This window comes from Bos grunniens, chromosome 6 (genome assembly GCF_055505025.1).
Source record: "Bos grunniens cultivar Pamir isolate PY7600 chromosome 6, Bosgru_T2T1.0, whole genome shotgun sequence".
NCBI lineage: Eukaryota > Metazoa > Chordata > Mammalia > Artiodactyla > Bovidae > Bos > Bos grunniens.
Genome location: NC_141170.1, coordinates 12333700 through 12404890, shown reverse-complemented (window position 1 = coordinate 12404890; position 71191 = coordinate 12333700). Strand labels below are relative to the sequence as shown.

General features: G+C 52.9%; 2 protein-coding genes across 3 annotated transcripts; both read right to left on the bottom strand.

Annotated features, from left to right (window-relative positions):
• Positions 1-20907: 20907 nt before the first annotated feature.
• LOC147370280 (histone H4-like) lies at positions 20908-21516 on the bottom strand. Its single transcript, XM_086407499.1, has one exon. It carries the CDS (start codon positions 21256-21258, stop codon positions 20947-20949), a length of 312 nt encoding a protein of 103 aa, XP_086263625.1. The 5' UTR covers positions 21259-21516; the 3' UTR covers positions 20908-20946.
• Positions 21517-21652: 136 nt separating this feature from the next.
• On the bottom strand, positions 21653-64573 carry WDR1 (WD repeat domain 1). Of its 2 annotated transcripts, XM_086407497.1 has the most exons (16): positions 64338-64573; positions 63721-63842; positions 52188-52278; positions 45660-45807; positions 44252-44432; positions 36809-36886; positions 36344-36424; positions 35775-36008; positions 32615-32707; positions 30991-31142; positions 29804-29891; positions 27911-27955; positions 26780-26890; positions 25581-25754; positions 23754-23898; positions 21653-22617 (listed from the first exon to the last, which is right to left on the bottom strand). In XM_086407497.1, exons 1-16 carry the CDS (start codon positions 64351-64353, stop codon positions 22511-22513), a joined length of 1866 nt encoding a protein of 621 aa, XP_086263623.1. In that variant the 5' UTR covers positions 64354-64573; the 3' UTR covers positions 21653-22510. The 2 variants fall into 2 exon arrangements, with proteins under 2 accessions (XP_086263623.1, XP_086263624.1); XM_086407498.1 differs by lacking the exon at positions 27911-27955.
• Between the last annotated feature and the right edge of the window lie 6618 nt (positions 64574-71191).

Genomic DNA, 71191 nt, shown 5'->3' with positions numbered 1-71191 from the left:
TTGTTTCCTGGAACGCACGGCTGCAGCACTTTCTCTACTATACCTCTTTCTTTACTACACCACTCTTCACAGCCCCAGACACATATCAATCCCAACAATTAACTTGGACCGTTTTGCCACAAGGGTTTAGAGATAGCCCTCATTTTTTTGGTCAAGCCCTTCAAAGAGCCCTACAAACTTTAGACCTGGGCTCTACTATCTTACTTCAACATGTAGACAATTTATTGGTACGTAATTCCTCTCGCCATAACTGCCTAGTCCACACTGCGACATGACTAAATGTCCTAGGCTACAGAATCTCGCTCTCCAAGGCACAAATTGCTTTCACTGCTGTCAATTACATGGGATTGCTTCTCACTTCTATATCCAAAATAATTCCAGCTCCAAGACTTCAAGCCTTGACACAGACCCCCAGGCCCCAAACCAAGAGGGAACTTCACTGTCTATTAGGTCTGTTAAATTTCTTCCTAAATGGGTCCCAAATTTTGCTCTCCACCCAAAATCCCTCTACCAAGCTACTTGAGGAAACTTAGATGAACTCTTATTGACCCCCCACCTCTCTCCACACCCCCATACAGATTCTTATCAAACATTTACTTCAGGCCCCTTCTCTTTACTTACCTGATTACACCAAGCTTTTTTTCCTTTTTGTACATTCTTGACAAGGACATGCCTTAGGGATTCTGTGCCAGAAACGGGAGGACATATGGGGACCTCTAGCTTACTTATCCAAACAACTCGATCTCATCACGCTTGGATGGCCACCTTATTTCCAGGCCTTAGCTGCAACTACTCTCTTAATACCTGAAGCCCCAAAACTAACCCAAAATGCTCCTTTAAATGTACGTTCAGCTCATTCCTTTAAGGATTTGCTGTCTTATGGGGCTTTTCCTTTCTGTGTCTCCTGCTCGACTACAAATCCTCCACGCACAGTGCCTCGACCCATCCCTTTCTTTTATACCCTGTAAACCTCTTAATCCTGCTAGTTTACTCCCTACACCAGATCCAGAAACCGAGCACCTATCTCATGACTGGGTTCAGACCCTGGATTGTGTTCACTTAATCCTTTTGAACGTATAACCGATCGGCTCATCATTGACCCCAGAGTCCCATCCTAGTTCATAGATGGCAGTGCCCAGAAGCAAGCCCCATTTGGGGCTGGATATGCTATAGTCCAGGGACAGCCCTACAAAGTTATTCCCTGCCTCGCCTCATGAAATCAGCCACACTCCGAGCTCACACATCCTCACAGCAGGCTGAACTGATAGCTCTTACACGAGCCTTGACCCTAGCCAAAGACCAGAAGGTAAACATTTACACTGACTCTAAATATGTCTATAACATATTACATTCTAATATTATAATCTGGAGGGAGAGGGGATCCCTGACTCAGAAGGGCACACCTATTCTCAATGCTTCTTTTATTTCTGAACTCCTCCATGTAGCTCAGCTCCCAAAACAAGCTGCTGTAATATATTGCTGGGGACACCAGCGACATGGCCCTATCTCATTTTGTTACAATACAGCAGATCACAAAGCAAAGCGGCAGTCCGCCTCTGTTAGTCCTGTCTTTCAGGTCAGTTCAGTTCAGTTCAGTTCAGTCGCTCAGTCGTGTCCGACTCTTTGCGACCCCATGAATCGCAGCACACCAGGCCTCCCTGTCCATCACCAACTCCCGGAGTTCACTCAGACTCAGGTCCATCGAGTCGGCGATGCCATCCAGCCATCTCATCCTCTGTCGTCCCCTTCTCCTCCTGCCCCCAATCCCTCCCAGCATCAGAGTCTTTTCCAATGAGTCAACTCTTCGCATGAGGTGGCCAAAGTACTGGAGTTTCAGCTTTAGCATCATTCCTTCCAAAGAAATCCCAGGGCTGATCTCCTTCAGAATGGACTGGTTGGATCTCCTTGCAGTCCAAGGGGCTCTCAAGAGTCTTCTCCAACACCACAGTTCAAAAGCATCAATTCTTACTATACCCCAAATTGACGAGCCTAACATTTGCACATTACTTTCATATTTACATTCCCTTTTCCACCCCTCTGCAAGAGTACTTAAAGCTTTCCTTCAGAACTTTATTGACTTAACTAAAGACGATGTGACTCATTTAAGTAGTCTGACCCAAGCTTGTACCACTTGTCAGAGGACAAACCCTAATTCTAACATTCAACCCCTCCTTTCCCCACCCACCAAATTTGCGGGCATCTTCCTGCACAAGACTGGCAAGTAGATTTCACCCACATGCCACTCGTAAAGAGGTTAAATTCCTCCTAGTCTTCTTAGATACATTTTCTGGATGGATCGAAGCTTTCCCGACTACTAACAAACAAGACCCTACTGTGGCTTGCCTTATTCTCACTGAAATCCTCCCCAGTTTTGGAATGCCTTCCTCCCTCCAGTCTGGCAACAGGCCCAAGATCATATCCCAAGTCACCCAGAATATTGCATGAACCCTTCAAATTCCTTGGAAGTTTCACATTCCTTGTCACCCCCGGTCCTCTGGTAAGGTTGAGAAAACCAACTGAGTTCTAAAAGAAACTCTGACCAAATTAATAATCGAACTTCATCAAGATTGGACTAAACTCCCCCCTTTAGCCCTCTTAAAGGTCTGGGCCATACCAAAAAAATCTCTAAATATCCGTCCATTTGAGGCCATGTATGGGAGGCCCATAGTACTTTTAGGACTCCCTCCACTTCCCATGACGGTCCTAAACTGCCATCCCACCCTCCTTTTCCCTTACTTGCCCATATATGAGATGCCCTTTGGCAACATATGGATAACTTACTCCCTCGACCACATCCCAATATCCCCTACCCATCCTTCCAAATAGGAGACAAAGTCTATATGACGGTTCAGTCCCACTCAGATCTAACCCCAAAATGGCAAGGACCCTACATAGTAATTCTGCTGACCCCTACCGCTGCAAAATTAAAAGAAATCACCCCTTGGGTGCACATTCAGTTCAGTTCAGTTCAGTTCAGTCGCTCAGTCGTGTCCGACTCTTTGCGACCCCATGAATCGCAGCACGCCAGGCCTCCCTGTCCATCACCAACTCCCGGAGTTCACTCAGACTCAGGTCCATCGAGTCAGTGATGCCATCCAGCCATCTCATCCTCTGTCGTCCCCTTCTCCTCTTGCCCCCAATCCCTCCCAGCATCAGAGTCTTTTCCAATGAGTCAACCCTTCACATGAGGTGGCCAAAGCACATTACTTGACTAAAAAAGGTTATGCAGCCCAATGATGAGAATGTTTACCAGATTAATACTTAATACACACAGGCCCTACAGCTCTAAAGTTCTCACGGCTTCCACCAGCCCCAACTGACAACGGATGAGCCTATGGGTTTCATGGCTACAATTATTTCTGGAACAACTCCTGGCAGATATCTGGATCTCGAGTCCTCAAGGATTGATGTTCAAACACGTTGAAGATTACATCTTCACCCTGTGGCTGTAGGGACCCTTTTATAACTTTTACCCTTTCGAAATCCAATTCTTCTCCATAATAGTCTATCTTATACTCACTTCCCCAAATGTTACTTAACATCTTCTTATCTTCTCTCTTTCCTCTGACCCAAGAACTCTTTCAAAATCCTAACCTCAACTATTTATTCTGGACCCTTAATTCAACCCATACCTACAATTGGCTAAAGACTGCTGGATATGTCTATCTATAACTCCTTGGGGAGATTCACCCCTTCCCACATCCATCCTTGACTGGACCACTGGTAACATATCCCTACACCACTCATACAGTGGGGAGCCTTTATTCGTCTCATATCTTAAATATCTTCACACTAGTGATCAAATCCAGAATTCAGACAAACTCTTAGAATCTTTGCTCACTGACCTTCCCTCCTACAATGGAAAACCTCCAATAGAAGGCCCTATCACCCAGAAAGTAACACTATTACAACGAGCTCCTTTTTGCATATCTACTGCTGCTGCTAAGTTGCTTCAGTCGTGTCCAACTCTGTGCGACCCCATAGATAGCAGCCCACCAGGCTCCCCCATCCCTGGGATTCTCCAGGCAAGAACACTGGAGTGGGTTGCCATTTCCTTCTGCAATGCACAAAAGTGAAAAGTGAAAGTGAAGTTGCTCAGTTGTGTCCGACTCTTAGCAACCCCATGGACTACAGCCTACCAGGCTCCTCCATCCATGGGATTTTCCAGGCAAGAGTACTGGAGTGAGTTGCCATTGCCTTCTCCGTTTTTCATATCTAGAAATTCCCGAAATAGTTCATATGACCAACCCATGGACATAATCCCTAAACCCATGTATAACCATACCTCCACTTTATTCTTTGCCAATGGAAAGGCTTTATACAATATTTCTGGTCCTACAGGACACTCTTCAACCTTTACAGGACGATTTCCTTCAGCATACTCCTCCACTTCTCCCATCGTTGGGGCCATGTTAGCAGGGTCCCTGACTGTTCTTGAACGAACGATCAAGCTCTGCCTCCCCACCCCACCACCTGCTGACTCCTCTTTGCCATCAACTTCATCTGTTGTATTGTGACACCTGGCCTGTTTTTCTTGTGTGGGGCATCTACATATGTCTGTTTACCTACTAATTGGACCGGAACCCACACCCTGCTATACTCCAGTCCAAACATTTTTATACCCCCAGTGATCAACCCCTATCTATTCCTCTCATTCACAAGCGAATGAAACAAGCCATTCATTTCATTCCCCTCTTAGTGGGACTAGGGGTAGTGGCTAGAATTGGAATAGGAACTAACCACCTCCATCCAAAACTACCAGGCACTATCTAAAGGCCTCTCAGTCAGCCTCCAGGAAATAGCCCAAGCTCTAGAACTATCCAAAATCAACTCGATTCCTTGGCAGCCCTAGTGTTACGAAACAGAAGAAAAGGGAGGTTTGTGCCTTTTTCTGGGTGAATCCTGCTGCTTCTATGCCAACTAGTTGGGTGTTGTCCAGGAAGCTGCAAAAAGCCTTACAGATCAAGCCTCTTGAATCCACCAGAGATTAAGCAACTCCTGGCAGTCATGGCTGACAGATTGGGACTGGATGCCTTGGGTTTTGCCCCTTCTCAGACCATTCATATTCATTATCCTAATATTCACATTTGGACCTTGTTTGTTTAATCTTTTCCAGGGATTCTTCCAGGACTGAATCTGAGCCATTTCTCGAGATCAAGTCAAGACTGTTCTTCTGCTCGAGACCCTGGCAGCTAGAATAGAAAGTCAACACCACGGGCCTTAGACTTCCTTCCTCCCAGACCACAAACCCCCGAACATTCATCAGCACGAAGAAACCCTGAACATTGACAAGGCCCATCTCTCTTTCTCTTTTTATATATTCTTTACGGTCTGGAATGAAGGAAAGCTACGCGGCTCAAAATAGCCTGGAGTTCAAATTCCCCTCCAGGTCTCTCCCACCGTTCCATACAGAACGAAGAACTTTCTCTCCCCAAGAAAGGAATGAACATTAAGATTGATTACATTCAGCTCCCAGTTGGTCCCAATCTCCGGCTGGTCTCGGGAATTCCTTGCCCCAGTTGTTGAAAGGTAACTAATTAAAATAATCTTGAGGAAAAACAGACCCCCTCAAAACAACGTATGTCCACATATATATGTTTTCTATATATACCTACTCTTTTTTTTGACTTAGTGCAGCAGCTCACTGGTTTGATGGCTTTCCCTTCTTGCCTCATTAAATGTGACCTGCTCCTGTAGAGTATCGGTCTCGTTCTTTCTCGGAAGCTCGCCTTCTCTAGTTCCCTTAGCTTATGGTATCCTCTACCACCGTTCTCCTGCCCTGAACTCACTTGCCTAAGCTCTCCCCCACACACTCTGTTAATGCAGAGAAACAAAACAAACGACCTCTGTCTTATCTCAAGGCTGTTGACTGGTACATAATAGATGATCAATGAATAGTTAGTTACATAAATAATTGAGTGGCCCCTGGATGAATGAATAAGACAAAAACCTGATTCATGTCCTTTTAAAGGGAATTCGGCTATTTGGATCATGGAGTTGTAAGCTCTCCCACGTAACAACAAAACCTTAGCTCTTTTGAAATTAAAAGAGACTCTTTGGGGTTTGGTTCACAATGGCAGAGTAGAAGGATGTGTGATCATGTCCTCCTGAGAGAGCACCAAAATCACAACTAGTTCTTAAACAGCCGTTCTCAGGAGGATGCTGGAACCCATTGAAAAAACATAGTCCACAGCCAAAGGAAGAGCCACATTGAGATGGGAAGAGGGGCACAATTACAGTAAAAACAAATGCCACACCCACCGGATGGGCAGTCCACGAACTGGAGAACAATAACACCAAAGAAGTTCTCCCACTGTTGTAAAGGTTCTGAGCACCCCCATCAGGCATCCCAGCCTGGGGATCTGACAAAGGGACTAGGAATCCCCAGGGAATCTGACTTTGAAGGCTAGCAGGATTTGATGATAGGAATTCCACAGGACTGGGGAAAACAGAGACTCCACTCTTGGAGAGCGTGCATAAAAGCTTGTGTGCACCAGGACCCAGGGGAAAGGAGCAGTGACCCCACAGAAGACTGAACCTGACCTACCTGCTAGTATTGGAGGGTCTCTTGCAGAGGGGAGGGGCAGCAGTGGCTCACCTCAGGAACTAGGGCATTGGCAGCAGCAGTCCTAGGAAATACACACTGGCTGTTATGAGCCCTCTTGGAGGTCACCACTAGCCCTACCACAGAGCCTGTATACTCCAGGGCTGGGTTGTCTCAGGTCAAACAACTAACAGGGAGGGAGCACAGCCCCAGCCATCAACAGATTACTGGATTAAAGTTTGACTGAGCACAGGCCTGCCCACCAGAGCAAGGTCCAGTTTTTTCTACTCCAGTCCCTCTCATCAGCTGCACAAACCTCTTAGATACCCTAGTGGCTCAGATGGTAAAGAATCCACTTGCAATGCAGAAGACCTGGGTTAGATCCCTGGGTTGGGAAAATCCTCTGCAGAAGGGAATAGCAGCCCACTCCAGGATTCTTGCCTGGAGAATTCCATGGACAGAGGACCCTGGTGGGCTACAGTCCATGGGGTTGCAAAGAGTCATACACGACTGAACAACTAACACTACCACACTCCACCAGAGGGCAGACAGAAGGAACAAGAAGAACTACAATCCTGCAGCCTCCAGAACAAAAACCACAATCCCAGTTAAACAAAGTTAAATAAAATGAAAAGAGGACTTTTTTCTCAGACGAAGGAACAACAACAACAACAAAAAAACCTCAGGAAAACAACTAAATGACTGAAGTACAAATAGGCAATCTTCTAGAAAAAGAATTCAGAATGATTGAAACAGGAAGGAAGTGGGCAGGGCACAACTTGTAAAAGAAGGACATAGCCTGAGAACACAACATAAACTAATTAGAACCAAATAGGTTCAAGATGGTGGCTGAGTTGACTTCCGCTAGACCTTTAAACACTCACTGTTATTACATCAGCAAGCTAATGACACACCCACAGGCGCCAAGACAGTTCCAAGGCTGACCATCGAAGACCAAAAAGTGAGTGATGGCTCAATTCCTAGAAATCTTTGCCGTTTCCCCAAAATAGTTGGAATAATCTTCCTACTCATAAGTCCCTTCCCTGATGGCTTAGATGGTAAAGCATCTGCCTACAATGCGGGAGACCCAGGTTCAATCCCTGGGTCGGGAAGATCTCCTGAAGGAAATGGCAACCCACTCCCAGTACTCTTGCCTGGAAAATCCCATGGACAAAGAAGCCTGGTAGGTTACAGTCCTAATGAGTCTTACTCATCAGGCTATGAAATTTCCTCATCCATAAAAGCTAACCACACCACATTTCAAGGCCACTCTTGGTGGACTGCACTCTCTCTGTGGAATGTTTCTCTCTAAATAAATCCACTTCTTACCTACCACTTTTTCTCTCATCGAATTCTTTCTGTGACAAGACATCAAGAACCTGAGCTTCATTAGTTCCTGAAACCAGGTGTGTGATCTCAGTGGAAGACCATGAGTTGAGTTCCAGCCACATAGGTTAGCATCCCAAACTGGGTTTTGGCTGGGTTTAAGTCCCAGCACAGGGGTTCATGTCCCAATCTAAGTGAATGTTTTCATAATGATAGTGAAGATGATCTAGGATCTTGGAAAAAAGAGTGGAGAAGATGAAAGAAATATTTAATAAATACCTGGAAGAACTAAAGAATAAACAAACAATGATGAATAATACACCAGAAGGAATCAATCACAGAATAATAGAGGTAGAAGAACAGATAAGTGACCTGGAAGACAGAATGGTAGAAATCACAGAACTTAATATAGAAAGCACAGTGAAAAGAAATAGAGACAGCCTAAAGAGACCTCTGGGACAACATTAAATGCACCAACATTCATTTTAAAGGGGTTCCAGAAGGGGAAGAGAGAGAGAAAGGACCAGAGAAAATATTTGAAGAGATACTAGCTGAAAAATTCCCTAATATGGGAAAGGAAATAGTCAACCAAGTTTAGGAAGCACAGAGAGTCCCAGGAAGGATAAATTCAAGGAGGGACACATCGAGACACACAGTAACCAAACTGACAAAAATTAAAGACAATGATAAAAGATTAAAAGCAACAAGGGCCAAATGACAAATAATATGCAAAGGAACTCACATAAGGCTATCTGTTGATTTCTCAACAGAAACTTTGCAAGCCAGGAGGGGGTGACATGATATATTTAAAGTAATGTAGAACTATAACCAAGAATACTTTTCCTAGCAAGGCTCTCATTCAGATTTGACAGAAAAATCAAAAGCTTTACAGACAAGTGAATGTTAAGAGAATTCAGCACCACCAAACAAGCTTTACAACAAAAGCTTAAGGAGCTTCTCTAGGCAGGAAACACAGGAAAAGGAAAAGAACTACAAAAACAAATACAAAACAATTAAGAAAATGACAACAGAATCATATATATTGATAATTACCTTAAATGTAAATGGATTCAGTGCACCAACTAAAAGACATAGACTGGCTTGTTGTTGTTGTTTAGTTGCTAAGTAGACTGTGTCCAGTTCTTTTACGACCCCGTGGACCATAGCCTGTCAGGTTTCTCTGTCCATGGGATTTCCCAGGCAAGAATACTGGAGTGGGTTGCCACTTCCTTCACCAGGGGATCGTCTCTGTCTCCTGCACTGGCAGGTGGATTCTTTACCACTGAGGTACCAGGGAAACACAGACTGGCTGGGTGGATATAAAAACAACACCCCTGTATATACTGTCTAAAAATGATACTTCAGACCTAGGGACACATATAGACTGAAAGTTAGGGGATGGGAGAATGTATTCCATGCAAATGAAAATTAAAAGAAAAATGGAGTAGCAATACTCATATCAGACAAAATAGACTTTAAAACTAAGACTGTATTAAGAGGCAAAGATGGACACTACATAATGATCAAGAGATCAATCCAAGAAGAAGATATAACAATTGGAAATCTATATACACCCAACATAGGAAGGAGTACCTCAACATGTAAGTCAAATACTAACAACCATAAAGGGAGAAATTAACTATAACACAATTATAGTGGGGGACTTTGACATTTTCATCAATGGATAGATCATCCAGACAGAAAATAAGAAAGGACAGGCCTTAATAGACACAACAGACCATATGGACTTAATTATTATGTATAGAGCTTTCCATCCAAAAGCAACAAATTACACATTCTTCTCAAGTGCACATGGAACATTCTCCAGGACTGACCACATCCTGGGCCACAAGGTGAGCCTTGGTAAATTTAAGAAAATTTAAATCATATCAAGCATCTTTTCTGATCACAATGCTAAGAGATTAGAACTACAGTACAAGAAAAAAAAAAAAAACAATAAAAATCACAATACGTAGTAGCTAAACAATATGCTACTAAACAACCAGTGGACCACTGAAGAAATTGAAGGGGAGATTAAGAAGCAAATCAGATCAGATCAGATCAGTTGCTCAGTCCTGTCCAACTCTTTGTGACCACATGAATCACAACACGCCAGGCCTCCCTGTCCATCACCAACTCCCAGAGTTCACTCAGACTCATGTCCATTGAGTAGGTGATGCCATCCAGCCATCTCATCCTCTGTTGTCCCCTTCTCCTCCTGCCCCCAATCCCTCCCAGCATCAGAGTCTTTTCCAATGAGTCAACTCTTCGCATGAGGTGGCCAAAGTACTGGAGTTTCAGCTTTAGCATCATTCTTTCCAAAGAAATCCCAGGGCTGATCTCCTTCAGAATGGACTGGTTGGATCTCCTTGCAGTCCAAGGGACTCTCAAGAGTCTTCTCCAACACCACAGTTCAAAAGCATCAATTCTTTGGTGCTCAGCCTTCTTCACAGTCCAACTCTCACATTCATACATGACCACAGGAAAAACCATAGCCTTGACCAGATGAACCTTTGTTGGCAAAGTAATGTCTCCGCCTTTGAATATGCTATCTAGGTTGGTCATAACTTTCCTTCCAAGGAGTAAGCGTCTTTTAATTTCATGGCTGAAGTCACCATCTGTAGTGATTTTGGAGCCCAGAAAAATAAAGTCTGACACTGTTTCCACTGTTTCCCCATCTATTTCCCATGAAGTGATGGGACCAGATGCCGTGATCTTCGTTTTCTGAATATTGAGCTTTAAGCCAACTTTTTCACTCTCCACTTTCACTTTCATCAAGAGGCTTTTTAGTTCCTCTTCACTTTCTGCCATAAGGGCGGTGTCATCTGCATATCTGAGGTTATTGATATTTCTCCTGGCAATCTTGATTCCAGCTTGTGTTTCTTTCAGTCCAGCGTTTCTCATGATGTACTCTGCATATAAGTTAAATAAACAGGGTGACAATATGCAGCCTTGACGAACTCCTTTTCCTATTTGGAACCAGTCTGCTGTTCCATGTCCAGTTCTAACTGTTGCTTCCTGACCTGCATACAAATTTCTCAAGAGGCAGATCAGGTGGTCTGGTATTCCCATCTCTTTCAGAATTTTCCAGTTTATTGTGATCCACACAGTCAAAGGCTTTGGCATAGTCAATAAAGCAGAAATAGATGTTTTTCTGGAACTCTCTTGCTTTTTCCATGATCCAGTGGATGTTGGCAATTTGATCTCTGGTTCCTCCGCCTTTTCTAAAACCAGCTTGAACATCAGGAAGTTCATGGTTCACATATTGCTGAAGCCTGGCTTGGAGAATTTTGAGCATTACTTTACTAGCGTGTGAGACGAGTGCAATTGTACGGTAGTTTGAGCATTCTTTGGCATTGCCTTTCTTTGGGATTGGAATGAAAACTGACCTTTTCAGTCCTGTGGCCACTGCTGAGTTTTCCAAATTTGCTGGCATATTGAGTGCAGCACTTTCACAGCATCATCTTTCAGAATTTGAAATAGCTCAACTGGAATTCCATCACCTCCACTAGCTTTGTTCATAGTGATGCTTTCTAAGGCCCACTTGACTTCACATTCCAGGATGTCTGGCTCTAGGTCAGTGATCACACCATCGTGATTATCTGGGTCATGAAGATCTTTTTTGTACAGTTCTTCTGTGTATTCTTGCCATCTCTTCTTAATATCTTCTGCTTCTGTTAGGTCCATACCATTTCTGTCCTTTATCGAGCCCATCTTTGCATGACATGTTCCTTTGGTATCTCTGATTTTCTTGAAGAGATCTCTAGTCTTTCCCATTCTGTTGTTTTCCTCTATTTCTTTCTTTTTTTTTTTTCCTCTATTTCTTTGCACTGATCGCTGAAGAAGGCTTTCTTATCTCTTCTTGCTATTCTTTGGAACTCTGCATTGAGATGCTTATACCTTTCCTTTTCTCCTTTGCTTTTCACTTCTCTTCTTTTCACAGCTATTTGTAAGACCTCCCCAGACAGCCATTTTGCTTTTTTGCATTTCTTTTCCATGGGGATGGTCTTGATCCCTGTCTCCTGTATAATGTCATGAACCTCATTCCATAGTTCATCAGGCACTCTATCTATCAGATCTAGACCCTTAAATCTATTTCTCACTTCCACTGTATAATCATAAGGGATTTGATTTAGGTCATACCTGAATGGGCTAGTGGTTTTCCCTACTTTCTTCAATTTAAGTCTGAATTTGGCAATAAGGAGTTCATGGTCTGAGCCACAGTCAGCTCCTGGTCTTGTTTTTGCTGACTGTATAGAGCTTCTCCATCTTTGGCTGCAAAGAATATAATCAATCTGATTTTGGTGTTGACCATCTGGTGATGTCCATGTATAGAGTCTTCTCTTGTGTTGTTGGAAGAGGGTGTTTGTTATGACCAGTGCATTTTCTTGGCAAAACTCTATTAGTCTTTGCCCTGCTTCATTCCGTATTCCAAGGCCAAATTTGCCTGTTACTCCAGGTGTTTCTTGACTTCCTACTTTTGCATTCCAGTCCCCTATAATGAAAAGGACATCTTTTTTGGGGTGTTAGTTCTAAAAGGTCTTGTAGGTCTTCATAGAACCGTTCAACTTCAGCTTCCTCAGCGTTACTGGTTGGGGCATAGACTTGGATTACTGTGATATTGAATGGTTTGCCTTGGAAACGAACAGAGATCATTCTGTCGTTTTTGAGATTGCATCCAAGTACTGCATTTCGGACTCTTTTGTTGACCATGATGGCTACTCCATTTCTTCTAAGGGATTCCTGCCCGCAGTAGTAGATATAATGGTCATCTGAGTTAAATTCACCCATTCCAGTCCATTTTAGTTCGCTGATTCCTAGAATGTTGACGTTCACTTTTGCCATCTCTTGTTTGACCACTTCCAATTTGCCTTGATTCATGGACCTGACATTCCAGGTTCTTATGCAATATTGCTCTTTACAGCATCGGCCCTTGCTTCTATCACCAGTCACATCCACAGCTGGGTATTGTTTTTGCTTTGGCTCCATCCCTTCATTCTTTGTGGAGTTATTTCTCCACTGATCTCCAGTAGCATATTGGGCACCTACTGACCTGGGGAGTTTCTCTTTCAGTATCCTATCCTAGAGACAAATGAAAGGACAATGGTCCAAAACCTATGGGATGAAGCAAAAGCAATTATATATTTTATTTGGCTGGACTGAGTCTTGGTTGTAGCACCTGGGATTTTCAATCTTCTTTATGGCATGCAAGATCTTTATTTATTTTTTTAGCTGTGGCATGTGGGATTTAGTTCTTTGACCAGGGATTGAACTTGGGCTCCCTGCATTGGGAGTGTGGAGTCTTAGGCACTGAATCACCAGGAAAGTCCCTCAGTCTGCTTTTAACTGGAGCAAGAGATCCTCTTTTCTGAATTGGCCATGTATGGAGATAGTTTCAGTTGTCACACCTGGGGCAGGGGTGCTCCTGGTGGTGCTACACATTACTGTGGGGTGTAGAGGCCAGAGACACTTCCAGGCAACTGTGATGCACAGAATAGTTCACGGCAATACAGACTTTGCCTGTCCCCTGACGGCTGGTGATGACATTGCTTGCTACAAACTTGTTTCAGTTAAAAGCAGACTGAGGGACTTACCTGGTGATCCAGGGTACCATGACTAAGATACGGTACAGCCAAATAAATATATGATTTTTAAAAGGGAGACTGAAAAGCTGAAATGGACAGGGACCACTTAGAGAAGATTTTACAAGTTATGTCCAAAAAGCCAAAGAATTGATAAAGCTGTTCATCAGAAAGTGAAGAAATGGGTGGTACTTTTCTACGCTGTGTCCACTAAAGTCAGAAATGTGTCTGTGGCTGAGATGGGGATAAAGGTAGCTTTCTCCCAGGCCATTGTGGCCATTTAATTTGGCCAATCCTGAGCACTGGAATCATTTTGATTAAGTACTTTGCATCTTTCTAACATTATCGATGTTGTTTCCATACCCAATGAACTAGATGCTATAACAGAAAAGACAAAAGGGAGAGGGGGAAGGAGGAATTAAAGAAGTCATAATTGTCAAAAAGCTGAGTTATTTGGCAGCACATTTCTCGACCTGACTTCATGAACCACAAATGACATTGGGCCAAGCATCTCAGCTCATATCCACTTGCTTCAAGCTTAATTTGTCCAACTGTGGTCTCCACTGCTCCCCCAAGTTCCATATGAACTGCAAGGAGGCTGGAAACATAGGGCCCAACCCATATTTGGTGATGCACAAACTGGCTCTGCCAATTTTGTTCAGGGTGGCCAAGGGTCCCACTAAGATACACGTTTCCCAGTGCTTCTGATATGAGCAGTGGCCCAATTCTGGTTAATGAAATCCAACTGGAAGCCAATAGTAATTCCAGGAGGAAGTCTTCATATAAGTATCACTTCTTCATCTTCCTTATTTAGTCCTTTCTGGAATGCAGATATGACGTTGGAGGGAGAGTCACCAAAAAGAAGATGAGGCAACAGCCTAAGAATGAAAGATACCATTTAAAGATGGTGGAGCCAATGGGCAGGAGCCAGGACAATGATGATGGAGGTGTACACAGGATGGCTCCCGGTTAGCCCTCGGTCGCTCTGACCTGTCTGAAAGCAGTTGCCAAGAGGGATAGTCAGAGATCTGGGAAGGGGATAAACCAGGCTCTCTGGCTCCTGTTGAGGTTGGCCTGTGAAAGGAGCCAAGGCCTATTCTTGACCACCACTCTCCTTGGGTGGTGAAGGCAGGAGAAGGGGACGATGGGGGATGAAATGGTTGGACGGCATCACTGACTCGATGGACATGAGTTTGAACAAGCTCTGGGAGTAGGTGATGGACAGGGAAGCCTGGCGTGCTGCAGTCCATGGGGTTGCAGAGTCAGACACGACTGAGTGACTGAACTGAACTATACTTCTTGGGTACTGGTACTAGTGCCTCCTTGCGTGCCCTCGGGCCCAGAGTCCTGTTGAGTGAGTTCCCAGGTGCTTCACCATCACTATCTCCTCCTGGTTGCCTTAACCTCACTCACATGTCTCCAAGTAGCCCTTCATTCGAGCATCTTCAATTAGGTCTTCAAGCTGCCATCAATTTCATACATACGTGGACGGGCAGCTCACTGCTTCGAAGGTGGCACATCCCACTCTCTAGAGCCACAGTTTGTCTCTCTGTGTCTTCTACTCTTTGGTCTTTTGTTTTTGGCTGTACTGTACACGTTTGGCATACAAACGTGGACGGGCAGCTCACTGCTTCGAAGGTGGCACATCCCACTCTCTAGAGCCACAGTTTGTCTCTCTGTGTCTTCTACTCTTTGGTCTTTTGTTTTTGGCTGTACTGAGTCTTTGCTGCAGCTCAAGGGCTTCTCATTGTGGAGTATGAGGCTAAGAAGTTGCTACTTGTGAGCTTGGTTGCCCCTCAGCATGTGGGATCTTAGTTTCTCAACCAGGGATTGAACCTCCATCCCCTACATTGGAAGGCGGATTCTTAATCACTAGACCACCAGGGAAGTCCCTACTCTTTGGTCTCGATTCTGCACTCTGACATAACAAAGAACTTCTGGTATAATCTGATATCAAGTCTATATTCTTCTCTCTGAAGGCGTTCAAACATTGGCCCCAAATTACCCAGCTGATAATTTTCAGTTGCAACATCTATTATGTGGGGATAACACCCATACCCATATAGGACTACTGTGAGAATTATGCAAACAATTTATGTAGGATTGCCAGGTTTAGCAAAAAAATAATAATAATAATAAATAAATAATACAGGATGTCCAGGTACATTTAAATTTCAGATTGGCAATGAATACTATTTTGTGTATGTTTGCACAATATTTGGGATATTTGTTGTTCAGTTGCTGTCCTGTATGAGATCCCATGGATTGCAGCATGCCAGGCTTCCCTATCTGTACTATCTCCCAGAGTTTGCTCAAATTTATGTTCAGGTGGTACTAGTGGTAAAGAACCTGTCTGCCACTTGGGTTCAATCCCTGGGTCAGGAAGATCCCTTGGAGAAGGGAATAGCAACCCACTCTAGTATTTCTGCCTGGAGAATCCCGTGGACAGAGGAGCCTGGTGGGCTACAGTCTGTAGGGTCACAAACAGTTGGATACAACTGAAATGACTTAGCACACATGTCCATTGGGTCAGTGATGTCATCCAACTGTCCCGTCCTCTGCCGGCCCCTTCTCCTCCTGCCCTCAGCCTTTCCCAGCATCAGGGTCTGTTCCAATGAGTCGGCTCTTCTCATCAGGTGGACAGAGTATTAGAGGTTCTGCTTTTGGATATACTTGTATTAAAAAATGATGTGTTTCTTATCTGAGGTTCAAATGTAACTGAGGCTTCTGTTTTATCTGGTGAAGAGCACATTGCCTGCCCTTTATGTGGTCCCCAGTGAATAGTAGTAGCTGATAGTCTTCTTTTTCTTAATCCTTTTTTCTTCCAGCACCTAACGCAGTACTAGACACAATATCAGGAAAACAACTGTCTTTATTCAACTGTCTTTGAATAAAGAAATTAATGAACACATGGAGAAACTGAGAACCAGGGAGGCAATCTGACTGAAGTGAAAGTTACCCAGCTGCTAAGTGACAGAAAAGAGCCTGGAACTTGGGCATCCTTACTTCTGGCCCAGCTTTCCTCTCTCCACATCAGATAGTGAGACAAAGTGGAGGAAGCTGCCCAGCAGGACGTGATCCAGGGATGGCACTGAGTGGATTCCCCAGTCTTTATTTTTCACCTCACACAGTAATTATATTCTCACTTTAAAATGAAGGAATAATTAATAGTAACTTTACTAAACTGCTTCTTCAGTGCTGTGGATTAGAGCAGAAAAAAGATTCCTTTTCTTTCTGGCAAATTTTTTCCCCCTTGAAAAAAGAAATCATTAGAAGTTAAAAATTAGAAGCTTTTTTTGTGTACCTAAATAATCACGGGGAAATTTGAAGCTTGTTTTTATTCTATAATAAAATGTGAAATTATTGCTTTTAAAGATGATCTGATTCAGTGGTTGTCAAACTGTTTTCAGTAAAATTACTTCTATAAATAAAATCTTATATAGAATCTCAACATATGTGTTAAGTGGGATATTTAGAAGTTAAAAATAGTATGCTCTAAGCTCAAATATATAATCAGTGTAACTTCAGAATACAGTTTAGAAATGACAGATAAACTTCAGATGGGTACTGAAGCTTTATATCATATTTTTATCACATGTGGTTGGAACTTCATATCATCTTTATATCATGTGTGGTTGGAGTTTTATATCAGTTTCAATAATTTCAGTAATCAACTATTCATTTTGTTTTAGTCATAGAGCTTGAGGAAAATTTTGGTTCATGCAGAATAGGGGCAACTAAAGAAAGATTTTTAAAATTTACCTTGCAATCCAAGGATACTGTTAACAGAGATGTTAGGAAACATTGCAGTCCCAGATCTGCCTGAAAGCAAACCAGATTTAGCAAGGCAAGCAAATGCCTGACATTAGCATTTGGCTGGGCATGGGGTGCCAGGCCTGGACTACATTCTCCACCCACTACTCCAGCCACCCAGGTCTCTGCAGGTAGGTATGGTCAGAGGACTAATGTTCCCCCAAAGTGGGAGTAGAAATGATGGGTGTTTGGGCCCTAAAGACCACTTTGCGTGCCTTCCTCTGAAGGTGAGTCCACAAGACGGAAGCAACTCTACCTCAACCAGGACAACAAGACAGGTTGTGGAAGGGCTCCAAGGAACACCCAAGGACCTAGAATAATCATCTGGAGTTCTTAAGTTCCATGAGCCCAAGAGCTTCCTTCTCAATAGTTAATGATGTTTCTGATGAGGCTGGTGAGGTGAGGAGCTGAACAAATGTGATTTTTTTGATATTGTATAAAATGTTAACATTGGAAAGATCTGCATAAATTAATGAACCAGTATTTTTCAAATAGTCAAAGAATGATATAAAACTATGCATAGATCAAAGATGCATTGAGTGAATTTTAATATAACAGAGTACATAAAGTTTATAATGGTTTCGATTCCATCTTGCAGTTAACCTTGAAGAAGTTTCTACTTCTTGAGTTTGGTATAGTGTCAAAGATGAATATTTGCAATTCTCTAAAAACACTATTCAAATAATTGTCCCTTTTCCAGGTGTGTATCAGTGCATGGCCACATTTTCTTTATAAATTTCAACTAAAAGATGTATTTTGTAGATTGGAGAAGCCAGACATTACAGAAACTTTCCAAAGTACTGATACAAAGCAATGTCATTCTTCTACTATTTTTATTTGTAGGTTTTGGAAAATATAATTATTTTTCTTAAAGATGTACTAACATGGAATGGGTTTATAATTGCTAATACTAGATTCATACATCAGTAACCATTTCCCCCTTGGTTTTCCATTTCTAATCCAGTATCGATAGATAAAATTAGATAGATAGTTTTGTTGATAGATAAAGCTCATACAAGCAAAAGCTCTTTGGGGGTCTGTAGTAATTTTCAAGAGTGTCAAGAGACTACAAGTCACTGCTCTGGTTTATATTCCAAGGGGGCAGCTGGGACTCAGAAGTCCAGGCAGGCGATGTGAAGTTTTAACAGGCTCAGGGCTGCACCCACACTGGGCACATTCATATAGGACAGGACCCAAGACCCAACACCTCTCCCAGTAATTCTTGATTCCAGTACAGGAACCACTGAGAGTGGTTTTCATACCACTCTGGGCTGGTTTGGTGATCAATACAGTGATGTCACTGCAGTGATCAGTGGTCAGCAGTAAACATGGAAAAACAATCTTTTGTAGCAAGGAACTCCATTCCAGCACATTCTCATACGTGTAGCACATTCTCACACGCACACAGATGCATTTTTCAATTATCTACATAGTGGTTTAAGAGGGGCAATGCTCCCAAAGAGTCTCATAGAAGCCAGCATTCTTCTAGTTGAACTTCAGCCTACCAACTGAGAGGAAGGCTTGGAGAAGATGCTGACTTGCCCAACGGTCACAATGTCAAGCCCCTCAGAACTGGGATAGAATCCCGTCGCTTAGTCCAGCTCTCTCCCCACGTCACCTCTCTAGGGCCAGTGCAAGTCTGTGCTCAGCCCTGAGCTGGCAGCTGAGCAATAGGGTGCGTGCTGCTCCCTCCAGCTGTGGGTCCTTGCCAGCCACTGCTGATCAATTTTGGATCAAGTCAAAGTTTCAGATTTTATTTTCTTGGTCTCCAAATACACTGCAGATGGTGACTGAAGCTGTGAAATTAAAAAACGCTTGCTCCTTGGAAGAAAAGCTGTGACAAACCTAGACAGCGTATTAAAAAGCAGAGACATCACTATACCAACAAAGGTCCGTACACTCAAAGTTATGGTTTTTCCAGTAGTCATGTACAGATGTGAGAGTCGGACCACAAAGGCTGAGCACTGAAGAACTGATGTTTTGAATTGTGGTGCTGATGAAAACTCTTGAGGGTCCCTTGGACTACAAGATCAAACTAGTCAATCCTAAAGGAAAGCAACCCTGAATTGGAACCCTGAATTAGGACTGATGCTGAAGCTGAAACTCCAATACTTTGGCCACCTGATGTGAAGAGCCGGCTAAGTGGAAAAGACTTTGATGCTGGGAAAGATTGAGGGCAGGAGAAGGGGCCAACAGAGAATGAGATGGTTGGATGGCATCACCAACTCAATGGACAGGAGTTTGAGCAAACTCCGGGAGACAATGAGGGGCAGAGGAGACTGACGTGTTGCAGTCCATGGGGTCAGAAAGAGTTGGGCATGACTTAGTGACTGAACAACAACTACACAGTTCTAGGCAGCTCAGCAAGGTCCTGGGATCCTTATAACCTTCCCAGATGACCAGAGCTGGTCTGCAAGAAGAAATGACACTGGGCAGTTATCACTCCTGCCCTTCGTGGAGCCCTGAGGGCAGCTTAGGCTGTGAGCACAGATCCTATGCTAACTGTAAGCTCACAAAGGCTACCTACACCCAGCTTTTCTCCAAAGATAATGGAAGTGGCTTATTTCCACATTCAATTTTCTTGTGAAGGTCTCTGAATACAAACACCTCCTTCCTTGAAACGAGTTGGATATTGGGTGTAGTCAAGTTCTGCTGTAAAATGTTCTAGTTTTATGAGTGAAGGGACTCAGTGAGGGAGGTAGCCCCAAGGCTGGCTGGTAAACACCCTCCTCACTCCCTCCCTCTTCTTGGCCTTCTACACCCGAAAGCCTTGTTTTAAATTCTCAGCCTGGTGTCTTAATGTCCGTAGTCTGTATGCATTATTCTGTTTTTGGTCATATATTTGGAAAACTTTCCCACGTGTGGACATAAAATTTCCATTTAAAAAACCACACCAAATGTCAAACAGACATGCTTTTGCCTAGCATATGCTGAAAATATGGATGCCATTTACCATAATTTAACATTTTACGGTGTTCCCCCCACCTTCATGCAGTACCAGTCTTCTCTCCTTGACCATTATTTCTGTCATTCTAAGGAACACTCAGGCTTGTGTGTACTATCTGAGATTGAATGTTTTCTTCCAGCACTCTTAAAACTGCTGTTTAAAATCCAAAACTTGGATCTACTTTTAGACCTTAGGTCTCGATCTGGTGACATGGCAAGAAAACCTTTTTTCAGACTGTTAGCCAGTTTTACCCAGCTTACTTAATAGTCACTTCCCCACTGATGTGAAGGTCCCAGTCCAAACTCATACCAGAACAAAGCTGTCCTGTACTTGTGTCCTCTGGTGACCCTCACTTCAGTTATTATAGACTAACATTTCTCTTCCACTTTTAGCTCCTTTTTATACATGAACTGTAGAAGCAATGAGAACAGAAGGGGAAATTTTTTACTGGGCCTGTAAATTTATAGACGTCTTTATGATGCTGTCTTCTAGCCAAGAGTAAGATAGTCTTTCCATTACTAATTTAAATGCTTGGGAATTTAGTTTTTTTCAACATCGGAATGCACACTATTTTTTAATTCTCGAGGCAGTACCAGAAAGGTCATGAACTGCCACAGAACTTGAGCGTCAGGCAGGACTGAGCTCAACCTGTCCGACGCTTTCATTTTTTTTTTTTTTTGGCCCTGAAAAGGGCCTTTGGTTGAAATCAAGCTCCTGAGAGCAAACTGGAAAGCTTAACCGCCAAAGCCGTAGAGAGTACGGCCCTGGCGCTTGAGAGCGTAGACCATGTCCATAGCGGTGACTGTCTTCCGCTTGGCATGCTCGGTGTAGGTGACCGCGTCCCGGATCATGTTCTCCAGAAACACTTTCAGGACCCCGCGGGTCTCTTCGTAGATGAGCCCAGAGATGCGCTTCACACCACCACGACGAGCCAGGCGGCGGATAGCAGGTTTAGTGATGCCCTGGATGTTGTCGCGCAGAACCTTACGGTGGCGCTTAGCGCCGCCTTTCCCCAGACCTTTGCCGCCTTTGCCGCGTCCAGACATGGTTTCACGAAAAGTAAACCAACAGCAACTCCGACGCTTTCAGTATACAGACAAATTCAGGTGCAGAGAAGCGAGGTGGTCCAAGACACACAGTATTGGGCAGTTGGGGCAGGAGGGGATCCTGAGGTTCCATGCCTTCCCGAACCATCCCCCGAGGCTGCATGCCAGTGAGATACTCAGGTCATGGGGTCCCATGTAGCTTTCCAGCCCCCGCTCCACGTGTCCCCATTACACAAAGTCAGCGACCCACAGTGAAGAGAAAAGATATTTAATTATTTCTCTGTCTAATCTCTTAAAGCGCTCAAAGTATTTTCACAAGTGCAAGGGGAGGGCCCGCTCTCAGCCAGCGTTTTACCAGTGATTCCGACAAACGCAAAGAGACTCCAAATCACCGTGCTTTATATACTTATTTTAATTTCCGCACTGGTAAAGAAAAGGAAGGTGTAAATGAGGACAAGTTAGTTTACAGTGACTCCGTATTTGCCTTTTAAATTAATCTGTTCTCTCGAGGGCAGAGGATAGAAAGACAGGAAAAAACATCAAAGCACAAGAGTGAACTGGTGAGCAGGATGCCTCCCGTCCCGCTAGCAGAGGATCTGAAGGCCTGGAGGCAGCGCAGTAAACACGGACAGGTATGGATTAAGATACACTGGAAAAAAAACAAAAACCAACCCCCACGATTCCATTCTCAAAACCAAGCACAGAAACTGACAGTGAAACGTGGAGTTCCGTGTGCGCCCGTCAGCCTGAAACCAGCGCCACCTGCTCCACAGCATCGGCCCTGCCGGCCCCTCTTCTCGCAGGTACAGAAACCGGAAGGACCCGCAGGTGGGGAGCGCGAGGGGCTGCAAACCCCCCGGGAGCCACGGGAGGGTCTGTGTGCTTTGGAGGCTCTGCCTCTGGAATGTTCTGCGCAGCAAGCGGTGGGTCTGAGTCAGGCGCCACACGTGGTTGAAGGTGCCCGCTTAATTTCCCATGTGCAAACGGTCAGGGTCTAAAGCTTTCAGAACTTGGGACAGACAGGATGGCCCGGCGAGCTGGCAGGTGGGCGGCGGGCCTCCTCCCTCCAGGGGGCGGGGCCGAGGGTGGGCACGAGGTGAGGCCCCTCCCCCAGGAGGCAGGGTGGGGTGGGACCGAGGTGAGGCCCCTCCCTTGGGAGGCGGGGCAGGGGCGGGGCAGAGGAGTGACAGAGGCGGAGCTGCGTTCACCCCACGTCCCTGATTCGGTCTCGAGTTGGTGTGAGGGGGGCTCCTCAGTAGGCGATTGTCCACTCTTTGACAGAGGCGTCGTGCGAGGTCGTGACCAGCGTGTGCTCGTCCAGCCAGGCCAGGCTGCTCACATGGTGAAGCCGGTGCGCATCTGGGGAGAAAGAGGCGGCGGCTTTTGAACTCTGCGGCCACGGGGACACCCTGGCCTGAGATTACCTGCAGGGGTCACGGCAGAAACCCAACACGATCCTCCTGCTCAACCAGACCCCCTTGCCCTCTTCTCAGCGGGGGAGAGTCTGGGTGATGGGAGGGGAAGTGGCCGGGCTCCTCAGCACCCCTACCCGCGCTGGGACCCCTGACACTCGGGGATTAGCAGCCAGCCACCCCTGGCTGCAGCTTCCTGGTACCAGCAGAGTCCTGACAACCAGGGGGGCAGAACTGCCCCTCCCCACAGGGGTACAAGTCTGTCTTTCTGTGCCTAAGGCAACAATATACAGACAATATACAGACAACACACAGACAGGACACAGTGTTAATTCTGGTAGGACCAAGACCACAATGAATAAAAAGGTTGGTAACACAAGCTGGGGAACCCGGCACACAACAGCCTGACCTCAGGCCAGTGCACATTCAGTGACCTGCGACAGCACCCCCCGCCCCCGCCACAGCCCAGACCCAAGGACTGGACTTCCCACCCTCTACTCTGAGAGCTCCTTGCTGCATCTTGAACTTGAGTCTTCCTACAAAACCAGCACTGCTTCCCGTGGAGACCAGGATGGCCCATCTAAGTCTGCTCTGCTCCCCACCCCCATTCTGAACCAAGGAGTGCGCCTGCCTGCACACCTGAGGACAGCCCACTGGTGCCCTTCCCCCACCACCTGAGAAAGAGCTCTTGATGGGGGGTGAGGGTGGGGCCTGACACAGGTGGGGACCCCTCCCCCACCCGACACAACTTTTTTGAATAGTAGAGGATCCCATTTATATTCAACATAAAAGGCTCCCTGTGGGGTAGGGACTGAATGGAAAGGGACCAGAGCCCACATGAGGTGGTGGAAGGTGGGGACATGGGGACAGGAGAACTGAGATCCACCCTGGATGGACATGGTTGCTGGATGGATGCTGGGCACACAGGTGTCCTCTGCATGTCTGCCTGGACCAACAGAGATGTTTGCTGGATGGCCAGGCCTCCCGAGGGGGCCACCTCCCTAAAAGCACAGAAGGGACCCTCGGGCCCTGGGGACGCCTCTCCGGAGCTGCTCAGGGAGCCGAGGTGGGTGGGAGCATCACCTTGGATCTTGACCCTGGTCTCAGGGTCACTCAGGGTCCACACATACACCATCATGTCCATGCCACCCGAGGCAAAATGCTCGTTGTCCGGAGACCAGGCCAGGCAGACGATCTTTGCGTGGTGTCCATAGAAAACGTTGTTCTCCTGGATGTGAATTGAAAATAGGTGGCAGGTCAGGCTCCAGGCCAGAGTGAGTGGGCATCATCTCACCTAAGGTCAGGCTTCTCACCAACTCACCGACCCCTCATAACATGCCCAGGGTGCCCACTGCTCAAAGGCACAGACAGGAGCAGCCCAAGATCAAGCAGCGGCTGCTGCACCCCTCCCAGGATCCTGGGACTCTGGGGCTGTCCTCCTAGCATGTGTCAATGGGCCACATGTGCCCACCTGCCTGCAGAGCTCTCTGCCCTAGGGAGGGGACAGTCAGAAAAGCAGGAATAGAAAGCACGAGAACGTCCTATTGGCATGGACCAGGCCCTATGCGTGTATGGACGGAGGAAGTGGCTGCCCCCCAGACATGTGCCACTGCCCTGGAGCCCGAGTTGGGTGGTGTGCTCTGCAGGCAGACGTCTGTCCACAGGAGCACGTGTCTACAGCATGTGCCAGCCTCGAGCCGCTGTCTTACCAAACGGGTCAATGTGAACAGAGTGTTAATGCTCTCTAACTAAACTAATGCTTTTACTTCGAGTATTCCACCTTGTTCTTAATTCCTAGATTAACCATGATTTTCGAGTTTGCCTCTTTCATTTTTTGTTGAGTCTACGCTGCAGGTTACTCAGCATACTGTAAACTTGTTATATGCAAATGAAATCACTTAAGATGTGATAAATGCAGGATTTGATAAATGTGCTACTCAGGTGGAAGGAACCTCCTAGGAGGTGGAATGTTCTTCATGTTGACGGAGGTGTGGGTCGCAGTCAGAAGCAAAGCATGAGTATATACTTAGGTTCTCATTCATTCTTCATTATATGTAAATTTTACAGCCAAAACTAAGAAACCAGTAAACTCTAGTCAATATGTGGGCTGATATACTTAATGGCAAAATATACACTTAAATGCACTAAAAAATTAGATTACTAGATGGGTAATGTGACACAGTAAAATGGTTAATGGTAGAATCTAGGGGGCAAATTCTTTGGACTCTGCTATAAATTTCAAAGCTGTCCTAAGGGTTGGAAGTTGGGGGTGGGGGGGAGGTTGGCTTGGTGGGGGGGACTGGAGGGACCCCTCCTCCCATCTGCCCTGTGGTTCAATCACACCAGCTCCCTCATACCCAGAGGCTGACCAGAGCCCTCCGGAGTGCAGTCTCTTGTGAAACGGGTCTAAGGCTTTCTCACGCCTCCCAAGCCAGGGCCGGATGAGCTTCCGGGGTCCTGGCAATGGGGTCCTCTTTCACCCATCCACTGCCCAGGGACCCCCCCCACCCCGAGTGCAAGGCCACATCTGGACGACCAGCACTCACACTTGACAGGACTTTAAGTGGCAAGGATATCCAAGAAAAAAAAAAAACCTAGCCTAAGCCCTTTGACAGAGAAGGTCCCAGAAGTCACTGGGCAATACTGCCGAGGTGAACCTACCAGCCCGATTTCACAGCAGCCTGGCCCCTACTCAGGCCCCTAGCTTTTTGGCAACTTTGCTACGAGCCCACAAACTGCTGGACGGCAGGGGAAGTCTCCTTGGCCCACGTCATTCATGCTCCGGGAGCAGCAAAACTGCGTGTCCTGTGCACCCGCCCCATCAGTGATGACCAGGGAGAGAGGCTGTGAACCCCTCCTGCCATCTGTGCTGCCTGGTGTGGGGCCAGGGCAGGCGGCCCGCCCACTCACCGAGTAGCCGTCGGCAACGCTAAAGACCGTGACCACTTTGCTGGCGTCGCACACAGCGAGGAAGGCGCCGTCGTGGGAAAACGCCAGGTCGGTCACGGGGCCCTTGGCCTCCAGGAGCTTGCCCTCGTCCTTCAGCGTGGTGCCCAGGATGGAGTAGAGGCGGACGTTCCCATCCTGCAGGAGGACAGAGGGGCAGCGGGTCACTCCCCTGACATGGGCGCCTGTGCCCACAGACAACACTTGTGCCCTCCCTGCCCCCACCCCACCCCCCGACTCTCCTGGAGCCCATCCTCCTAGAGGGAGGGGCCCGAGTATATGTAAGAAGTAGTGCTTTTCCTCCCCACCGACTCATGCCCGGCTTGGCCACATGCCAGCTCAGGTGCCAGAAGAACTACCCCTTCGTCCCCGGTGCCAGAGGACATGTCCTACAACCCAGCAGCAGCTCTGGTGTCTGGCTTAGCATAGTGGGCAGAATTACATGAAAAGAGGTTTAATTATCTTAAAATCACATCAAACTGCGGATCCCAGCCTCCCCAACCCTAACTGTGATCTGGGTGTTTGGGTGCTCACGAGACTGCCCTTTTTATAAAATTTCCAGTATGTTCCAATCAACTGTCCACAGGCCGAGCTCTGAGAAGCACTTGTACAGGCGTTAAGTCTCCAGCGAGGGCCCCTTGTCCAACCTGACTGTGCACTGAGCCTCACCATCTGTCCCGTGCCCTGTACCCCATGCCCCTCCCCGGCCCGGCAGATCCCCTCGGGCACCAGGCTTCTCTCCCTGTTTTGTCCAGCCTCTGTCCTAGCAAATGCCCCATCCTCGTGGGGTCCCAGCACTTCTCTGCAGGGGCCAGGAGGTGAGGGGAAAGAGTGGACGACGGGAAGTCAGACTCGGGGAAACTGAAGCCCTCTGGCGGGCGCTGCACTGCACGGGTGTGAAGGCTCCCCTGTCCCCTCCCTGTGCCCACAAGGCTCTCCCACCTGCCCCCAGGACCGACACCCAGGCTGAGGCCTTCCTTGCCCTGTGCCCCTAGCACAGCCTGCTCACTGCTGGGACCCTGGTCTCCTGGGGGGGAAGGGGGCAGCCCAGGGAGATTCTCACTTGGGTGGCAGGAGGTAGCCTGGCACCCACACAGCCCTGACCACCCTCCCCCAAATCACTCAAAGACCCTAGGGCAGAGGGTGTGGGGACAGGGCCTTACCGCGCCCCCGACGGCCACTGTCTCACCACCCGGGTGCACGGCCACTACTTCGGGCTCATAGCCGGGGTTGTCGATGCTGAAGCACTTCCTCTGGTCCTTCAGCAGAACGATCTGGGAAACACACAGACAGTGCGGTTAGAGCAGAGGCCCGGGACAGATGGCCCAGGCCGTCCGGGGGTCGGGGGCAGGACAGCGCGGGGCGCCAGGACAGGGCTTCAGCCGCACTAAGTGGGACCACCCGAGGGCCCCGCAGTGTTACTCCCTCATCAGCAGCAATGGTGCTGTCCCTACCCCCTGCCCGGATGTCTGGGTAAGCCATCTGCTGCTTTTGAACTTGAATTCCTCCAACTACACACCAGCGGGCGTAATGACAGAGCTCTGCTAAGCAGACTGTCCTGGGTTCAAGAAGACACAGCACGTGGAAGCGATGAGCCTCTAATCTGACACCAGAAATGAACGGGACCGGCTGGACTTCTAAGTCCTGGCCTTTCAGGTCTGTCCAAAGAAACATCCTTTGCAACCTCCACCCGTGGTGTATGAAACTGCTAGCAACGTCACTGGTGAGTCCCCAGAGCTTGGGGACAGTGCTGGTGGCCCCCCCCCCAACTCCCAACTAACAGAGGGCAAACCGGGCCCCTGGGGGCTAACTCCAGCAGGCAGACAGCAGTGCTGGGAGTGCGGGTCTGTGGAGGCCATCTATCTGTCCCCAGCCCTGGCAGGGAGGGGAGGACAGGACACAGATGGCTCATGGCTAAGCGGCCTGGAGGCACCCACAGCACACCCCGCCCCCTTGTCCCACCCTGGCCAGCTCCTGCCTCAGTTCCCCCGTGTTTGCCAGGGCAGGACAGCGTTGGCGGGCGGGGCTCAGCACCCAGGGGTGCAGGCCCTACAGAAGGGCTCTGCCGACACAGACAGGACTTGATCCTGGCTCAGCCACCTGCTGCCCGGGATGGGGGTTGGCAGGGGTGGAGGGGCAGGGGATGGACACATGCGGCTCATGAACTGTCCTGAGCCTTGGGCTCCCAGGGTTAAAAACCCAGCGGTGCCTAGATAGCCTGAGGATGGAATTCACGGCTCAGAGTAAACGAAGTGCCTCATAAAAAGCAAACAAAACCAGCCGCTGGAGCCTACCTGAGCCACGCACCCTGCAGGTCCCTGGGGTGGCAGGGTCACCTCCTGTCAATATAGGAGCAAACGAGGTGCAAGCCCTGCAGCTCTCAGAGCCAAGTAGGGACTCACATATGGGCTGCACGACTTCAAAGCCTTGCCCTGGCCACCATGCTGCATCTTCCACCCTCTGCACACGGCCCAGGGCCCCCCGATATGGTGACCCTCCTTTGTCCCCATCCCCACCCACCTCTTGCTACCCCTCCTGGTTCTAATTCACTGGACCGTCCCAACAGCGTGGCCTCCACCTGTGATAGCTCTGGCTTGACCCCATCTGATCCCGGCTCAAGCCACCAGCGGTCCCAGGGGCAGGTAGCCCCCCTCCGCCATCCTTGGGGTTTGTTGTGGGCTCTGCTGTGGGGTGGGGGAGGTGAAGAAGCCCAGGCGATGGGCGGCAGCACCCACCTTAAAATCTGCTACGGAAAACTCACCTGGACAAACATTCACCCGAGTCGTCAGCCTGACTCAGGAAGCACCCCTACTGCCCGGCACCCCCGACGGAGAGACGGAGAGCCTTTGTCCAGACTCCGGTTCAAGTCTCCGAGGTGAGACCTGAATGTGGCTGCTCCCTGACCGAGAATCGTGGGCCCCTCCAGCATGGTCTGTGGACCCTACGACTGGCTGTGGGGAGTTCTGGTCAGGATGCCCGAGAGAAGCAGGGGAACAGCAGAATACAACAGGGCAGTCATCACACCTGATCGCATGGGCCATGGACTCCTGGGAACCCAGGACTAGACCCTGTACCCACCAGCCCCTTCTAAGCAGAGCCTCGGGCGGCTCTTCCCAGAACCTGTGAGCTCTCCCGGTGTGACCTTCTAGAAAGGCCACGTCCAGTCTTTCCCACACTCGCTACGGCGCTCCCAGTCCTCAATTCCTCGTGCACCCTCACTGGCCACCCCGCTGTCTGCTGTAATTGCTTGGCGGGAGGGCTGTGTTATCTAGGACACATAGGATTCCACACTCCCCGAAGCAATTAAGCTCCCAGGACGGAGGAGGGGCAGCGAATCCGAAAGACTCTCCGGAGCGGGTCTGTTGCTCGTGCCAACAGGGGCTCTGTTGCACCTGCCTCCTCCACCTTGCACGCTGGGACGCCCAGCCCTGGCGACAGACGGCATCTGCTGCAGAGCAGTGTCCTGGATAAAGTGGGTCAGGCCTGGGTCTCAGTCAAGGGCGGTGTGTTCCGGAAATTTTAAGAAATGGCATGTAGACAGACCTTCACCGCCCTGAATGAGAACCCAGGCTGCCGGGGCTGGAAGAGCAGACCCCGCGGAGGCCCGGGTGCCACCCTCCACCATCACAGGGCCTCGGGGAGGGAGGCACGGCCACTCTCAGCCTCCTCGCTCGCGGAGGCGGTACCAACAGCCTGCTGTGTACTTCCTTGTAACCCGCCCTGTGAGCTGCAAGGGACAAGAAAACTAAAGCTCAGAGAGGGTGAGGAAAACGCCCAAAGCCACACAGCCAAGTGCTGCAGGGCTGGGATCTGCAATGAGTGGACTGAGCCACACTGGCTGTGCCTCTTGTGGGCGGCAGGGACGAGGGACCACCCCGTGCAGGGCACCTGACCCTCCAGTGTGGGCTCTGACCAGGCTGCCCGGGTTCAAATCCCAGCTTTGCCCTTTGCCGGACGCAGCCCTGGGGCAGCTTAGCCTCTGTGCCTCAGTGTCCCCACCCGTGAGGTGGGGATGATGCCGGCCTAACTGATGGGGCTGCTGAGGATTCAGTGAACACGTGGGAGGCCCTCAGCACACGCAGCAGAGCTCTCAGTAAAGAAGGGGAGAACGGCTGTGGAGGGACGTGGGGACCAGACACTGCGCAGTGTGTCTGGACCTTCTGGTCAGACCCGGGTGGGAGCCGTACCTGGCCAATGCACACGACCACGGTGTAGCCCCCGGGGCCGACGGCCAAGCACTTCGGCTGGACGTCCAGTTTCACGACTCCCTGTCCGCTGTGGAGAGAAGGATGTGTTAGTCTCCAGGGGTGCAGGGCAGGCATAGACACTCACTCAGTGAGGACCACAGCTGCTCGGGGACAGGTGGGAATTCCACCCGATCGTGGCCGAAGGAGCCTCTGCTAAACAGACATGGGAGGGAGGAAGGAAAGACTCCCCGACTCTAGGAGAGAGTCGAGGTGGGGGGCTGGGACGAGGGGTGGGGGCGGTGAGAGGAGGTGAAGGCGGCACGTCCCGCATCTGCGCCGAGGGCCGCCCCCCTGCTGCCCTGTCCTGGGTCGGGCCCCATGTGCGCCGGCCAGAGACCCTGGCTGGCACTCCCTGGGTTCAGACAGAATTTAGTTCTGGTCCTGACATCCCAAAGAATCTGGCTTGGATGATGAAGAATCTGCCTGCAATGTGGGAGACCCAGGTTCAATCCCTGGGTCGGGAAGATTCCCCTGGAGGAGGGCATGGCAACCCACTCCAGTATTCTTGCCTGCAGAATTCCCATGGACAGAGGAGCCTGGTGGGCTACAGTCTATAGGGTCGCAGAGTCGGACACGACTGAGTGACTAGCACTTTCACTTTCCCAGCCTTCCACAGCCATGACCAGTCTCCTCCTCAATGTAATTAAACAAACAAACAAACAAATATATATATATATGTAACTGGCACTTTTAACGGGATGGGTGAAAATTGTCATCTTTACTTTTGGTTAATGGAGAAAGACATGGCAACCCAGTATTCTCGCCTGAAGAATCCATGGACACAGGAGCCTGGCGGGCTACAGTCCATGGGGTTGCAGAGTTGGACACGACTGAGGGACTTAGCACTTTTGGTTCAAACTACAAAGACACATCCCAGAAAAATCTGCACACACAAACCACTTCTTAACAAACGGTAAACTGAGGAAAACGCCACAGAACTGAGCCAAACGTGGTGCCTCCCCGGCTGGGTGAAAGGGCCCCTGCGGCAGGGTGACCAGCCCATGGCTCTGCCCTGGGTGCGCTGGTGAGCCCAGGCTTGGTAGCAGCAGCATGGGCCTCCCGAGGGCGACTCCACCACCGATGGGCTGAGGGTCAGGGGGGCGCGTCCAGCCCCGGGCAGCTCTCACCTGTAGTCCCGCAGCGTGAGGTTGGTGTACCGCACCGTGTCGTCCATGCTGCAGCTCACCAGCTGCCCGTGCTCGTCCACGGTCATCCTGGATACCTGGTTCGTGTGGCCCTTCCCAGCAAAGGAGTCGTTCTCCCCCGTCTCAGAATCCCAGTAATGTGGGGCGGGGGGGTTAAGGAAGAGCCCGGCTTAGGATGCGGTGCATGCCCTACCCTGGGGAGGCCATGGCCTGTCCCCTCTCCCGGGCAGCACATTAGGGAAGGGACAGTGGGCACCGGGCCGAGTGAACTTCTTCGTGCACATTCAGCTCCAAATTTCAGGAAGCGGACGTTGTGATCAATCAGCAAGAGAGCACGCAGTGGGAGAGTCCACCCGTCTCTAGAATGAGAACTAGGCAGGTCGCAGGACGGCACTGTCCTGCCACAATGGAGTGGCGCCTCTGTCCGAGGGAGCTCAGAAGGAAGCCCTGTGGGGACCCCACGTACCCGGGCCGATACCCCCTGACCCCCTCGCTTCCTTTTGCCTGCTGTCCAGCCCAGCACCTTCAGTGGGAGGCAGCCTATGCCCCGAGGACTGGCTGATGGCTGCCCAGGTGCCATTTGGCAACCGGTCCCAGGCTGACCGTCCGCTCGGGGTGCCTGAGTGTGAGCTGTTTTTAAGTTATGAGGCTCTCCTTTTACATCAACAAAGAAGCATTTTTGTTTGCACTGAGGATAGTTCCCCAGGAAGCTGAGGGCAATTTCTGCAGCTCACAGGTCTCAGGATGGGAGCCCCCCACCCCGCCTCCGCTGTGGATCCCCCAAGAGGTCAACATCATGGTGAGTGGACACCAGGGCTGGCCGGGGACGAGCAGGGAGGACGGGGTGGTGCCCGGAGTTGGGGTACATGGGGCAGAACCCTGGTTGTACCCTCTTTTCCTTCTGTTTTGAGGGGGCAGAGGGGGACCTCTGCCCTCCTCCCTTGGGGCTACGGGGAACTGTTCCCAGGAGGGAACCCTGTAGACAAGGAGCACCACGGAGGTGGGGGAAGCACGGGGCCTGGGAAGCCCCTCCAGGGGCAGGGGCTGGGCTGCACAAGGGCAGGCCTCGCACGCAGCCACGATGCCTCGCCGAGCCAGGCCCTGCGGACATCACTGGCCATCCTGGAACGGGAGGGTTGGAAGGGCTGCCAAGAACGTCTCGGGGGGACCCCAAAGCCCCGCACCGGGGGACAGGGCATGGGCTCTGCCCAGCTCTGCTGTCGCCGAGCAGAAGCCACTCGAGGTGTCTGAGCTTCGCTTTTCCCATTTTTAAGACAAGGGGACTCCCCCAACAGGCTCTAAGTCCTTCTGGATTCTAATGCACATGGATTCTGCTGCTCGTGAGGGGTGAGGCCAGGACCAGGTCACAAACAGGGAAGTTCAGCAACCAGGCCCTCATGGCCGCACACAGCGAGTGACCCATCAGGTCAAGGCTGTGACCTGGAGCTGGAGGGCCCGAGTGTGGACCGGGCCACCTCTCAGTGGCCAGGACGAGGCAGAGGAGCCCTGTGGCCACCACCTGTCCAGCCTGGCCTCTGGCTCTGTGGGAACAGGAAACTCCCGCCTCTCCTGCCAGGGCCTGTGGAGCCAGCACTGTCAGTCAAAGGATATTAATGTGTCCGTCGTGGCTCCCAGAGTAGATGTAAGACTTGCCGCCGTTTTTATGCACCGTCAGGCACTGGATGGATTTGCTGTGACCCTGCAGAGGAGACAGATGGGTGGGGTGAGCTGAGGACATGCCTGTGTCCAGCCAGTGACTGTCAAACGCTCACCGCCGGCTAAGCCCCAGGGAGAGGCCACGGCCCTCGTGGGCCTGAAACACCGCCCGCCGGCCTGGGTCAGCTGCCTCCTGCTGACCACCCCTTGATACCTGGGTCCCTCTCCACCCAGGCACTTAACCCCGACCTGCGTGGAGGACGGGGGTCTAGCGGGAGCCCCAGCAGAGCGCCTGGGTCTGTGCAGACTGACCCAGGCAGCCGCCCCCCGTCCCCAGCCATGGAGGACAAGCCCCCACCCAGCACTGGGTCTCCACGAAGGTGAAGGAGCAGTACTAAAGGCCCAACTCTCGCAGAAGCAGAACCCCAAAGCCACTGGACGGCCCAGAGAGTCTCCACCCAGAGACCCAGCTCACAGCTCTAGCTCTGTCCCTGGCTCGTGAGGATTCTTCTCTCCTGAGTTCCCTACCCTCACCAGGGCTGTGATCCCACAGCCAGGGCGGTCCCAGGGCTGTGATCCCTCCTTGATCAGCAACAAAGGGGCCCAGAACACTCGTGTACAACCAGATGACTGCTTTGAAGGGGGGCATTTTACCTCCCTTTCTAACTGCTTCTGAGATGGAAAAACCCTAAGAGATGGGGTTTAATCACAGCTCTTTCCCCTCCTCAGATGTAGCCGGGGCCCTCTGAGCATCGCTGACTGTTGCCATGATGTGATGTGTGTACTATAAAGCAGAGACATTACTTTGCCAACAAAGGTCTGTCTAGTCAAAGCTTTGGTTTTTCCAGTAGTCATGTATGGATGTGAGACTTGGACTATAAAGAAAGCTGAGCACCGAAGAATTGATGCTTTTGAACAGTGATGTTGGAGAAGACTCCTGAGAGTCCCATGGACTGCAAGGAGATCCAACCAGTCAATCTTAAAGGAAATAAGTCCTGAATATTCATTGGAAGAACTGATGCTGAAACTGAAACTCCAATATTTGGCAACCTGATGCAAAGAACTGACTCATTGGAAAAGACCCTGATGCTGGGAAAGATTGAAGGTGGGAGGAGAAGGGGATGACAGAGGATGAGATGGTTGGATGGCATCACTGACTCGATGGACTCGAGTTTAAGTAAACTCCAGGAGTTGGTAGTGATGGACAGGGAAGCCTGACGTGCTATGGTCCATGGGGTCGCAGAGTTGGTCATGACCGAGCGATTGAACTGAACTGAACTAACTGCTCCTGGGATGGAAATCTAAGAGATGGGGTTTAATCACAGCTCTTTCCCCTCCTCAGATGCAGCCGGAGCCCTCTGAGCATCACTGACTGCTGCCACCACGAGACGTGTTTCATCAGAGAAAGGAACACACAGTTCTCAGGACCCCTGAGTCCTTTCCACAGGGCAGCAACCCACCAGGCCTTACCGGGAGTCTTGCCCCACGCAGCCTGGGAACCCAGACAGAACCTGTGAGCAACGGGATGCATTGGGACTTGGCCCGCCCCATCTGGGGCAGCAAGCAGCCTTGCCAGGAGCCTGTGAGCACTGGGGCTCTCCCGCGCCCCACAGACGAACGCTGTGACAAGCGGGCCTGCTCAGGTGATTCGATTCTGATGCAGCTCCAGCTCGAGCCACAGGATCACCTGGGTGCGCCTTAAAAGTACCGAGCCCTCAGAGCTTCCTACGGTCTCTGACGGCACCCCGACGGGGCTGGCCAGGCATCAAGCCCTTTATGGAAATGTCCAGATGACCTGAACGTGCACTAGGGTTGAGAAGAGCTGATTTAACTCCAGCCCAGTTCCTGGGCTCACCCGCAGCCTGATGTCGGCACCAAACACCCCTCGGGATTCACAAGCTAGCTACACAAGGCCTAAATAGGCAGATGGCCTGGCCTGGCCCCTGCCTCACGGGCACGGTCATCAGGAAAGCCATGAGCCCATGAAAGCCACCAGCTCACAGACTGTGGGGTGCACACACACTGCAGGGTCAGGTAGCTGGCAACCCACAGCCTGAGGGAGGGATTGGGCCCCCGGGGAATAATCCCAGCCTGGTCTACACCCAGGCCGCGGGGCCCAGGCGCGTCCCAGAGCCTGTCTGCATGGCCCGAAAGCAGCTGAGCGAGCAGGGCGTGAGGAGGTGCTGACGTTTGGCCCCAGGGCTCAGCCGCAGGACAGGGAGCCGCTTGAAGCCTTGCTGTGGAGGCCCCTCCCTTGAAAGCATGGCTCACCCAGGGCTGCCAGGGCAGGTGAGGGCAACCCTGAGCACCCGACCCTGCAGCAGAAGCAAGCCTGTGGGCAGCAAGGGGGTCAGAGCGGGGCCCTGAGACACAGGAGTTCCCAGTCTGGCTGCGATTTCCTGAGATGCCACCATCTCCAGGGCTGAGGGAGGGAGAAGGCACGGCCCCACCTGGACGGGACACTCAGGGCAGATGCTGGTGGCCAGCTGGCCTGGGTGAGCCGTCCCGATGAGACGAGGATGGGAGGCAGGGAAGGGGGGGTCTTCCCCAATGCCCTCCAGTATCGCTCCCTGCTGCCCACACCTCGGGCCTCTGCCCCTCAGGGTTCCACGGGCTTCTCCAAGTCCATGTCCGCTTCCAAGTGCCCACTCCCCACCACTGGCTGGTGCCCACCCTGCCCTAACCACACGGGACAAGTGCCTCCCCACTGATTCTCACATTCACACCCTGCACATCGTCCCAGCCCAGCTCCAAGGCCAGCTAGGCCCCCCACAACTGCGGCCACACTCCGCCACATGCCTCGTCTCAAGGCTCAGCATCTTCCTCATCCTGCCTGATGCGGGGGACACAGCTGGTGGGCTCCTAACCGAGGAAGGCTGAGCCCCTTGGGACAAACGAGCCCCGAGAGCAGGGGCCAGGGCTTTCATAACAGCTCAAGGGGATCTCAGCGCCTGGCTTCTCATCTCTGCTAAACTCACATCCCCAAAGCAACCCATGTCCTGCCGTGCCACTGGACCTCCACTCGCCCCAGCTGCCCCTTCTCCGGCAGGACACCCACCTCCCCTCCGGCCAGCCCTTGCAGGCCAAGCTGCTCCGTGGCCCGGCCTTACCTTGATGACCCGCAGGGGTTTGCTGGGGTTGTTTTTGTCCAGGTAGTTGATGTAGCCAGACAGGGAGATGCTGAGGAGGTGGTCCTTCTGCCACAAGCAGCCCAGCTGCTGGTCCAGGACGTTGGAGCCCATGGTAAACGTGTTGACGACAGAGTTCACGTTGACGTCCCAGATTTTCGAGGTTTTGTCTCCGGAAGCAGAGAGCAAGTGGGTGCTATCAGGACTCCAGCTGATCTACTCCAACAAATGGTGGTCACGGGTCAGAGCATTCCACCGGGGGGTAAGAGACTCAGACACTGGAGCTGTGTCCACAGCCCCGGTGCCTGAGCAGAGATGACAGCCTGGGAGGTGGTGGAACACTCAGGGCAAGGACAGGATGAGCATCCCGGCCACAGGCCTCTGTGGGCCACGGCACCCTGTCCCGCGTGACCTTGAAGGTCTCTGCCAGTGCCCCAACTCCTGATCCCTCATCTCAAGCTTCCAACTTCAACCCGCATATGGATGATGACAAACGCAGACAGGCCCCACCATAAGCACTGAGCAAGCCATGAACACGGGCCTATACTCACAGCGTAAATGCCGCCGTCATGAGCCTTGCTTCCTCCCAGCGCACACACTTTCTCTCCTGTCTTCCCATCATAGATGAAGATCTTTCAGGAAATACAAACATGTGAATCACGTACGTGTGTATGAACACACGGATCCTGTGTAGGTGTGTATGCCCGGCCGTCAGCACACTGACTGAGCTCCTCCCACTCATCCCCGCTCCACCATCAAAAGGGTTGGCAACTGTGACTTTAAAGGAATTCATCAAAACTGGATGAATTTGGAGTGCCTTTTAAAGGAGACTGACAGAGAGATGGGGCTATCACGCTTTGAGGACACAGTCTCAAACTGAGTTGCATCCTGGGAGGAGGAGGGAGGGAGCTGCCCGTTGAGACCAGCTTCACTGAGTCTGTCTGTTTTGAACAACCAGAGGCCTAAGAGATGAACGAATGCTCCCCACTCCCCACCTCCCTGGTCCTGGACCTTACCTGGCCGTCGGCGCTGGCCGTGGCAAATCTGTTGCCGTCGGGAGAGAATCGCACGCAGTTGACGAAGCGGCCGTGGTCCTGTAGGAAAAGGGACGGTTAACCAGGGACAGGCAGTTCAGGAAAGCTCTCTACGAGCTCTGAGGCCCACGACCACCATGCATGCGAATGCCAGTCCACGGGAGCCCTCTGAGCTTGGCAGGAGCCCCGAGCGGACACGCCAAGAAGTCTGGCTCAGCCCCCGGCCTCGGCAGGGCCCATCTCTGCCTGCCAGGCCTCCCTGTTGTGACATACACACTCCCCAACCTCTGCAGACAGAAACGCCGCCCTCCCTCCGGCTCTTAAGTCCGCTCAAGCTCAGAACCCCTATGCTTAGTGAGGCTGGAACTGTAAGGCCTCGTTCCTGAGTCCTCGGAGCCTGGCCCGGGGCCCAGCACACAGCAGACGCTCATCTGGGCATTTGCTGAATGAACTGAGGTTTCAAAGAAATTAAACAGCGGCGATGACCTTCCTGGCAATAAGAGTCTGAGGAGATGTGACTTCCAGTGGTGATTCCATTACCTAAAGGAGTAAAAGAAGTCATTCTTTCCTGGGTCAATAAGGGTCTGCATCAGAAAGTGATCCTCTGAAAACCCCACAAGCCATCAATCTGAAGCCTGCCCCGTGCCAGCACGCATGAAGCAACAAGTGTCGTCAGTTCTCCTAAAGGTGCACGGGTCACCTGCCCCCGTGGCCACAGACGCCCCAACTGCAGGAAAAGCAATTTGACTCAATGCAAATCCCAGCCCCTACCAAGGTAAACCACCGACAGTTTTAAAGCCTGAGCTGCTGGGCTGGAAGGAGCTGCACGTGTTTGTGTATAAAGTTTATGGGTTGACTTGTCCTGAAGAGATGACTTCAAATCCCAGGACCTGTGAATGTGACCTCACTGGAAACAGGGTCTTTATGTGTGTAGTCAAGGTAAGATGACGCCCCTGAGGGTGGGTAGGCCCTGACCCAACACCACGGGGGTCCTCGTGGGGGGAGGGAATTCTGGACTCAGAGCAGACACTGGGGGACCACGTTGAAAGTTGTTGCTGAACCACAAAAGACGCCGGGATTCTTGGCCTCCGGAGAAGAATTCAATCCGGGCCAGAGATGAGGCTTGATCGCTCAGAGCTTTTGTGTAATAGAGTTTTATTAAAGTATAAAAGAGACAGACAAAGCTTCTGACATCAACATCAGAAGGGGGTCAGAAAGAGTACCCCCTCACTAGTGTTAGCAATGGAGGTATATACTTTTAATCAGTTATTACAGTGAATCAAAAGAATGTCTGGAGGTTGTGACTAGACCCACTCCCATAATTTACATTTTAAGATAACAGGATTAGCCAGGTTTTTTTCCAGAAACTGTCCTCAGGCAGGATACATTATTGTTATATAATGCTAAGGACTGTAGAGGGGAAAAAGTTTGTCCGTTTCTCCTCCTTGAGAATTCCAGAGCCCTCTTCTCTTTGGGGACCCCTGGACTTATCAACCTGCCTAGGAACTGACTCAACATGAAGATGGGGGCAGAGACAGGGTTACGCACCCCCCTCCCCAGGATGGCCTGTGTTGCCTTTTTTGTTTATCACGTCCACTTATCCTGCTTCTCAGGCCAACCTTTCCGGCTCTCAGGCTTGCGTTCTGAGCTAGTTGGAGAACGGCCGTCTCTCCATTAAAATGAACGAACTTTCCAAACTGGGCCCTCTGACTACCCTTCCCCACGACCGCGACTCTGTCACCCCACCACCTTGAGACCCCCTTGGGAGCCTCAGGTACTCTTCTTTCCCCAGGGGACAACCAGGCTCCAAGCGGCCCAGGTTCTGGGAACCCAGGTCTCTGGTTTCCCGTGCAGAGCTCTGGCTCTCGGCCCTGGACAGGAGGCAGGCAGGCCGGCTGGCTGGTTGAGCGGGGAGCCCGGGGTTCAGATCCTTAACTCCCCAGGCCCATGGCCAGCGGCCTGCTGTCCCCAGGGCTGCGAGGTAGCCTGCTGGGTGGCGAGGGCTCCCGGACTCTGTTCCTGGGGTAGTTCAGGACGAGTGCTGGGAGGGCGTCTCTCAGTCCTCCCAGAACCACCCCATGGGGATGGGAGGATGGACAGGCAGAAGCGGCTCCTCCTGCACAAGGTCAAAGGAAAAACGACCCAACTGCTGCTCTGCACGCCTGCCCACAAGTCTGGTCCTCTCGTCCGCACCTCTACTGGCTGACCCCGCCCTGCTGTTCTGGGTTCCTGGGTGGTGAGGTGGGCGAGGGACGGGGATAGGCCAGCCCCCCCTGGGTCCCTGTGACTGACCCGGCATGCCAAGAGTGCCCTGTGGTGGAGCAGATCATGGGGCCAAAGTAGGGACTATGCTGGGGGGAGTGAGGAACACGCTATGAGCCAGTGGGACCCTGGGTCACCCTGCAATGCCAGCTCGTCCAACTCCGGGTACCGTGGTTCCTTGGGACAACAGGACTAACCCCTCACACACCCAGCTCAGAGGTCAGCACAGTCACCAGGCCTCCCCCCTGCCTGCCACCCTCAACACCCCTGGCCCTACAGGGACGTCACACACGTGGATCTGTCTGTCATCCCACCCCTGAACCAGGCAGGCTGCCGGGCAGGAGTCAAACTGAACAGGGCAGACATCCCTCCGCCCGGGGACCAGGCGCTGTGGCTTTAGAAAGTCTCCCCGTCAGCTTTTCCTGCCACTGGAGCCAAGAGCCCAGATGAGTGGGAGACTGATGTCTGCTCCTGAAAATAGCCAATTTAAAGGGAGGAACAGTGAGCAGACCATTAACCAAAAAAAAAAGGGGGTGGCTAAAAATAGCCAGTTTCACGGGGAGAGGAGGCCAGAGGACAAAGGACCAACGGGCTGGGGGAAACATCATGGAGGGTTCAGAAGACGGAGCTGGGCTCGGGGGCCCCGGACCCTCTAAGGTCCTGGAGGGGCGGTAACGTCCTGCAGGTCCCGGGGGTGCGGGCTGCCCAGCCTCAGGCGCGGCCAAGCCAGAGCTCTGACTGGGGCAGTGCCAATGGACCCTCCCGAGAACCTCCCCACAATTACCCCCGCCCACCCTGCTATTACCTGTGTCCCATCATTACCTCCCCCACTGTCATCGTACCCATCGTTATCCCCCCATCACTGCTGCTCCCCATCACCCCTCCCCGCCACGACTGAGAAACCCGAGATGGGAGCCACCAGCAGTAATTAGGTAATGCACTGAGTCCAGTCACTGACAGGGACACAGAGCCCCTGGGCTCCACTGAACTGACCAGCCCATCAGCTCGGGTGTCCCCAGAGCCCGCCCTGGCTTCACCGGCCTTGGCGGGGTCCTGCAGGGGGACTCCTACCTGCACATTGAAACCCTGGATCATCTGCTCCTGATCCCATGTCACAGGCTTGCAAAGGAACCAAACAGCTCAGATTCCTGGGCCCAGTGCCCCCACACTCCCTGAGGGCAGCAGATGCCTCCATGGTCAGCACCCCAGGAGTGGGTGTCCATCCTGATCTGGAAGGCTACCTTGCCCCCTTCAGCCCACCGCCCCTCCCAAACCTGGCTCTCTCTTCCTCTGCAAGGTCAGGACCCTCTGTCAAGTGCCTGGAGGGGCAGCGCCACGTTTCTCCCCTGCCTCTCCAGTCGCCCTGCAGACCTGCCCAGAGTGACCACTGGACCTGATGGGAGAATCAAAAGGCTCCTTCGAACCCTCCTTAGGCTACTGACCATCCGCAGAGCTTGGCTGGGTCACCCCCTGCCCCACTGACCTTCCAGCATGACCCCCATGGACACGTACACAGCTTTCTGAAAAGCTAGCATGAGGGTGTGGTGGTTAAGGACAGCTCAGGTCACCTGTGTGCCCAGGCCAGGGCCAGTGCAGAGCAGGCACCTGAGACACACTTGAATGCAAAGCTGTTTCCTGCCCTGTCCTAAGGACACAGGACATCACAACAGCCCGGAAACCTCACACATTCAAGCGCAAAATTTATGTGTCTAGGAAGGTGATACTTGCATCGCAGTAGACGGAGGCTCTAGAAGGAAGGGCAGCTCCTCCCACGGGGTGATGTGTGAGACACTCAGGTGCCAGACTATGCAGCCCACCTGGGCGAAGGGGAAGCCAGGCATCCCCTCCTCAGCCAGGGTGTGCTCTGCTCTCAGAGGCCTGGGGAGACACGGGCAGTTTCCAGTCCCAGATCACACAGCCACAGTCTGTGTGATGACAAGCGGGCCTGGGGCAAAGAAGGCCCCCAACGCTTCCTGCTCTGAGCCATCATTTCATCAGGCACACATACTATGGAATGGACCATGGACACAGTCACAGAGGTGTCTGCTCCAGGAGTGCCCACCTGCCCACCCGACGGAGGAGGAAGTAGAGGCTGGAGAAGCATGGAAACTCACCAAGGCCACAGGTGGCCAGGTGCAGACACACAGGTGAGCTAGAGATGCTTAGTGGGCCTGTGACCACACATCCAGATGCACCTAGCCCAGGGATGCCCTCAGCAGGAAGAAGACCCCATAGGAGAGGCAGGGATGGGCAAGGGCCACCTGCCCTCTTTTCAGGCCACCCGGAGGGCCTCAAAGGGGAATCTAAAGCCCTGGGCACAGGACACTGCTGCCCACGGCCTCTGTCCCACAGCCGGTCCCCTGGACTCTGATGTCACTTCCCCAGGTGGGCTGGGGTCAATTTCAGGGGGAATTGGAATTGCAGCACCTCCACCTGGTGCCCTGCAGCCTCTCAGCCCATTTCAGGTTCAGACAAACAAGGATGGCGGGCCGGGCGGGAACCTGGACCGTCTGGCTACAGTTGGGCATGACTCAGCTTTGTCTCCACTCTTGCTCTGCCAACAGGAGGAGGTGGTTTAAACAAACTCTGAACGAGAAGGAAAAACAACAGGACCCCTGCACTCAGGCCGGCAAGGTGACGCGTGGCCACCCAACGTGTTCTGTAACACCGCTTTCCTTCCACCCGGGTCCAAGCCTCCTGGGAGTTGATCTGAACACCAGTTACTCCTTTTTGAGGCAGCAACTTGAACTTGACCCCTCTGGGCTCCTCACACCCACCCCTTACCCCACAGCCCTAAACATGGCCAAGAGGAAGATGGCAGGAACTGGAACGTGGACCAATGGGCAGCCCTCACGTTACAGATTTACTCTGGGGCCATGAGGGTCGAGGCCAGGTACACACGGAGGAGTCACAAGCTGACCTTGCTGTCAGCCCCTTAGGAGGCATTTTAGGAGGGCATGAGGGACCCCGAGCGTCCTCCTATCCTTTCTGTTCAAGGCCAACTGAGCCTCTCAGAATCTTCTCCAGCAGAAGCCCAACAGCTAGCTGCTCATGGACACTCACATGTCCACCAGCGCCTCTCCTTTCGCCCCAGCCCTGGGGGCCATGAACGAGGGCTTTCCTCACCCTGTTACCAGGGGGTGCTCAGGGGCAGGGCCAGCCCGCCGGCTGTAGAGCTGGCCAGCTGCGGTGCCGGGCTGCCACCCAGGACCCCATCCTTGGTCCGCAGCCCCTTCTGATCCCTGCTAGGTCCTTACACAGAAGACCTGGGGACAAGCTGTGTGCCCACCCTGGAGACAGATGTTGGCCGGGGCCACGGGGCGAGGGTGGTACTCCCAGATGAGAAAGGAGCATGGAAAGGGGAAGAACCTTCAGCCAGGTCCCCAGGTGAGCGATCATTTCATCAGGCACATGTACGGTGGAACGGACACATACATACTACAGAAGGAAGACTGGCAGGGGTGAGGAGCACAGGCTCGGGTCAAGTCTGGAAAGAATCCTGGGTCCACTTACCCCCCGCCGCCACTGAGCTGCTGGGTCTAACCCACGTCTGCAAAGAGCAACTAAATCCTTGGGTGGGTTGCGGGGGGCGCGGTGGGGGTGGTTGGAAAGAAGCCCTGTCCACCCATAGCTCAGCCAAGTAAAAACAAACACAACGAGTGTGCGGGGCGTGGGGAGCTGGGCGGGCTAGCTCCACAGGGATGAGCTGGGAAAGCCTCTGGTTGCCACGGAAACCTCCCCTCCTTCCTCCGCTGGGCACCGCGCAGGAAGCCCGGCTACTTGACTCAGCATGACTCATCCGTGCTCCAGAGCACCTTATCCTGCTCAGGAAACATGACCTTGAACACCACCCCACCACGACCAGCAGCCCCGGGGGCCAGCCTCTGGGAGGTGCTGGGGGTGTTGGGAGGGACTCCAGGTTGCCCACCCCGAAGGGCAGAGGAGCCGTGCCCACTGTGCCTCCCAGGCAGCCAGCCAGAGACCCTCCTCAGGGGCCCTGGGATAAAACTGACCCCGCTTCACCACGAACAGGGAACCTGGAGAAGCCCCTCTGCAGCCGGGCCGAGACCCATGTCCAGAAATGCCGCCCACGGCCTGGATCCTGTCCCCGGGACGCCCCAGGGGCCCGCCAAGAACCCTCACCACCGTCGGGCCACGCCCTGCCCGCTCTTCATGACTCACCGCGTCATCATCAGAGTTTACAGACTCCTCAGCGAGCCACTAACATTCTGGACACGTCCCTGGACCTTGGCCAAGCCCAGCTCGGCCGCCTCCAGGGAACACAGCCAGCAGTAAAGGGCTGAGTGTCCTCCACTCTGCAGCTTAGCGAGGTCATGTCCACCTCTACACCAGGGCTGGCGGCCTTGCAGTGTTTTCACACGAGTCGCTGGGAGAGCAGGTCTGGAACCACGACTGCCGGTGGGTGGTCCGTGAGACTCACCGGTGGGCTGTCCGCAGCCAGGTGCCCTTCCTTCTATACTCAGACCCCTGGGGTGGGAAACGAGCCTTGGGGCCGCTCTGGGCCCGGGGAGGGCACTGCGCACAGCCCAACCCCATGGCTAAAATGCTCTCACGCCCGTGTCCCACGCCCACCTTGCAGATGGATGAAGTGAGGCTGAGGGAGGGTCAGGCCCACGTGCAAAGCCTCGGGGACCGAGGCCCTGCAGTCGTTCCTACAGAAGGCTGTGTGGTTCCACTCAGCGTTTAGAGCACGCCCTACAGGCAGAGCACCCAACTCTGCTCACCACGTGCCACCTTACCGGTGTGACCCGCCCTCATCCATCTCCCAGGAGGCGCCGGAGGGAACAGACCCAGACATCCCTGGAGCTCACGTCCTATGCCACACTGGTGGCTCAGTGGGCCTCACACTGGCACAACCAGAGGGCAGGCTGCCTCGGGCCTGGGCTCCCCTAACAGGGCCTCTTCGGGCCAGGATACTCGCCTGGTCAGAGATGTGCCCCCCGCCCAGTACACACACAGTCCCAGGGTACACCTGCTCCCTGCCCACCCCCGAGTGCTGGAACCATGACCCAGCAAACCTGGCATGAACTCTGTGCACGCATGACCTTCTGCCACCAGCATCTAACAGGTCTAGATTCCGCTGGCTTCACGCATAAGCCACAAAGCTCCCCCTAGAACTACCCTCCAAAGACGCTCACTTACACTGATCGTGAACTTGAACTTGAACGGTGGCCCCTCAAAGAATGCAGCACAGTTGTCATCACTGCCAGTCACCAGGCGGTACGGCCGGCTCTGCTTGATGTCCACGCTGTTGATGACTTTGTTGTGGCCCGTGATCTCACCCACGGAGGAGCCGCTGTCCCACAGGAAGACGGCTCCGAACCTTCACCAACGAGAGGAGCCACAGGAGAGAAAGGTCAGGCCTTGCCAGGTCACTGGGACGGGCAGCTGTGTTGCTAGCGACCAGGGGTAGGGATGCCGGCGGGGGGCAGCCCCGCTCATGATCACGCATCACACATGCTCCCCGAAAGAACCAACACACCAGCACCCTGGCTTCATCTGAAATGCTGGAGAGCTAGTGGGAGCGGCCCCGAGGGCCCTCGGGAAGGGACCAGGTGACCGTGTCTTACAGCACAGACTCAAGGAGCCCCCCACGTGAAGACGCCTCAGAAGCACCAGCCAGGCCAATGGCTCAGGCCTGGTTCACCAGTCTCACGGCCGTTTTAATGAGGGGGTGGGGGAAGTGATGGGGGGTGGTGGTTGGTGGTGGGGACCAGGAAACATACCAGGCCCCGGCCCCTGCTCGAAATGAGACGCCGCCATGCAGTCAGCGGGCAGTCGGCAGTCTATGAAAATGTGCTGTTTGCACTGCGAGCTATGACTCAGTGAAGAAGGAATTAAGAACAACAGGGATGACGTAAGAGATAATGGAAGGATGAATACCTATCAAGATACCCGTTAAAAGAAAGCCTGAGTAAGGGAAATGGAGACAAGTTCAAAGTGCTGGACAGTAGCAGCGGGGCTGAGGACAGAACCCTGCCTGCACCTGGAGCCAGACACCTAGAGCAAGGTCCTGACCCTGCTGGTCAGCGGCCCTGTGAGGGCAAGCAGCCGCCCAGGGCCACCTGCCCAGTGTCCCTCCTCCCTAGTAAAGCCATGTGGGGTGTGCCCACCTGGCGATCACATCCAGCCTCCCCCCTCGGCAGGTGTGGCGGTGGGGAAGCTTCAGGGAGGAACCCCAGTAAACACTCTAAGGAGCCCCATGGTTTGAGCTCTGTCTCCCTGTATCTAGAACGTGTGCAGGATAGCACGGGTTTCAGGAGGCGAAGGGCCGAGGATGCCGGGTCAAAGGAGGTGCCTGGGCCCAGAGACAAACCCGGGGGTGGGGGTGGGGGGTGCTCCCTGTGGTGACACGTGGTTTTTGGACGTGCACTGCTAAAGCCAGCCCTGCATCAAAGGCCCGGCACCCACAGGACTCATCACACACCCCGCCACCCCCAGTCCGAGCCGTACGGATGTCACCGCAGCCCTCCCACCGGGGTGCCCAGGAGAGAAAGCCAAGCAAGGGACACAGACGGGGAGAGGGGGACGGGGCAGAGGCCAGACTCACTTCTCCCTTCCTTCCCCGACCACGGCGATCCTCTTACTGTCTTCTGTCCAAGCAATGTCCTTGATCTTCCCAGCGAAGGGCTGGTACTCATACTTCAGCAGGTGCTCCTTCTGCGTGGTGTCCCAGATCCTCAGCTTCCCAGACACGTCTGCGGGCACAACAGGGTGGTGAGGGCCACGCTCACCTCGGGGCCAAGGGCTGAGTGGGCTCTGGGCATGCCATGTGATGCTGCCCACCGTCCCCAGGCTGGTGGGCTGGCCTGGGCGGGGCTGGAAGGAGGCGCGGGCGGGGCTGGAAGGAGGCACGGGCATCCATCAGGTAAGCAGCACTCACACGCCATCACTCAGAACCCGCTGCCTCCGTGAGGACCAGCACAGGATCTCCGTGTTTCCCCGGGGATCATGGGCCCTGCACAGGCTGTCAGGAAGCCCAGGGACGCACGGTGGCACCCCCTGAACCCCGGAAGCAGTCTGATTTATGACTGTATTCCTTTCCTTGAAGGGGGTCTAACTGGCACACAGGCTTGGGGCAACTACCTTTAACATTTAGGAGCTAAGGATCCTCATTTGCAAAACAGGAAAATTCTAGTGACACTGTCTCTCGGGTGTGGGTGCTGCACTGAACAGTGGAAACGAGAGGTGCCCCTGTGCCCTGCAGGCTCTGCTCGTAGAGCCAGGCACCCCGCCAGCACCGGTGGCTGAGAGCCTCCTGGGAGACACACAGGTCGGCGCTGGGAGGGATGACACTCCAGGCAGAACCTGACGCCAAGCTGGTTTCTCACGGCAGCACTTGTGGCTGATCAGTGATAAAGCATCACCCCCTCCCTGCCCGTCACCACCCTGACACCCAGCTCCCAGCACCAACCCTGACACACCCCTTCCCAAAGGAGCAGGAAAGGTGGAGTGTTTTACAGGAACTCTCAAGGCTAGGAGCTCAGCCCCACGTGGGTCGGGGGTGGGGGGTGGGGGTGGGGTGGCAAGGGAAGTCCCATCCCCCAGCAGTTCTGTTCACCCTGCTTCCAGGATCCCTGGCTGCTTCACTGAATGTGAGGTCCAGGGGGACAGCTCCTGTCTCCTGTTTGGGTCCACTCGAGGGTAAGTGTCTGCTGCAGACGCGACCCCTGCCCCTTGTAGCTCTGTGGGTCTAAAACGCCCCCTACGACTACACCCGAGGGGGGACAACCAGCCACCAGAGGGCTGTTGTGCCAACAAAGCGAGTCGACACGTGCAAGTCTCAGACCAGCCCCCAGTCCGCTGCAGTCTAGACGAGTTAGTCTTTAATGGGTCAGCGGATTGCCTAAGGCTCTGCAGAGGCCACTGGGGACCCCGCCTCTGAGGGCGCACACCCGGGGCTCCTGTCTGGACGTGGGACAGCTGGGAGGGGACACAGGCCTCCCTGTGAATGGCACAGATGAGGGGACCGTGGTCTCTGGACTGGTCCAGCCGGACGGCCTGGCACGCTGCCCGAGGCGAGCTCAGAAGCTGACTCGAGTAAGTTAGGCCCCTTGGCTGAACGAACGGGCCAGCAGGGAAAGGCAAGAAAGGGGCAGAGGCCGGAGAAGGGAAAGGTGTACTGCGTGTGCAGGAAGGACCCATGCACCAACGCCCGTGCTCACGTGTACGTGTGCTCACATTCACACACACACCAGGCCGTGTAGTCCCCGCGCTCAGGCCAGCCCAGGGCACTACACGGAGTCATGGAGAACACAGCAGCGTCTGCAGCACATGGCAGAAACAGCCCCACCCCCGGCCCCCAAGACAGCAGAACCGCTCTCCCCCTCCCCAGGCTCAGAGGGGGTCTGCCTGCCCTGCCCTCAGCTCACTCTCCCCTTAACAGGCCTGGCATCACAGTTCTTCTCCACCACCTGCCCCCCGACCGCGACCTGGACCATCAGCCTCCTCTGATGGGCCCTGCTGGTACATTTAATTCTTTTCAGGAGCGCTTGTGCTGGAAACAGATGGACGGCTTAGAGAACAGGCGTGGCCCCATCGGCTGAGGGCAGCCCTAACCGGGTACCCCTGGGGACCAGGCCCCTGCACTAGGCCACGGGGTACAGCACAGACTAGGCACCTGCTTGCACACACACACACGCGTCCACGTGCTGCACTCACAGGGCCACAGAGCAGAGGCCACAGTGCACGGGGCAGACAGGGCCAGGGGGAAGGGCTCCCTTCCTCCACAAGGCCTCCTTCCACCATCCGGAGAGGGTCTCTCCCCAGACAATAAGCTGCTTCCAAAAAAGAAACAGGATCTGTTCATGGTGAGCCTGTGCCCCCCACTTTGGTGTGGGGCTCACACCAGCATCACTGCAGTGTCAGGGGTGGAGACCCCTATGCAGCCCCAGCAGCCTGGGAAGATCCCCTAGAAAGGTAAATCAGGCCCTGGAATGGCTCTACCCTGAGGACCACCAGCCAGGAGAGAGGGTCCCCAAAGGCATACACTGCTGTCTGGTTTAGGGGCTGGGGGCCTGGGCTCCTCACCCAGGCCTTCCGGAAAGTTCGATCCTTTACCTGAATGTGGACCAGCCAAACTTACGGGGATCTACAGACTCACAGATCTGAGGCTGGAGCCCTGTCTGGGAGTGACCGCAGGATTCCCGAGGTGTTGGGACCCCCAACCCCACCCTGGACATACCAGGTGCTGGGTAACCCACTTTAGCCAGAGAGCACGGCACCTCTCCAGCTCCATACTCTACACACAACACTATCTTTAGCCCAGAGCTCTAATCTCCGTGCAGTAAATGTTTCCTGGTCTTTGCTCCATTCAAAGGACCAGCTTGCTAGAAACATAAAACACACCGCCCACGGCCTGCGGGCTCACAGCCCCACCCCGCTCACTTCCCCATCAAACCCGGGAGCCTGCAAGGGAGGGAAAACGTGAGATGGAGCCTGTACTTCTGCGGACTGTCCTTTGCAACGGTCTCTGCACCAGCAGGCGAGGACCGTGCTTCCTGCTGGTTCAGTGACCTGCCCGGGGACCGCAGGGCAGGCCTGGCTCGTGAGTGATTCAGCAGCTGGGCCGTGGCTCCCAGCACCAGGCCGCTGAGCTGCGCCAACCATACTCCTCTCCCGAGAAGACACATTTTAAAAGGCACCAGGGCCAAATCCCGGGCTTTTAATGAAGAGGCATTGTGCTGGCAAGCAAAGCAGGGCCGGCGGGGGTGGGGGGGGTTGGGAATCACAGGGCTAGAGTAAATCATAGGATATAAATTAGAGCAAGTTTTACAGATGGAATCAAGAGTAGGTCTAAACATAAAAATCATTAAGGGCCCACTTCGTGCCAGCTCCTGGCTGAGCCCCACACACACAACCCTGGACAGCTGGCATCAGCCGTCAGGGAGCACGCCTCTCACCCCGGAGTTTCAGGGACAGACACCCGGTCCCCTATGGTGCCCACCAGGGCACCCCGGGCATCGCACACGCATTGCTGCCCGGGGTCCTCCCCAAACCAACCTGGCAGGAACAAAAGCTCCGGTTTACAGACAAGGCACTTAAATTAAGGCCCAGGAAGGTGAGTTATTTTAAGGAAGGCTTGCATAGGTAGGAGGACTTCCCTGGCGGCTCAGTGGTAAAGGAGACTCGGGTTCGTTCCCTGGGTTGGGAAGATCCCCTGGAGAAGGAAATGCCAACCCACTCCAGTACTCTTGCCTGGGAAATCCAAATCCCATGGACAGAGAAGCCTGGCGGGCTACAGTCCATGGGGCTGCAGAGATAGACACGACAGAGCAACTAGACAACGACAACACAGCTATGAAGGGGCAACCGGTATGTACACCGTACGCCGGTATGTACGATCCCTGCCCTTCTCCGCTGGCCATTCATCTGTTCAGCAATTTGCTCATTTCCATCCCTCTCCGGGGGGGATCTGACAAGGCCCACATCAGCTCATCACCCTTCCTGGGGCCTGAGACCTGGCTGGATGCAGGTAAGGCTGCCCGTCAACACCTGCTGAGTGTACAAACCGATGAATGGATGGGAGACGCGGGGGCAGCCAGTCTACCTTGTGTGCCCTCCTTCTCAGCTGTAGACCAGACAGCGTCGGGGTGAACAGAGCCTCCTTCACCACGGGCATCTCATGTCCCTCCTCTCGCCCAGCCTCCCACCGAGCCACACAGAAGTCCAGCTGGAGGGAGCCAAGACCTCAACCGCCAAACAGAACGAGTGCCTGCCTGAGGCCAGAGTTGTGCTCGGTACAGGGAAAGGGGCAGCAGAGAAAGGCTACGTGAGGCAAAGCTACAAGTCAGAAACACACACACACACAGAAACACACACACACTCACAAACACAGAAACACACACACACTCACAAACACACACACACTCACAAACACAGAAACACACACACACAGAAACACACACTCACAAACACAGAAACACACACACACAGAAACACACACTCACACGAGGCAAAGCTACAAGTCAGAAACACACACACACAGAAACACACACACACTCACAAACACAGAAACACACACACACAGAAACACGCACTCACACGCAGAAACACACACACACAGAAACACACACACACACGAGGCAAAGCTACAAGTCAGAAACACACACACACACAGAAACACACACACACTCACAAACACAGAAACACACACACACAGAAACACACACACTCACAAACACAGAAACACACACACACAGAAACACACACTCACAAACACAGAAACACACACACACAGAAACACACACTCACACGAGGCAAAGCTACAAGTCAGAAACACACACACACAGAAACACACACACACTCACAAACACAGAAACACACACACACAGAAACACGCACTCACACGCAGAAACACACACACACACGAGGCAAAGCTACAAGTCAGAAACACACACACACACAGAAACACACACACACTCACAAACACAGAAACACACACACACAGAAACACACACACACACGCAGAAACACACACACACACACACACACTCACACACAGAAACACACACACACAGACACACAGAAACACACACACACACGAGGCAAAGCTACAAGTCAGAAACACACACACACACTCACACAAACACACACACACACGAGGCAAAGCTACAAGTCAGAAACACACACACAGAAACACATACACACTCACAAACACAGAAACACACACACACAGAAACACACACACACGAGGCAAAGCTACAAGTCAGAAACACACACACACACAGAAACACACACACACTCACAAACACAGAAACACACACACACAGAAACACACACACACACGAGGCAAAGCTACAAGTCAGAAACACACACACATACTCACACACAGAAATACACACACACACGAGGCAAAGCTACAAGTCAGAAACACACACACACACAGAAACACACACACACTCACAAACACAGAAACACACACACACAGAAACACGCACTCACACGCAGAAACACACACACACAGAAACACACACACACACTCACACACAGAAACACACACACACAGACACACAGAAACACACACACACACGAGGCAAAGCTACAAGTCAGAAACACACACACACACACAGAAACACACACACACTCACAAACACAGAAACACACACACACAGAAACACACACACACACGAGGCAAAGCTACAAGTCAGAAACACACACACACTCACAAACACAGAAACACACACACACAGAAACACACACACACACGAGGCAAAGCTACAAGTCAGAAACACACACACAGAAACACACACACACTCACAAACACAGAAACACACACACAGAAACACGCACTCACACGCAGAAACACACACACACACACTCACACACAGAAACACACACACACACACAGAAACACACACACACGAGGCAAAGCTACAAGTCAGAAACACACACACACACTCACACACAGAAACACACACACACACGAGGCAAAGCTACAAGTCAGAAACACACACACACACAGAAACACACACACACTCACAAACACAGAAACACACACACACAGAAACACACACACACGAGGCAAAGCTACAAGTCAGAAACACACACACACACACAAACACACACACACTCACACACACAGAAACACACACACAAACACACACACACACGAGGCAAAGCTACAAGTCAGAAACACACACACACACAGAAACACACACACACACTCACAAACACACACACACTCACAAACACAGAAACACACACACACGAGGCAAAGCTACAAGTCAGAAACACACACACAGTCACACACACTCACTCACACACACACACACACTCTCAATGGGCTTTGATACATCACAACACAGCTGCCCTAATGGCTCGTGAGCATCCCGCTGACCTCCGAGTTGGAACCAGCTGGAACACTGCCAGCTGCACTTCTGGAAAGGGAGTTCTCGGTGGCTTACACTTCCCATGTCAGCCCACCTACCATCTCCATCCTCCTGGACCTTCCTCCCTCACCCACCTCCCCAACCTTCCCAAGCCAGGCACCCAAGACTTGGGGCGGGGTGGGGAGGGCGGGGGAGGGGTGGGCCACACCACATGCAGCCAGAAGCCACATGTGCGGATGGACAGGTACCTCCGGAGGCGATGTAGAAGCCGCTGGGTGCGTACTTGGCCACCACCACCTGGTGGGCGTGCTCCGTGTAGATGTCCGCAATGGCCGGATTCTGCAGGGAGGAGACCAGAATGAACACAGGCAACCCAGAAGTGGGCAAACTTGCTTTCCACTCTCTGGATTAACAGAGGTGGGTGGGAAAATGACCCACAGACATACACAAATACAGACGTCAAAACCTCCGTAAGGAAAATCCCAGAAGTACACTTACCTGCCTGGGTGACAAGAATTCTAGGCAATTTAACTCTTTTATGAGATGCGAGGTGATTTGCTTTCTTTCGGTACTTGCTGAACAAGTATGTATTTTCGAAATACACATGGGACATCAAAGTTTCCTTAGGAAAAAAAAATCTACGACTCTTAATTTTCTCCCACTTGTAAGGGGCTGCCGCCTTCCCTGAGTCTAGCTCCCCAGAGCGGGTCTCCCCTGTTCCAAACCAGCTCTCCCCAGGCTGCCAGGTGGGGTCTGACCCAAACCGGAGCCTCTGGCCTGGAGGAGCAGGAACACAGAGGTGGGCAGGCACCTGTGTGCACCTCTGTGTGACCCCTCCTTGGTCAAATCCCTCGATTTGGGAAACTCCCTTTCGTGGCTCAAATCCAAGGCTGGCTGGACTCTGCAGTGAGAACTGGGCCAGTGTCGGAGACCAGGAGCAGCTCTCCGGACTCCATCATCAGGCTTAAACGTACAATTTATCAAAGTCGATCACGGCACTCCCCGACACACACGGCCCAGGGGCCTCAGCAAACCTAAGGCCCTGAGCTCAGATGCTCTGTCATCAGAGCCCAGCGTCCTCCCAGGAGGGCAGAGAGAGCCAGGCATCTAATCCCCGACACCCGCCGACACGCACTGCAGAGCCAAGAGCCTTGTGAAAGGAGCAGCTACAGGCTGTGAACACATCGGGTCCCAGGGAGGCTGCTGCGGGTGCATCTGACCTGCCCCCCAACCGCTCCCACCTCTTCTAACCACCTCATAGTCTCCCCCTCCCCATCTCCTTAACGCCCCTCAACAAGGCCAGAGGCCCGGACTCTTCTCAGCTTCCTAGCCACAGGATCGCCCGCCCTCTCACCCGACAAGAGTCCGGAGAAGCGTCCTGCTAAGTCCCAGCTCCGGCAACCGCCCTCCTACCATTCCTACAAGCCCCCCGGTCTCCGTAAATGCTGTGCCCTCGCCAGCAACACCTCTCCCTGCCTGCTAACACCCACTTATCAGGCCTGAAGAGCCAACTGCGTGAAGCCTGCTGTGACAGCCCCTCTCTCTCCTATGCCTGAGAATCATTTAACCCGACACACACCACGGTCCCTGGCCCCCTTATCCCTCTCCTCCAACTCCTCTTTGAGCTGCTCCATGTGCATTTATCTCCTTTAGCCATCACAGCCGTTAGCAAATGACAGATGCTCAATTATTTTTTTTTGGCGGGGGGTAAAAGTTTACACAGTCCTTTTACCCCTAGGACTTGGTGTCACATGATAGAGTAGGTACTTAACATATGTGGTTCATACGTTAATCCGATGCAGAATAAACATATGCAAAAAGTGAAATCAGAGAGACTTCAACCATCTGAAGATATTCTGAATGGCAAATTAACCCGTGCAAAGGTGCTCGATGTCATTAGCCTTTTGGGAAACGCAAATCAGAACTACAGTGAGAAACCACCCTATACCCAGGAGAGTCAAGAGAATTAAGACTGAAGTGACCAAATGTTGGCAAGGATGGGTGGGGTACAGTCTGGAATGTTTATATACTGCTGGGGAGAATGTAAAACAATACAGCTGGAAGAGTTGAGCTGGTTATTTATAAAGTTAAACACAACATTTATGCAAAAACCCCAAGAGAAAGAAAAGTGTGTGCTCACAAAAAGATACACATGAAAGTTCACGACAGCCCCTAAGTGGGAACCAACCAACCGGAAAGTCCACCCCCAGGTGCCTGGAGAAGCAAAGGGCTGTCCGCCCAAGGGACCACTACTCGGCAACAAAAGGCTACAAACTGCGGAGGCCCCTCAACCACGGGAGGAGCCTCGAAAGCCTCATGCTGAGTGACAAAGCCGACGCAAAGGAGAACGAGCGGCAGGAGTCTGTTCTGATCAAAGTCCAGGAAAGGCCAGCCCACAGGCCACAGAAAGCCAGTCGCTGATGGAGCTTCCAGGGCCTGGGGGGTGGGGGGCAGGGTGGAGAGGCCCGTGGAGAGGCCCAGGGCGGTGACTGGACAGCTGGTGGCGGGGGTGATGGGATGATATTTAATTTGTCAAAACTCTAGTTGTGCTTTTGAAACGGAAGGATTTTATTGTCCTTAGATTACCCTGCAATAAAACGATGACGTGTAGGATCCAGTAAACGTCAGTCAGAACCCAACCTGTTCCTGCCCAGGTTAGTCCTCTGGACTGGAACGTTCTAACGAGGACAACTTCCCTCATAGAGAAGCTGGCGAAAGCGGTCTGTGGCCGGGTGGCTTCAAGGCCCGTGTTCCGAGGCTGACCGAGGGCTCTCAGCCCTGCATGTGGGCACAACAGGTGGGAGACCACCCCCCCAGGGGGACTCATGCCCACAGTGATGCCCAGCCTGGCCTTACCCTTAAAGGGGAGCGGGGAGGGGGTGGCGTGGGGAGAAGTGGAAGGTGAGTTAAACAGCGGCCCTGGGAGGCAGTCCTGCCCCTACAGATACTTCCCCTAAAGCGGCTGGGGCGAGTGAAACCTCGGGTCAGCCCGAGCGAGCTCTCCCAGCGCCCCCGTCCACATTCCCGACACAACTGGGGGCGAGCTCTCCAGGCTGAACACAACAAACAGAACACTCCGAGTCAGCAGCAGAACCCCGCCCTCAGCTCCCCGGCCAAAGGGGACACCTCCCTGGCCCCAGAGGCCAGGCTCATGGCAAACCCAGCCCTGCGGGGCTGGGGCGCCCCTCCCCTGGGACTTCCTTCCTGCCCTCCTCCCCCCACCACCCCATCAGGGGACAGGGGCTTCAGGCAGAAACCAGAAGGAAGCCTTGGCATTTGAGGCCCGTGGGTGCCTAGCGGATGTGGGCTGAGCCTGCGAAAACCTCCTGTCATCTTGCTGGGTACCCAGGTGCATCCCAGCCCTGCCCCCAACCTTCCATCTTTGGTGCGTCCCTTCGCAGCCTTCCACCTCTGACCCCAGGCCTGTCCCAGCCCTGGCCCTGACCTGCTGTTCAACCCTGCCCTGCCCTGTGATCCTAGGCTTGTCCCAAGTCCATCCAACTCATCTTCCCACCCTGGCCAGATTCCAGTTTTTCCTGCCCCTCCTGGGACCAGGACAATACCGTGACAACATCTGAACTGACCCCTCTGCCTTTCACCAACCCACCAGGCTCTGTGTCCGGACTCTGATCACACATTCAGAGGCCCCTGGACCGCTCCCACCTCCCACCTGTGCGTGGAGGCCCCGCCCCAGCCCAGCAAATGAAGCATTCTCCCCCCATACCTTTCCACACATGGAAGGGAGAATCCCTAAAGCACCCCCCGCCCCCAAAGGAGCCTTCACATTCCTGTGTCCTCTGAGGCCAGAGGTCACCGCGGCACTTTACAGGTAAGGTTAAGGGGTGGCCCCAGCCACAGGGCATGCAGTTTTGCCACGGCGCGCCTGGAATCCTATGGACGTGTCGCCACATCAGTGAAGCCGTGGGACACAGCCCTGCTCCTCTGGAGCTGCTGATGGCCCGTGGCGGCCTCCTCCAAACTCCAGGCAAAGTGACCTTTGGGAGGATTAAGTTTCCAGAGCGCTGGCTTTCTAGACACACCCAGTTCCTAAAAGCAGGCCCTAGAAACCGGACCTGCGTGGCGAATGTGACCTGCGGGGCCCTCTGCTCACGGTGGCCCCAACTCAATGACCGCCAAGCAGCTCCACAAACCTCTCTGCTTCCAGACCTGAAGAACTGAACCCAAAGGCTCAGTCCAGGGTTCAGCCAGCCCGCCCTGCTCAACCTTGAAGCCTCCTTCTCTCACCCAGAGGAAGCAGCCCTAAGCCACAGTCCAAAGTCCATTTCCCATTCTGCCCTCGCCCTCCTCCAGGGCTGCAGGCTGGAATACCTTCCCTACTTCCTAGATGACCTTCTCCGAATTACCTTCTAATGCTCGGGCAAAGGCTCCCAGCCTCCTCCAGGAAGCCTTCCCTGATGCTCCAAGGTAGAAATGATCTCTCCCAGCCCAGAAAGCCTATACACTACCTTCCCTATCCTCCCACCCTTATTATTTGCTACCTTGGACACATGTCATTTTTACACCTGCAAAGCTCACCAAGTGGACCCCCCCAGAGGGCAGAGCCCAGGTCTGATTCACCACTGCAACTTCTGACCACCGCCCCCCCACCCGCCAAAAAGACTGGGGCATGCCAGTCCCCAGCAGCCATTTTTGAAAACACAACCATCGTATGCTGATGACTACTCTCAGACAGCCCGGGTGACCCTTCAGTTGATTCTCTTTGAAACCTCACAGTACCTATGGGTAACCTTAGGACTCATTTTACAGGCAAAGAAGTGGGGCAGAGAGACTTGGAGGGATGTGCCCAAGTAAGTGGGGGGACTGGGACCTGAACTCAGCTGAGCGGCCTTGCTCCCCTTGGTTCTACTCCATTACCTACGTCTGGAGTCACTGTCAGCCTGACTCCTAACTCAGGGAACAGAGGTTTGCAGCGGTGGTGACAGCTACCCAGCTACCCGCCTGAAAGTGTAGAGCCCGAATGGAGGCGGGCAGGAGTGGCCACGCCCACAATCTTCCTTCTGGCTCCTGCCCAGCCCCCACCCTGAAGCAAACCAAGCCCTAGAATAGGGGCCCCAGGGGCGGGGGTGCCCACGTGAGAGTGGGCATACCATTCCCTGCTGGGCCCAGCATGACACCCCCTCCCTTCCTGTCCCCCTTTCCCTCTGCCTGCCCAGGGCCTTAGGAGGAGTCAGGAGGGCAGGCTTTGGGGGCCAGGGTCAGCCCCCAGTGTAACCAGGGACAGGGCTGCCGCTCTGCTGCAACCGTTTCTTTGCCTCCCTGCCAAGGGCAAGAAACGGTGGCTCAGATGGTAAAGAACCCGCCTGCCAATGCAGGAGACGCGGGTTTGGTCCCAGGGTCGGAAGATCCCCTGGAGAAGGGAATGGCAACCCACTGCAGTATTCTTGCCTGGAGAATCCCATGGAGAGAGGAGCCTGGTGGGCTACAGTCCATGGGGTCACAGAGTCAGACATGACTGAGCAAGCACACGACAACAAAGGGTAAGACAGACACCCAAAGGCCCCAGTGAGTCCGCAACAGTGCTGAGGACACGAGCTCAGCTTCTTCCAACCTCCATGCGCCTGCACTCCCTGTCCAGACTCCCCTCATCTCTGCTGTCTCAACCCCCCTTCCTGGAAAACTCTTACCCACCCTCCAAAACCCAACTCAAAAGTGCCCTTGCTCCAGAAACCTTCCCTGAGGCTCTGTGACACAGCTGGCCCTTTCCTCTTGTTCCCAAAACGCTGAGGACACGCTTCTTTAAAGCGCTAACCTGGTGAGTTAGAATGTTACCTACTGGGGTTCTTTGCTCGCCCCTGCTGACATTTTGGGCTGGGGAACTCTTTGTTGCAAGACAGTCCTGTGCATTGTGGGATGTTTGGCAACCCCTGGCCTCTGCCCACTAGATACCAGTAGCACAAAAATGTCTTCAGATATTGCCAAATACCCCTCAACAGTGTGGGGTGGGGGCAAAACTGCCTCTCAACTGAGAGCCACTGATTTAACCTTGGGCACCATGGCTACGGGCCAGGCTTGGCAAGAGAGGGAACGTGTGTGGGAAACGTCAGGGCTGAGGACTGGATGCAGCAGCTGACGATGCCTTCATCTTCGAGCAGCTTCCTAATTGGCCTCCCTCCTGCCTCACGTGGATTTCCCAGGTGGTGAAGTGGTAAAGAATCTGCCTGCCAATGCAGGAGACGCGGGAGACGTGGGTTCAATCCTTGGGTGGGGAAGATCCCACGAGAAAGCAGAATGGCAACCTGCTCCAGTATTCTTGCCTGGAAAATTCCACGCACAGGGGAGCCTAGGGGGCTACAGTCAGTGGGGTCACAAAGAGTGGGACGCACCGAGCATGCACACACCTGCTTCATACCTTAGCTGCAGAACAGTCTCTCCACTGACTTGACTACATGGTTCATCTGTTGAACCTTTTCGTGGTTCTGGTGGCCTCGGGGCAGGGCCAGGCTGTGGTGGGGCGGCCTGACTCCCAGCACCCTCTCCTGCCTGCCTGTAACTCCCCCCACCCCAGGGCTCCTGCCACAAGGGTCCACACCTGTGCAGGACTCTCTCGCCAACCCCGCTCCACCTGACTGGTCCCTTCCCAGGGCCCCAGCTGCTCAAGGTCCCCTGGGATGACACCTCCTGGCATGTTTCTTCCTCTCGGCATCAGTCCTGAGTGTCGGTTTCCCTGGAGACTGAGCTCTGTGAGGACAGGCCTTTGCCGGGGAGTGTCCAGAGCCAGGCCTGGGCTCCGCTACACAGCAGGTGCTTATATACACCTATAACAGGATCAAGTCAGGCTCAAGCACAGGAAGTGGAGGGGGCAAGGAGGGTGGGAGAGAAGTGGAAGTGACCCCCTGAGCCAGCTGCCACTCAGGGTGTGGGGGGTTCATATAGTCAAGACGACTGGCAATGGGTGGACACTGACATCAGAGCCCAAGCACCTGAAGATCATTAGCCCAGAAGCCAGTGGAACACGTCCCCACCCTTCGGGCTCCCCAACAGCTCTGGAGCCTTCTCTGAGCCCAGCATCCTTGCTCATTAAAAAGCCAGACCACAGGACCCCAGCGCTCTCCTGGCCTGACCCCATGTCTGTGCTGCCTGCTGGCCTTCTGTCCAGGTGGCGATCAAACATGCCACCTCCTTTTGTCATCAGGCGGCCCGTTTCAGTCCCACCCGAGGCAGTGAGCTCCACACAGGCAGGGGCACTGTCTCTGCGCTGCCCATAGAACATGCAGTCGTCCTGGGCAGGGGGCAGGTACTCGAGGCACGCGTCATGGGACAGAAGGGACGAGGTCGGTCCTCCTCTGGCCATCTGTCCCTTCGTGTACACACCCCACCCCCACCTGAAGGGGACGCCCTAGGTGGTCCATCTGCACGCTGACCGGCAGGTCACCCCGTGGAAAACTCAGCGCTCAAGTTCAACATCCCCTAAGTTGGCCTCCAGGGCTTTCCAGGTGGCCCAAGTGGTAAAGAACCCACCTGTCGATGCAGGAGGCATGCAGATGCAGGTTCGATCCCTGGGTCGGGAAGATCCCCTGGCAGAGGGCATGGAACCCACTCCATGGGTCACAACGGAGTTGGACACAACTAAGCACGTGGCACACACGCCAGCTGGGCCCTGCCCTGCTGACAAGGAGCCCATAGAGCCCGTGCTTGGAAGCACAGAAACACCAGACTGCTCCAAACACTACACCCCCTGGAATTTAACTTCATATAAATCATTTTCCCCCACATATGTGCGTGTGTGTATATATACAGTGGGAAGATCCCCTGGAGAAGGAAATGGCAACCCGCTCCAGTATCCTTGCCTGGAGAATCTTCATAGACAGAGGAGCCTGGCGGGCCACAGTCCATGGGGTCACAGAGTCAGACGCGACTGAGCAACTACTACACACACATATAGTACATTCTAGCTCTGGAATGTAGGGGCTGCAGAGCTTTAAAAGCAGGCCCCAAACCTGCCTGTGTAGCAGCCCTGCTGGCTACTACTGGCAGCGTGCACTCACTTGCCAGAGCCAGTTTACAGGGAAGTGATCCCAGGCGGTTTAGAAGGTGATGAGGCTCCTTCACAGCCACTGGGCGGGGGCTGGGGGGGGGGGGGGCGGCGGGCGGGGAACCTTTTAACTACACTGCAGGCGGCGGGCAACAGGGCCTCGAAGTACGAGTTTATTAGGCTCCCTCCTTCTGGAATCTTCCTTTCTGGATGGCCATCTCACTGCCTGCTTTTAACCCTGCAGAGAATTTCTTCTCCTCTCCTAGGTGTGGCAATCAAATGTGTTGAGAGAAAAACAGATGAGAAACGCTCTCTGCCGCCAGCTTGAGAAGCGCCGTGATGCTGGGTTCACAAAGCAACTTTGAAGGCAGCAAAGTGCGTGACAGCTGTGGCTCCAAGTGGAAGGCTAGCAAGGGCCTGATGCCTGCTTGGCGGGAATAAAGGTGGTATCTGCCACTCAGTCGTGTCCAACTCTCTGTAGCTCTCAGGGCTTCTTTGTCCATGGAGTTCTCCTGGCAAGAATACCGAAGTGGGTTGCCATTTCCTTTTCCAGGGGATCTTCCCGACCCAGGGATCGAACCTGCATCTCCTGCACGGCAGGCAGATTCTTTACCGTCTGAGCCACCAGGGGAGCCTTTCTTACTTCCATACAGTAAAACCTCTGTGGCTGCATCTCGGCCACACCGCCCGCCTTTCAATCAAGAAGAGACTTACTGAGCACCGGACTACGTGCCAGGCACTGTGCTAGGCCGGGACACGGCAGGTGGGAGTGGCTACTCGCCGTCTGGCTCCCGGAAGGCCAGGATGGGAGGGCCACTTAGGAGGCCAAGCTGCCACAGCAAATGGGCAGCGAGTCATGCTGCTATTTGAGGCAAGAATGCGCAGACAAGGGACACAGCAAGGCCCAAGTCTGGAGACCCACACGCAGCAAGCTCCAGGGAGGGGTGTGGAATCCGGGGGCCTGGAGCCCCAGCAGGGGGAAGGTGGCAGTAAGGAGAGGTCGGGGATGCAAGGCTGGATGACGGGGCACCATTGGTCTCGGATGGGAGAGCGAAGGAACAGCTCGACCCCATATTTTAATAACCGTTCCAGCAGCAGTGCTGAGGGCGGGCTGGAGGAGGGCCAGGGAGAAAGGCCAGTTTGGCCTTTGGTTTCTGCAGTCCAGGCGAGATAGCACGATGAGGGTGGAAGCAGTGAAAAATCCGTCAGATTCGGAAGTCTCTGAATGCAGAGGCAATAGGACTCACTGGAGAACTAAATACGGTGTGGAAAGGGGAAGTCCAAGGCTGGGGCCAGAACCGCTGGCGGAGTGGCGGTCGCCATTCTGGGGATGAATGTGTGGGAAACCCAACTATGGGCGGGCGTGTTCAGTATAAGCCGCCCATCAGATGTTCTGTTGGACGTTCCCCGATCTGGTCCCCTCCTCCCTTTCGTGTCTCTTCTGGACTCTGAGCCTGTATTCCAACCAGAAAACACTCTCTATTTCAATATTCATGAGAGTAGTGTCTTTTTTTTCCCCAGGAATACTCCGCCCTAACAAAAATTGTTCCCACCTTGACTTGAGCAGCAATGGTCTGCTCCCATTAAACAAAAGCCTAAATGCCTGATGGGGCTTCCCGAACAGGGTGGGAAGAACACATTTGCACCCCGGTGCTGTCCTGGCCCTGAAGACACTCACAAACATGGGACAGGTAAGCAGACGCGCCCGCCAAAGAGTACGGTAAACTCGAGGCGGTACGGCTAAGGACGAAAAGCTCAGAAGAGGGACTTCCCTGGTGGTCTAGTGATTGGGAATCCATCTTGCAATGTGGGGGATGCGGGTTTGATCCCTGGTTGGGGAGCTGGGATTCCCACCAGCCACGGGGCAACTAAGCCCTCATGTTGCAACGACTAAGCCAGGTGCCTCAACTAGAGAAACCCGTGTGCTGCAACTAAGACCTGTCGCAGCCAAAAATAAATAAATATTATTTAAAAAAAAAAAAGCTCAGAAGAATAAGCAAGCAGAAAACCGAATAGGTTCCCTAAGTTAGGGAATGCCTCTGCAAAGAGGGTGCTTGTCCGTGACTGTAAACAGCGTCTCCATTGGAAGTGGCTCCAGTTACTGGCTGCCTTCATCTCGCTGAGCTGGACCCCAGTTCTGAGCAGTGGGTCCCCTGGGCGGGTGGAGCAGGGAGGTGGGGAAGATGCGGTTTAAAGGAGAAGCTGCAGGTTAAGAACCTTTCATGGCACCAGACACACAGTAGGTCTTCATGGGCAGGCTCCCATCTGGAAGTGAGTATAGCCTGCAGGGACGTGTGCGTGCCTTGTCAGGGGCAAACCCAAGCATTCATTCTGCTGCCCTTGTATCCCTGAGAATGCCTTTACTCATTTTATTTGACAAACTACAGTATCTATCTACTCAGGACCTATCAATATCTATCTACTTGAGCGGACCATTGCTGCTCAAGTCATCTAAACTTTTCTTTTCTCAATATCTCAGAAGCTCTCTGGAGACCTCCGGATCTTTATGATCTAAGTTCTTGGCCATGTTTTCCCCAGTTCTGAGTGAGTTGGGATCAGCTTTCGAGGAATCTGTGTCTAGCAGAGGAGCTGTTCGCACCTTCAAAGCACGTTCACACCCACCCACCCCTTCAAGTGAGGGGCCAAGCCATCCTGGGCAGGGCAGAAACTGCCAAATGGAGCTCTGTCTCCCAGCAGACTGTTTTGGGGGTGGGGGGGGGAGAGGGGTGCGGAGGCAGAGCCAGCAGCATCTCAGAACTCAAACAGACCAAGGAAACCAAGACCACAGAGCTCCTGCACTGCTTCAGCCAGCTCTGAGGTTCAGAAGCAAGGCTGTCTCCAAAGGGACAGTTCCAGTGCCCCAGGGGTAACCACCCACATACCCTGAATTAAAGCTGACACCCCTTGAGGGGGCATTGCCAATCAAAGCCATCCACCTACAGACTGTGTACAAGCCCCACCCAGAAAGCTCAGGAGAACCCTCCCCACCCCCAGACACTAGGGAATGGTCATGTAGATACCTCTGGCTTCCACCCCCCACCCCCTACTCAGTCCAGGCAGGCAGAAAAGATTTCAGTGTGTAATCTCAGCAGTGGGGAGCCTGACAAGTACACCGGGTCATTTCGATAATTACAGAGAAGTAACGGAATTTTTCGAGGATTTCCCAAGGAATGGGCTCTAGAAGCCTTCTCAGCCTGGGTACAGGAGGCCTGTGCATGATTCATGGGGATAAACTGGTTCCTTATTTTGCAGTGGGGCTCAGACCCCGCGAAAGGGAAGACCAGGCCGGAAGGGTAGAGACCTGGGTGTGAGCCCGCTCCTGCCACACTGGGGGACCCTGGGTGTGCCATGAGTATGGGTGTCCGCTCGGCATGCAGGGTCTCCCTCAGGGGGGCCCAGGCCAGCAGGGCAAGCCGGGGAGCCCCAAGTCATTTCCATTTTACAGATGAGTAAACCGGGGCTCAGAGAGGCCGAGTCACCAAGCACCCCAAGGGTCAAGGGCCAATCTCTCAAACCCAGAAGCCCTTCAACTGAAGGGAACTAAATCTGAGCCTCGGCTTCCCCCACGGAGAAAGAGAATTGGGTCTGGATAAATCTGTAACTGTCTCCCTGGGTTTCTGAGGTGTGGTCCCCGAGTCTGAGGGGGGCGTGGCGTCCTCGCCCCAGGCCGCTGGGCAGGAGGGGAGAGGGTGCAAGGGGAAGGATTCACCCCAAAGCTGGGCGGGTGGTCAGGGAAAGAACCGGCATCCGGGCGGCGGCCGGTGGAGCGGGGGAGGCGAGGTACTCACGTCTATGTTCCTTAGGATGACGCACTTGCCGTTGGTGTAAAGAAAATTGTTGCCCTTGGGGTCGCCGCCGACAATTTTGGAGACACCCCTCTCCACCTGGGGGAGGCTGGCGAACACCTTCTCTGCAGAGACACAAACGCAGCCAGGCACCTGAGGGCCAGCCCCGCGCCGGGCTGAGGGCGGAGGGGAGGGAAAAGGGGAGAGAAAAAAGGAGAAGGCGGGGGGGGGGGGGGGGCGCCCTGGACCGGTCTCTGCCGGTCACCTGTTGCCTCCAACCCGGAGGGGCGGCCACCACTTTGAAGGAGCGCAGGGGACGGGTGCGACTTCCTGGTCCGCGCGCTCCCTTAACCAGGCCCTGCAGGGAGATGCGGAGGCTTCTGTGGGGCCCCGACCGCATCGCCAACTTTGGGGCGCTCTCCTCGCCTTCCCTCGCCGGCCAGCCCGGCGCCCCCGGGAGGGCGGCGGGGCGCTCACCAGCCGGCTCCCGCACCCCTCCCCTGCGCCCCGCGGACCTCGCCGGACCGCCCGCACCCGGCCGATGGCCGAGGGGACCAGGCAGACGGGCAGGGCGGGCGCCCACCCCTGGGGCGGGGGGCGCACCGGGCCGCGGCACTTACTGATCTCGTACGGCATCCTTGCCCACTTGTTACCGCGCCGCGCTCGCCAGAGAGCCTGCAGGGGCCGCGCGCGCCGCGAATCAGACCTGGCCGAGGCCGAGCCCGGGGACAGGGGCCGAAAGACGGCGCCGGGCGTGCAGGGCGCGGAGAGGGGCGGAGGGGGCGGTCCGAGGCCGGGTCTCAGAGGCCGGCTCGCGCCCTGCCCTGCGCGCAGCCGCTGCGGACGCGCCGAACCCGGAAGCGCGGCCCCGCGTGCGCGGCTCGCCCCCCAGCTTTGACCATATATAGTCAAGCGCTCGGCTCGGCGGCTGCGGCTCAGGCGAGCCTGCGCGGACCTGGCCGCCGCCGCGCCCCTCCCCCTCCTGGTTCGGGCCCCTCCCCGCTCCCTGCACGGCCCCGCCCAATGAGCCCCGCCTCCGGAAGTGACGTAGAACCGCGACCGCATGAAAAGGCGGCGTGGCGAGCGCGGCTCATCAGAATGTGCCTGGGAGCCGGCGGGAGAACGTTGGGTGGCTCGGGTAGTGGTGGGGAAGGGTGGGCTAAGGAAGTTGATTTTTTTTTTTTTTTTGCTGAAGTTTTGCGGGCGGTGAAATCACCGGAGCTCCAGGATAAGGCTTGTGTTTGCGTGGCGGGCGTTTACCGAGCTGCCAGCTTTTCAGCCCAGTGGGCGTCCTGCTTGGGTTTTGCAAACACAGAAGAGTTCTTTTTCTTGCTTTCTCCTTCAAAGCATGTTTAACTGGTAGTCGCCCTTCCTCGCAAAAAGTAGCTGTAGGAGGAGTTTTAGGGATGTGCTTTGCAGGGCCCGAGCTCTCTCAAAAACTTTTTAGGAAACTAGGAACCCAAGAGCAGAAGGGGGAGGGATGTAGGTTCTAAAAAAAAAAAAAAAAATAGTGCTTATTTCCTAATGAAAGCAGAAGGGGGAACTTCCACTTGTAAGGCTGAAGCAGCGCCTCGTTGCTAGGGGAAAAGCAAGTTCGGTACTGCCTCGGGGTTTGCGTGAACGAGGGTAGAGGAGGGTTAAACGTAAACTCAGAAACCTCAGGGTGATCCTTGACTTTCGGGAAAAATTTTTTATGCTTAACCTTTACTCATTTGAAGCTTTAAAATTTTTCAACATAGAAAAATAGAAAAAACATAATAAAGATCTTGGCGTCAGACATAGGAATCGATGTACTGATTATAAGGAATTGCTCGCGGTGGAAGCTTCCAGAGCGAGGTGGTCAGTGTGTCTTCCTCGGCCAGGCCTGTGCGACCTCCTGGGGGCCATGCTATCCTTGCCTCTGGCTCTCTTGGGAAATCTTCCGGAGTTGCAGGGGACGTTGTACCTGGGTTGGCTCTATTTTTGAATTGCATCCAGGTCCATTCCTTGTGTCTTTACTGAATAGTCCTGCAGAGCCTTGAAGGCGCACCTGTGTGAACACAGGTGTGTCCTATCTGGTCTCTAGGTATCTGCTCCTACCCTGCCCCACCTTCACCTCTGCTCTTCAGGCTGCAGCCTGTTTTAAAACTGAAAATGAAATCTGTTCCTTACTCTCAAACCTGTAGGTGCTCGATCTCAAAAGTTCAAGCTATAAGTCATAAAAATGGCCTACTGAGCCCTATGTGCTAGGTCTCAGGTTTCCATGAGACTATCTTACTCTCCACTTTCAGCTCTGCTCCCTCTTGTTTGTTTTCTGCAGCACCTCAGCTTCCTGGGTATTCCACGAATGCCCCAGCCTTGCTCTTGCCTCCAGGGCTTCTGTAACCTCTGTTGGCTACCTGGGATTACTCAAAAGTACTTAAATGCATGTTCTTTATTCAGGGAAAACCCCCTACCCTGACCACCTGACTGAATTGAAACCTTCCATCCTCGACAAATACCTTCTTGATATCCCTGTTATCTGGAGTGTGTCCCTGGCACAGGGTACTCAAATGGCTGACCCCAGACCCCATGTGCAGTCCTCAATTGAGAAAGAGTATCTGTGAAGGTAGTCTTGTGAACTGAACCACCCTAGAGATGTTGCCAGAACAAAGGGAAAAGGAGTGGTCTACAGGTGAGGGCTGTAATCATCTGAGAATTGGGACTGGGATTAAGATCAGGTGTGCTAACTTTTCACCCCTCAGGCATCTGTGTAACGGAAGGACTGACTCTAAAACTAAAGCATTAACCTTAGGCCCTTTGAAAGCAGATAACCCTTATGCATGGGGGTAAAACCTTCTTAGACTCTGATAAATGAGACCATACAGCAAACTTAAAGCTAAGTTCCAACCCCTGCAGGAAGCTAGACTCTATAGCTTAGGAGGAAGTTAGGTTGGTATGGGGACTTGAGTTTGGCTGGCGGTTAGGGATGCTGGCCTTTGCTATAAAAATCAGGTCACAGAAAACATGACTTGTCAGGGAGTTTCAGGGGTTGGAAGGAAGAGGGACAAGGGGTGCTGTTTCCCTGGGGTGATCCTAGCTTGGTTTATCTCAGCTGTAAGGGATCAGCCATCCTTGAGTTGGTATCAGCTGTGACTACCTGTTACTAACCCACCTTGGGCTCTCCCACTCCTCACCCACACCTTTAATACAAGTGTCAATGTACTCTTAGTCTCCGGTGGGGACCCTCAAACACAACTGTACCCCAGTCTGTGACTGCTGTGTCGCCCAGCCACTTCTGACCCCCTCATTTCTGAAACGGCCTCCCTGGCACCTCGGGAGTGTCCCAGAGACACCTACTAGGACTGGACCTAATGCCAGCTGAGACCAGGCAACCTCACCTTCTCCCATTGCACAAGACGGCTCCTCCGTGCTGTCCCTTCCTGCAGTGATCAGCGGCCCCATCTCTGGCTATACTGGCCAGAAAACTCATCTACCCACCCACAACCGCCACATTCTTCACCTGGACTCTTGGATGCCCGAATCTCTGGTTAATATTCTGTCGCCTCCCACTCCAGTCTTTTTTCTCTCCGTAGAGAGCAACAACCTCTCCAGGCCCTAGGGTGCCCAGGCCCAGCCTGGCTCTCAAACTGCTCTCACCCCGGTTCTTCCAGCTCTGCCCGCTGGCTCAGAGCCTGCCTTGGGGTTTCTGCACCTGTTTCCAGGCCTTTCCTGATACCTCACAATTTTAAGGTGAAAGTTCATTCAACTAAATTTTACCACTTGGGAGCAAATCCCTGTGATATGGGAATAGTGGTTGGAAGTACTTTCTTAGGAACACCCATACCTCTGCCTGGGGAGACTTCCAACTGCAGATAATGGGAGAGACGACCCCTTTCTTAACAAGTGGCAGTCAGCTCCGAAGAGCCTTGCTCAGACTGGGTAACCCGCCAGACCACAGCCCCTCACTCTTGCCAGCCCAGCTCCTCTGTCCATGGGATTCTCCAGGCAAAGAGTACTAGAGTAGGTTGCTGTTTCCCCCTCCCGGGGATCTTCCTGACCCAGGGATCAAACCTCCGTCTCCTGCATCAGCAGGCTGACTCTTGACCACTGATCCATCTGGGAAGCCCAAACTGTACATAAACAGCATTTAACATACGATGCTGTGCCTGCTGGGTTAATCCAATTTGCCTGCCCTGCCAACAGTTTTTGCAATATTTAACAAAGGGCCCACCAGATAAGCTAAGGGAAGCTGCCGATCTGCCCTCTGGAGGTGAGTCACGAGAGCATCACCTGAATCCACATTGAATTCCAAAGTGTGTAAAACAGCATCTCTTAAAAACACACCCTTTGGGGCATACTCCTTCAAACTTTCTTCAGGAAAACCCCTAGGCTGGCTTTGGAGGAAACTGGTTGCAATTACCTGAGTTGGGTAACTTGGAGAGAAACCGTTCATTTGGCTCCAGGTATGTGTATGAGGAGGCCCTCTCCCCTTCAGTTCTGCCAGCTGATTTGTAGTAAAAAAAAAAAAAAAAAAGCTTAACGTGTGGCCCTGTTGTGGAATCTAGAGTCGTGAAACACACTTCGGAGGACACTCAAGACATTGGAGTACAGTTCATGATGCCAGCAGGTCCAAGGGGAATCGGTTCCCAACAAGGACCCTGATGTTTGAGACTTTTATACCCCTTGCTATGTGACTGGTTACATGTTAGCAACCTCCTTTGTCTTATATGACTTGAGTTTTACAACAAGCAGGTGCTAGGAGAACAAACAATTAAGGTTATGGGGGAACAATGATTATACATCATGGGGATGTCTCCATGGTTAAATCTCACAGGAGCAGCCTGACCTCAACTACAGTCTCCATTTGCCATCGATAGGGAGGGAAGTCTCCAGGAGACCTGGTTTTTGTTAGCATCGCTTTCCTCATTGTTGGGCAGAGTTCAGGCCCAGTTCACATCCTGTCCTTAAGAGAGATAAGCTTCAAGATGGGAGTCGCTCCTGCTTTCCTCATAGTGGCCCCAACAGCCCTACAAGGTTCCACTTCACCCTGGGCATGCTTGACCTCAGCCCTTGTTGCACACGAGCGTGCAAGTGGTAGTCAGGTCTAGAAGAGCCCTGATTTAAAAAAAGCAACCTGAAAGGCTGTGGCCACTTCCTCTCGCTAGCCCAACTCCACAGTGTCTGACTAAGGCAGAGATACGGTAGCACACGCACTCAATTGAACTCTTAAATTCTATGTGCGTGTGTGCTGAGTTGTCAGTCTTTATGACCCCATGGCCCCCCAGGCCACTCTGTGAGGTTTCCCAGGCAAGAATACTGGAGTGGGTTACCATTTCCTTTTCCAAGTGGTCTTCCCGACCCAGGGATCGAACCCACATCTCTTGCATTGGCAGGCAGATTCCTTACCACTGAGCCACCAGAGAAGGTGGCAGCCCTTGTCTCTTCCTAAATTGGATCTGTACAGGAGGTAGGCTGTTTGCAGCTTTGGGGAGAGAGGAGCAATTGGACGGCTGTTCCGAACTCCTGCTTGCCCACTTTCAACCCTAGTGTTCTCATGTCCAGGCTCCCAAGGAAGGGATCTGCTTCCTGTTCTGCCCTGGGCCCCTGCAAGAGGGCTCTGTGCCAGGTGCAGGAATGAAGAACGGGGCAGGGGGTGCGGGGCAGGCACTTACCCCCTCCAGGAGCTCAGGGTTGGACTAGCCCACCTCTTGGAGGAAGCTGTAGGAATGTCGCATGCAGTAGAGTAACTGCCCCCTGCCCTCTAGGAGTCTTTCTTTCCTGGGTCCTTTGCAGCTTGTAAACAAGCTCATGTAAGCCACACTCAAGCAGCACCTGCCTCCTGCCTTAAGCCAGCTTTACTGCCATCACCTGTTAATCTGCTCCACAAGCAGGCCCTCGCTTCCAAATCGCCAGAAAATTGAGTTCAGGCTGGGTCAAGTCTGCCTCTGTTGTCCAGTGAGTTTCATTCTCCTGATGAATGCAGCAAGCCGGATGCTGAGCTTTGCAGAAGAGGCAAAGCTTATTCAGGAGGCCCCCAAGTGTGAGGGGTGAACAAACTTCAAATCTGGCTCCCTCCCCGAAGGTTGAGGGGCTTGGGATACTTGTGGGTGAAGAGCAGATGATGGTAGAAGGTTCAGGAGAAAGGTAATTGGAGGTAGAAAGGAAAATCTGTGAGTTGACATGGTTCATGGGACGTATGTTCAGAAAGTAGCAACATTCACGTGATCTGAGAGCGTTCTTGTGATGCCACAAGGTCACACACTCAGGTCCAGCTGAATAGTCAGTGGTCTCAAGTGATCTGGGCAAGTTCCTGAAAACAACTTGAGCAACTCTTCACTGACCCATGTCAGGTGTTGCCTATAAGGGGGATGGTCAAAGGAATCTTGTGATAAGTCTTAGGCTCCAGTGACCCCTGGAGGGGATTCAATTTGCAAGAACAGTTACAGGAAGCTTAATAAAGGCAAGTTACAACTTGGACAAGCAAGTTGGTATTTAATGGATCTTGTTCTCAGTTTCCCATCCATCTATAGCCCAATTACGTTGATGGGGGATTTTTGTAGAAACCAATGCCTGTGACCAACAATTCATGTCAGTGACTGTTGAAACACCAGTGTTTATGTAAATATCAGCAACTTGTTTTTGCCCTTTGTTTGAAACTTTGCACATCTTACTAAAACATTCTAATACTTCATTAGTGTGGTAGGCAGGATCACAGACACCTCTGTGCAGAGGAACAGACCATCTATTACAAATACAGCATGGGGGTCACTGCTTTCCCTTGAAAGAGAAGACTTTCTGGCGGTATTTTTAGTCCTGTGGGTAATTTCCTCTACCTACGGGTTCTTTTTACTGGATTTCCCATGAGGTGTATTTTTTCGGGGATGGGGTTAACCCTACATTCACCAGGATGGTCAGTTACCCATTCTCTAGCTACTGATAACAGGAGTTGCTTGAAGTCATTATATTCTGTGCATTAAGGCTACAATAAATTTTATGAATGGGAGGCGGGGATGGTAAAGTCCCATGAGGCAAACTTAGCTACAGGTTATCTCCTCCTGTCCTGGAAACCTGGGGCTGTACCCTTGGGCTGCCCTCCTAGCAGGGAGACCTGTTGAGGGCGGGGCCATCACAGCAAGATCTCTGCCTTTGTCTGCCAGGCCTTTGTCAAAGAGGCTTAATTCAAAACCCTGACCTACCTATATAAACCTTGTATGAATATTAATCTCTGGAATATAAGTTCTTCTAAGGCAAGAACAAGTGAGTCCTTAACCTCTGAGTGTGTGCTTGTTACTGGGTCCCTCCTCAAGCTGCGCAGATGAAAACAAATGTTTCACAGGCTGTGTCAGAGTGCTGGGCTTTGCAGCCAGGTGAATAACTTTAGTGCTGTGTGTGTGTGCTCAGTTGCTGTCAGTTGTTTCCAACTCTTTGCAACTGTATGGACTTGTAACCTGCCAGGCTCCTCTGTCCATGGAATTCTCCAGCGAAGAATACTGGAGAGGGTTCCCATACACTC

Coding starts and splice junctions, on each gene's coding strand:
- LOC147370280 (XM_086407499.1), bottom strand. CDS start 21,258: ATGTCTGGACGCGGCAAAGGCGGCAAAGGTCTGGGGAAAGGCGGCGCT.
- WDR1 (XM_086407497.1), bottom strand. Junction 31,143..32,614: donor ACGACGGACACATTAATATC/CTTTGACTGACA, acceptor GCCCCACATTAC/TGGGATTCTGAGACGGGGGA. Junction 23,899..25,580: donor GCGTTGCCGACGGCTACTCG/GTGAGTGGGCGG, acceptor ATTCACATCCAG/GAGAACAACGTTTTCTATGG.